At 42.6% G+C, this 72,089-nt stretch overlaps 1 protein-coding gene across 10 annotated transcripts; it reads right to left on the bottom strand.

The window, feature by feature from the left end:
• Window positions 1-5,376: 5,376 nt before the first annotated feature.
• LOC148017109 (uncharacterized) lies at window positions 5,377-57,087 on the bottom strand. 10 transcript variants are annotated; one of them, XM_087663088.1, is made up of 10 exons: window positions 56,975-57,087; window positions 56,771-56,879; window positions 55,280-55,630; window positions 38,679-38,833; window positions 28,798-28,915; window positions 22,846-23,027; window positions 22,197-22,326; window positions 7,173-7,674; window positions 6,726-7,024; window positions 5,377-6,634 (listed from the first exon to the last, which is right to left on the bottom strand). In XM_087663088.1, the coding sequence occupies exons 1-10, from the start codon at window positions 56,987-56,989 to the stop codon at window positions 5,655-5,657; spliced, it is 2,841 nt and encodes a 946-aa protein (XP_087519214.1). In that variant the 5' UTR covers window positions 56,990-57,087; the 3' UTR covers window positions 5,377-5,654. The 10 variants fall into 10 exon arrangements, with proteins under 10 accessions (XP_087519214.1, XP_087519215.1, XP_087519222.1 ...); XM_087663089.1 differs by having other exon boundaries at window positions 5,381-6,634; window positions 28,840-28,915; XM_087663096.1 differs by lacking the exons at window positions 55,280-55,630; window positions 56,771-56,879; window positions 56,975-57,087 and adding exons at window positions 39,317-39,381; window positions 39,572-46,757 and having other exon boundaries at window positions 5,381-6,634; window positions 38,679-39,236.
• Window positions 57,088-72,089: the final 15,002 nt, after the last annotated feature.

The following is a 72,089-nucleotide window of genomic DNA, read 5'->3' on the forward strand; positions in this document are numbered from 1 at the left end:
CACTCAAATTTAACTCTTCCATTCGTCTATTCTCAGTTGATTGTTATTGCTTCTGCCAACAAAATGAGCAAAGATTCACCCTCATGCTGATTTAACGGTGTCAGGTTCCACACATGGAAAACTAGGATCAAACTGATCTTGATGAAGAAAGGCTTGTGGTCAATCACAAGTGGTCAAGAGAAGAAACCAAGGGAAGCTGCACTCTCAATCATATGGGATAAAAATGATGATAAGGCTCAATCTATTATCAAGCTTGAACTTGATGACAGCTACATTCATCATGTTGATTATTGTGAAACCTCTCAAGCAGTATGGGATTGATTAGAAACCGTGTTTGGAGCTCACTCAAAATCCTCCAAATATGGCTTACTAATTGAATTTTTTAGGCTTGACATGAAAAGTAGTACCTCACTTGCATTTCATTTGAATTATATGGAAAGCTTGTTGACACAACTTGCAGGAATCAACTTGAAGCTGGATGAAGACATTTGCATTGGAGTACTTCTTAAAAGTCTTCCACCTAAGTATGATAATGTGTCTACCACATTAATCAACATGCCAAAGCCAAAGCTTGTGGATATCAAAGCTTCTCTCCTTGAAGAGGAAAAGAAGGTCAAGAGTAAAGGAGAAACAAGTACCCCAAGAGGAGACCAACAACTCCTCTATGTGAAGAACAAAGGGAAGAAGAGCATAGTTTGTGATTTTCATGAGAAAATTAGGCATATTGAGAAGTTTTGTCATGCTAGGAAAAGATCTCAAAGAGCATATCTTGCAATAGTCAAAGAAGGTGAAGACAACAATGGAGAAGAAGAAGAAGACACCCAAGAACAAAAGGATAGGACTCGCCACCAGTCCCTCCTTTGTAGCTCATTTTTTGTAGACTTTTTAAGGTTTTAAATGTGTACTTGCCAAATGTTCTGACCATAAGCTCTTATACTCCTCACGTAACCTTTACACACTATAGCCTCTACACACTTAATGAGACCTTGTGACAGCCTCTAGCTTTATATGGTTGTTTCTTTCCATGTCTACACTTAGCAAGGTTCTACTCATGACAGCCTTTGTATACTCAATGTCTTTATTGGTTGTGATTGAGGAGGGGTGTTGAGAAATCTGCAATCGCACCTAGTATAACCTCTTTGTAATGAACAGCAAGGCAAAAGATCGCATTGCAAACAAAGCCTTGGACTAGGTCATGTATGCACGCTTTATTAAAACCACAGTTGGTGAATACCATGGTCCTTTTCCACCTTTTTCCACCTACCATAAGCCTATAAAAAGCACTCATCCCTACACTCATTTGATCTATCATTCTCATTCAGTTGTACTTGCATTATGCTTGGATAATATCAATTGTTCTTCTTCGTCATTACTTATGCCTCATTATGATTGGATATTTGCTCATCAATGATCCACCTTAGCATGCATCCTCAATATTTTAACAAATGAGACAGTCGTAGCCTTGGGGACAAAATGCCCTTGTAGCGCTAATAGATTTCATGGATGATGGGGGTACTTCAAGCATTGGCATATAAGATGAAATGAAGGTAATATCCACCTCAAGATTAAGCTTCTTTGTTATGTACATGAGAATCGTCACTTGGAATGTCAGTGGTGTTTGCTCTCATTGTAAACAACGTGATATGTAGTGTGTTTTGCATGAAAGTGCATTGGATGTGTTGTGTGTGGTGGAGCACAAGATTCATAAAGAAGCAAGAAAGATTGTTCATCGCCATGGGTATAAATTATTTTATGCTAGGGACACTATGATGTCACATTCTCGTGTCCTCATGATTGTTCATGAAATACTTTAACCTATTTTAGCTACGAATGATGTGCAAGCTTGCTTGCTGGTGATTGGGATTATGCTTTGACAATGAGCTTTTATGGCTAGTTGGAGTCTATGCTCTCCTAAGGACCCCTTGTATCATCGAGCCTTATGGAAATGGCTTCAAGCTAGTCTTTCTCTTTGTAAGCCAGGTTTCTAATGGGTGATTTTAACGTGTGTGAGAGCACATTGCAATCCACTTCTCCCCAATCTATATGGATGCTCCAAAATCCCTTGATTGGAATGATTTTGTGTTAGAGATCCTTAAACTAGGTCTCTTGTCCTAGCTATGTCCATCAGATTTTGGATATATCTTCATTGCAACATAATGAGACATGGAGTCATGTAGAGCAGATTTATATCGTGCGTGATGATGCTTTTTTGCTAGAGATTTTGAACATTACTATTTTGCAACATTTTGTTTTAAGGATCATTTTCCTCTATAGTTTGAGATGCTCAAACAATCCATTCATACCTTTGTGTCATTCTTAAATAAACTCCATTTGTGCTTTGATTCCTCCTTTTTGTGTCAAGATGTTTTCAATGGCTACATGCTATAACTACTTGTGCAATTTTTTATGGACTTCCCCTCTATGGGATTGGCACTATTTGATAGGGTAATTACAAATGTGCAAAAGGTTAACAGACAATATGGAATTCGTCATGCCTCTCTTTGCAAACGATGACTACATGCTACTAAAAATATGTTGCCTTTGGTTCGTTCCCTATTTACTTGAGTTTCCAATTCAGTATTTTTTCAGCTGCACTTTTATTAATAAGGTAAGCTTAAGGTACTTACAAATGGTTTATATAAGATAACTCCTACCAATCACATTAAGTTTACAATGGGCTACATGCATCTTTTGCTCAAGAAAATATGGAACAATTGCAAGATGTCAATGATCACGTAATTACAAATCTTGAATTTATTATGCACATGTGCATATAATATTTTATGGATCTTGATTCACAATAACACTTTCTGATCAAATTGTTCAAGCGCACTCAATTTTTTTTGTGGGTCTCTCCTAACATTTATGCACATTTAGTTTTTAATGAGTTGATTAGAGATCAAGTCTCTCCTAACATTCATGATGCATTGGAGTGTGAAATTCATGAGGAGGTTAGAGATGTCCTACTATGTCTACCCAAGAACAAAAGTACAAGATGGAATGGACTCACAAATAAATTCTTTGAGACTTATGCCCCTCATTTGGCAAAACTATTGACAATCATATGCCAGCAAGTTTGGGCCACTCAAGTTATGGCTACATCCTAGAAGGAAGGCATTATTAAGTTGATTCCTAATGCCCCTTCACTGCCGATGTGCAAACCTTGGAAAGCAATCTCACTGATGGGCACCACATATAAGCTTGTTTCCAAGGTTTTCACTAGTTACCTTCATAAGCATCTTCCTGATATTATACATCCTCATCAATATGGTTTTATTAAGGGCAAGAATACTTTGTGTAATGTTCTAAAGGTTTAGATGGTATTGATTATGCACAACATTCTCACCAAGAGGTTGTACTTATATAGCAAAATTGGATAAGGCTTTTGATTACTTGAAATGGTCGTTATTGGTAGAGCTCATGCAAACTAAGGGTTTTGGGCATCACATGTCCCATTTGATCTACACTATTAGCATTGATGCTTCTTCTCGAGTTATGCTAAACGATAATCTCTCTTACACATTTGGCCAAACAAGGTTGTCCTCTTAGTCCCCTTTCTTCCCTTGACTATCCATCCAAATTTCACGACGCTATCACATCTAGTAAACATTGGACACTTGGTTGGTTCGTCTCTTCTATCACATCACCACTTTGTTGGGCAAGCATTGGCTAATAATACTTTTACGATGTTGAAAGAGCTTATAGGGATAACGTTCATAAGGCATTTGACATTTAGAACCTATTTGGTTATGCCTCTAGACTGCATATTAACACATCTAAGTCCTCCCTCATCACTTGCACTAAATCTTATTTGCACGCCTTGGGGTGGCAAGAAAAAGTAATTCAAAAAGGGCATATTACTAGATATCCGGGTTTCCCTTTGGGTGTGGATGTGGCACCAAAGCATTTACAGTGGTGGATCTTAAATAAGCTAAATACCAAGTTTCTCTATTGCAAAGCTTAGACATGGCCCTTCCATGTGCATCTCAAAGTGGCACAAGCAATTATGCTTCCTATGTTTACTTCTTACCTCTTTTGCCTTGGTCCAAGAGTAATTTGCAAGAAATTACACAAATTCATTTTATGCTTTGGAAAAAAGACTCCATCCAAGATGGTATTATCTGGATCTATTGGGGTCATGTTTAGACTTTGTACACCAAAAGTCATGGGAGGTGCTGTTGATGTGGATGTGGAGACTCATATGTTTGCCCTATGCTCATCATTGTTTCAAGCCCTGTGTGCTAGCTATCACCCTTGGGTTTTGATTGCTCATTTTTCTTGAAGACCAAGGTCTATCTACAAAGACACTAAAATTCATGCCTCTAGGTGGTACATAACACTTATGAGTTAGTTTCTTTTCCACACTCATTTCTATTGACCACACTTGGTCTATTCTTGGAGGGTTGAGCTTTGAAAGGGGGTTTTGGCATCTACATCAAGCTCAGTTGCAAGCCAATTCTGTCCAAGATGAGCTGTTGGTTGTGTCTAGGCTCCTCTACTGGAAAGAAAAACTGGATGATTGTCCTAGATTTAATCAGATGGCTCATTTCGGATTGGTCACTATTGTTGATGCCATGCTTCCTTCGCGATGTGTTCTCATGTCCTTCTGCACTGTTTGCCAACTTTTTTGAATCCTCCATGACTATTGTGGCCTGTGGAATATGCTTGCTTTGCATTTGCAAGATCGACAACCTTTTCCTAACCATGCTATTGATCATCCCTAGCAGGATTGGTGCCTTGCAAGCCAATTGCATCTGAAGAGAGCTTTTATAAACCAGATTTATCATTTACATATTTAGAATTGTAATTGGCTACCAAACAAAGCTAATTGAGTATGGGGCATCTACAAATTTCCATCTTGTTGAAAATGAGCTATAATGGAAGGTTGGATTAATCAATTTCCATTCAAATGCAAGGCTTTTCTTTCGAGAACACTGATTGGTAGCCTACCCCTCACTTTAGCCCTTTCTAGACGTCATATTTCTAATTGCACTTGCTTTTTTGCACTACCAATGTGGAGACTTCTAGGCACAAATTTATTTAATGTCCATTGGCCAGGAAGATCTAGTCTCGTATTTGGCAGAAAGGAGTGGGATCTTCTCTTGATCCCTCAATTGGGTTTTTGGCAAAGCTAAGTTTTCCACTCCGGCACAACCTCACATGAAGATTATGTTTCACTTCCTAAGTTTCTAGGGATCTTGGCATAACTGTGTGACACTTGTTCTTGTTCATCATGCAAGCATTCTCCCCCGGAAGGATTTAGTTCCTTGGCATACAGCAGTTTCCTCAACAGTTCTGCCCTCTTCTCAGTTCTCTATGACATTTGTACTCTTCTATCATAATTAATATAATTACTCTTCATGCGCGCGCACACATACTTCAAGACTTTTGTCAAGTGTAAGGCAAGCAGTTCTCATTTTATCCCCTTAGCATGATGCTTCTTTTTTTTGTAATGCGTTGTCATATGATTAAAGGTACCACACAACACCCAATACAGTTAGGCTATAGCCTTGAGCTGTCCCTAGGGCTTGAACTCAAGATCTCATCAAACTCACACAGCCATTTTTACCAGTCGGCCTACATGCCACTGGTGATCTTTCAAAACATGGTGCTCTTGATATTTGTGATGGCCAATATGTCATGATTTTATCCCCTTAGCATGATGCTCTTGATATTTGTGTTGGCCAATATGTCATGACTGGGAACTTTAGAACATAGCGTCTGTTGCTTGGATGTGGGCATGGACTCAACCTTATACGGTAGAAGGGTCCATACAGTTCTCCATCCAGGAGTACATCAAAAGGTCTTGAAGCATCTTGTGCCTCTACCATTAACCAATTGGCTCTGTATGCACTAACCCACTTGGTAATATCATCAATCACCTTCACTCTCTTCAATGTTCCTTCTGATTCCATGAAGCAAATGTCCAGGAAATGGCTGCAAGGATCACAATTCAGTCTCATCTCACAAGGCTTTGGGACACTTATAGCTTGTATTGCCACAAATGAGCAAGATATCCTTTTTTCTTCTCCTTCTTTTCCCGCCCAATCAATTGGGCGGAAAATTGCATCTGCACGCAGTGCATAGCTTGTCGCAAATGATTCTAATGAATCTTCATCAAGAGCATCCAGTGGCCTCCTTGGTACAAATTGCTGATGAGAAATTTTCCTTTCATCAATGCTGGATACAGATGCAGCAGGAAGCCCCATTTCTGCTCTTATAACAAAGGGTATGGTACAGTGGTAATTTTGTATGCCATTGTTGTACCATCCTTCACAATTGTATATACTAAGCTTCAAAAGACAACTACCCTCAAGAAGGTAGTTTTCAACCTGTCTAGTAAAAAGCCAACTAAGGGTTGCACTGCACTTGTAGTTATCCCCTGACAATGCACCATCAGACCGGCTCTCTTCTTTATCATCATTCCTTGTGAAAGCTGGCATCAGTTCACTATCTTTGGATTGGCCCATGTGAGGAACTGCAGGAAGTTGATCCACAAGTGGTCTATAAATAGTGGCATCATACCATAGGTCTCTTTGAGCTATATATGTAGCAAGAGTGTTGTTCTGTCCCAATGGAAGCAGATAAAACAGCATGTCTATAGAATGAGACGATCCTGATGTTGTGATGCCACCTGCAAGGTGTCCCCTTCATAGTCAACAAGCAAGTCTTTATATTCCAGGTAACGTATATACAACAAATGCACCCTTAAGCAGCGATACCACCTGCAAGATGCCCTGAGTATGTCAGGCCTACATATCCAGCAAGTATATAATGCAGAGTACCATCTCCTCCTGCAATCATCATCCTGATTATTTCCTTCATTACTCCTGATGATTCCTGTGCTTTACCCCCCTTGTCTACAGGGCTGTTTGCTATAACATCCATTAGTAGCTCCTCTGCCCCAGTACGAGAATAGCGAGCCAGCATTGGGCCTGGCTGAGAATGAACTTCGATCACTTTTGTTGAAACTGGCCTCCATTTGGGCTCTCCTGATTTGATTATGAACTGAAATGGTTGGATCCTTCATGTCATTTTTCATAAAACAATGTTGTCTGTTAGAATTATCTAAGCATTTGGATTCATAGACACATGAAACTTTGCCAAGTTACTGTGTACAAGACAGTACACTTCTGTTAGTGACATATAAAGCAACTTAAAATAGCAGACACCTGCTTGCAGAAATCCTTGCAGTCGAAACCTCTCTCTTGGGCACCACATCATGAACATGCCCTAGATTCTTTGCTTGCTTAAGGTCATGCCATACCTTCATAATTCCTTTTCTTCGTATCTCAACAGCATCCATCACTTGCTTTACCTGACTTGCGTCCTCCATCACGTCTAGTAGAGAATCATATAGAATAGAAACAATGTGATTTGGCAGCTGAAAAAGCCAGGCTTCTGTCACCGATTGAATTTCCTGCTGGATACTTCTTTCTCCTGCTGTTTCCAGCATTGCAATGCATAGTAGTAGTTTTGTGGTTGTGATCTTTTCCAAGTCTTGCAAACAAGCACTGCCACACTGTAGTAGTGATTGAAATGGGCCACCATTATGGCAGGTAATATTTACCACAATATGTATTGTGCCTCGGTATGTGGAAGCTCTTCTGCTCTTCATTCTTCTATGGGAAAATCGAGTATCACTTAGTGCAAACCTGCGCCGTAGAGCATAACCTAGAGTTTTGAAAATCAGATCTAATCATATACACACTAGAAATCTGCCAAATATACCAACAGCATGATGATACATAATGGTGATTGCATTAAATTGTCTAGTCTTCTTGAGTGCAGTTTCAAAGTTTAAAAGTTCTTTCTCAAGTCCTAAATCAGTTCTTTTCTTGCAACTTGTTGAGAATAGCAAATGATGCTTAAACATGAATGCCTGTAGAGGCTGGATGTATGCCCTAGGAAGAGATGTCTAAAATCCCATAAGCATAGAGAGGAAAAGTGGTACTACCCAAAAAGCTATAAAGACATGTACTTGACACTCATTTCAAAAAAAAAAAAAAAGGTACCATCATTTTGAGACACTCAAGATTGTGTTTATGAGTCCAACCTAATCTATCTTGGAACCTAATTCACTTGAGTTACAATCTCTTCTCTTTATCATGTATCGTGTGTTTGATTTGTGTCCACCATAGCTCATCTAGTTCTAGGTCCACGATTCTCAACATAACTACTGTTATCTAATAAACCATGCTTGTACATGCCAATATTGTAACATTAACATGAAGATTGCAACAAACCTAGAGTCTTCTACCTATCATGCTTGGATATCTAAGAAGTCTCTCTTCACAATGTCATCACTTATTTGCATTTGAAGTGGATGCCCTTTCTCAATGTCTAGCATATGGAGGCTAATGACATTCTTCAAGCACTTTTTACCAAAGAAGATTGAGACAAAGACAACTTTTGCTAGTAGGTAACCATATAGTGCGAATAAGAACATCCCTGCTATAATGCACCCAAAGTACTGCAAAATTAGCATCTTTCGCACAAGTATTTGTCATGTCTTTGAAATCTTCCAGGATAAGAAATTAACATGGTTGAGATTCCAGGCATTTAGAATCAACTACATTATTCTTTCAAAACGTATACATGAATTTTCCATCCAGTCTGTTTTTCCGATGTCCATGGCTTTTGAGTTTTGAGGTATTTCAAGCTTTGATAACTAGTTGTACCAAGAAAATCAAGGCAATGTTTCCACATCTCCAAAATATCAATGACAGCAAGAAGCTTCTATTGGTCGATGTCTAACCTTTCCTCCACATCTTTATAATGAAAGCAGCAACAATATACACTTCTCTTGACTGAGCACTACAGTATGCAATAACCGCAAGCATCTACATCTACCAAACATATTTTACAACTCTGAAAGAATATCAACCCCAAATAAAGCATATGGTCAACCTATATAATAGGATTCACTCCCTTTCTTGTGTAGATCCCAAACAGAAGATAATGTTGCTCAAAAATGGTAGGTCAGCACCACTTCGCACTCTTAATGAGAGTGACAATGCAGATACATAGAAAGAAAGAGGTGAGGCAATAATTAGCTCATGCAAATTAACTGCAGTAGGTTGCAAGCAAAGGATATGAGCATGCATAGAAAAGAAGCAAGCACACTTATCCAGTCTCCCCAAGTAAGATTGAGAGCTTAGTGCTCTCATACCAGTGTTAAGATTGTGTAGGCTGAGGGATGTTTTGGGTTTCTGGTTGTTGTTTCGTTACGGGTCTGGGGGGGTGGTTTGTTCACATCCAATGGATGGTGAAGTGAGTGATGCACAGTGGCGATGCAATGTCTGGTGATGAAAATGTCAGGTAGAGAGCAAAACGTGAGCAAGCGTAGCGAGTGAGAGTCAGAGATAGAGATGCACAATGTTCTTGGGTACAACTTGTTATGTGTACCTCTTTAGGTTTTAGATAGATATATATGAAAGTACAAATGTGCTAAGGGTGTGTTCACACCCGTGCACATATAAAAGGCACAATGGCCCTTTATTCCCAACAACCTCCCACCTAAAGGCAATGTGCCTTAAGAGGAGAAAAGAATCAGCTAAGTCTAGGTATATACAAAACTGAAATACATATATACACCTATCCAACTCCCATCATCTGTCGGCAATGAGTAAACCGCTCTGTTGGAAGACCCTTCATGAGAAGATCTATAGGATTATCATCTGTATGCACTTTGACAAGCTCAATGCTCTTGCTATCAAGTACATCTCTAATGAAGTGATACTTCACTTGTATGTGCTTCGTCTCTACATGAAAGACTGGATTCCATGCTAGCATGATAGCACTCTGACTATCACAATGGAGAGCAAGTAACTCTGTAATGCCAAGCTCTCCCACCAGATGTGAAAGCCATAAAGCCTCCTTGTATGCCTCAATGGCAGCCACATACTCTGCCTCTGTGGTAGACAATGCAACACACTTTTGTAGCCTAAAGATCTAAGAGACTGCTCCTCCTGTGAATGTAAACACATACCCAGAAGTGGACTTTCTGCAGTCCGCATGACCAGCATAGTCTGCATCCGTAAAGCCAACAACAGATTCCTTCTGCTTTCCAAAGCAGATGCACAAATCCTTTGTGCTTTAGAGGTATCTCATAATATCTTTCAGTGCTTCCCAATGCTTTTTACCAAGGTTTGCCATATATCTGCTAACCACTCCCACTGTAAAGGCAATGTCAAGACATGTAGCAACCATAGCATACATCAAACTACCAACAGCTGAAGCATATGGTATCTTTGGCCATATCCAGCCTTCTCATCATCAGATGTAGGGCTGTCCTTTGCACTGAGTTTCACATATGGAGCCAATGGAACCCCAATTGTTTCCCCCCTCCATATTGAAACACTGCAAAACCTTGGAGATATACTCCTGTTGAGATAGATAGAGTAATCCTTTTGATCTATCTCTGAGTATTCGCATGCCAAGAATGTGATTTACATCACAAAGATCCTTCATGTCAAAGCTGCCATGAAGACTTTGCTTCAGTGAGTCCAAGGCATGAATATCCCTGCCAGCAATCAGCATGTCATCAACATACAGAACCAAGATAATCAGGTTGCCATCTGCTGCCTTCTTGGTGTACAAGTAGTGATCCACTTGACTTATAAAAACCTTGAGATTGCATAAATGTATCAAACTTATGATACCATTCTCTTGGTGCTTGTTTCAGCCCATACAAACTCCTTTTGAGTTTACATACCATCTTTTTTTTCCCTTTTGCCACAAGCCCTTCAGGTTGTTGCATATGTATGTCTTCATGCAAATCACCATGTAAGAATGCAGTCTTTACATCCATCTGTATGAGCTTCATATCTTCAGCTCCAACCAAGCCCAAAATGGTTCTCAATGTAGTCATCTTGACTACAGGAGAGAAGATCTCATCAAAGTCAACTCCATGTTCCTACTTGTAGCCCCTCATAACCAATCTTACTTTGTACTTTGGCAAGGAACCAGAAGCGACCTTCATCTTGTAAACTCATTTGCATGAAAGGGTCATCTGCCCTTTAGGCAACTACACCAAGTCCCAAGGGTCATTTTTCTCAAGAGAGTCCATCTCTGACAACACGGCTTTATACCATTTTTTGCTGTCCTGTCTGTCCATTGCTTCCTTAAAGCAAGACGGTTCACCACAGTCTATCAACATGACATAATCAATCACATTGTTTGCACCAGGAATGAATCTATCAGGTTGTCTAGTGGCCCTAGACGATCTCCTAACCCAATGGTCATTGTTTGCTGGTTGTTGAGCCTGCAAATTTCCATGTTCAACTTGTTGTCCTGGAATTTCAGCCTGCAAATCAGCATTAACAGCTTGTTGTCCTGCCTGTTCTTGCACATCCAATGGCTCATCATTATGGGCAATGGCTGGCTGATCATTTCCAGTATTATTTTCTACATTTGCAAGTTCATTTACAGCAGGTATTTGTTGCTATACATTGGGCATATTTTGCTGTCCAAAAGGTATTTCTTCCCGGAATACAACCCTACGGACCTCCTCAGTCTTTCCAGGCTGTTTATGCATGCGATATTCCCGAAAGATAACATCATTGCTACATACTATTTTCCTTTTCTTGGGATCCCATAATCTATACCCCGTTTTACCCTCGTCACCATATCCTAGGAAAATGCATTTGCAGGACTTTGGCTCAAGTTTGCTGCGTTTTTCTTTACGAATGTACACAAAAACCTCGCAACCAAACACTTTCAGGTGAGTATATGAAGGTGGCTTGCCCGACCACGCTTCCTGAGGGATCCCCCCTTCCCCCCCCAAAAGACCTGTTCGGTGACCAATTAATCAATTGAACAGCTGTCATAACAGCCTCTGTCCAAAAGCCATGGAGTAATGCAGCATGAGACAGCATCGTACACACCTTATCTTTTATGGTCTGATTCATACGCTCTGCAACTCCATTTTGGGGTGGATTATGAGAGGCAATGAGCTCCCTCTTTATCCCTTTGCTGTCACAAAATACCTAAAAGGCCTTGGACACATATTCCCCACCATTGTCAAAGCGAAGACACTTAAGTGTCTTATCAATCTGATTTTCAACCAATGCTAAGAATTTTTTAAACTTTTCAAGCACTTCGTCCTTACTACAAATAGGGCAAACCCATACCTTCCATATAGCATCATCAACAAAGGTGATAAAGTATTTCTTTTCCCCTAAAGATAACCCTGGCATTTGACATACATCGGAATGTACTAACTCTAGATGAGAAGATTTCAGCAAAAGAGACTTCTTATGAGACGTCTGTGCATGTTTACCATAAACACAATGATCACAATGCTCAAAATTAGCATAACGAAGACAAGGCAAGTAACCCACACGAGAAAGCACTTTCATTCTAGTTGCGTAGTCGCATCTCTCGATTTTGGTCGAGGGGGTGAGACTAGCATACTTATGCTGGAGAGATCCTCGATCTCGTCCTCTAAGATGGGCTCAGTATCTTTCAAGTGTTCTTGGGCCTCCTTTACCCACTCCTTTACCTTCTCGATGGCCTCTAGTTGGTGCTTCGGGTTAGGGTACTCCCCAACCTTAGCACTTCCCTTTTCAGCTGTCTTTGGGACTGATGTCTCTACCTCAGTGTCAATGACTTTCTTCCCAGCAGGTAGCGTTGTGGCACTCTCAGTTTTGAGCGTGACTTTAGGTTCAGATCTCTTCTTCCTTCGCCTATGGCTCTTCTTTCCTATCGAGACTGCGTCAAGATTGCTAGGACATGGTAGTGATATACCGGCCTGCTTCGTTTGTGCACGGGTCATGACATGCAATGGGATAGGTGTAGCCTTTCCATCGTGATTCTTGACACCAAACAGCCCCAATGGGATGGATGGCATGTTAGCCAAACTCAAGGATGGTTTTCGCTTTGGACAGTCAACGAAGAGATGAGTGATCCCGCACTCAGGGCACCTTAGGTTAGCCTTGTCTCTATTTTGTTGCTCCCTTTCAGGACAGCGTGATGAGGCATATCCTGGGTGACCGCAAGTCCAACACATGATTGGTTCTTGGGTCTGCCCTCCTAGGCCTCTACTTCGTCCCCTAGCTAACACCATCACCGATATTGGTCGATAGTCCATAAGGACTGCGTTGCCCTCATCATCATGTGAGACGTAAGGGTATATATAAGTCTCTTCCTCAGTTGGCTCTTCCACGTAGTGGATTGGAGCGTCGCTCGGTGGATGGGTCACATAAGGACCAGGTGGTCTAGGTATTCTAGGAGGATTTATGTCCATTCTAGAAACAGTCGACTTAACTTCGTTTGGCGCGGAAATGGCCAATGGGGCTCCCCTTATGAAGAATTTTTGCGGCCTATTCGTTAGATAAGATTGACCGTATGGTTGTGAGTACGGAAGTCTTCTAGGAAATCTACAATGTGCAACGTCATCGTGACCAAACCTACCGCAATTAGTGCAAGGTCGTGACCTAGGGTCTTGACACTCAGCTGGTAAGTGGTTTCTGCCACAGTACACGCATTGAACGTGTGGGCGCGTTGGTCATCTCAGCATCTCCTACATCTTGGCTATTTCCATTTTTATGTCAGTCAATTCCTGGTTGGTGTCCGTGGCATTTCCCTTATCTTGGATACTTGTGCCTAATCGCTCGCTGGATGTTGAAGCTCTCTCCGAACTTCTAGAGTTAGTCTCTTCTTGGTTTGAGTTCCTGGAGCTCCTCTCCTTCAGCTCGTCATCTACTCGAATGGCTTCTTCAAACACCCTAGCTAGCGAGTCTCGCTACAAGCTCGAGTTGCCTGCCAAGGCTTTATAAAGCTCCTCATTTCGTATTCCACTGATGAATACCATCGACACTGCTCTTTCGGTTGGTCGTTCGCCCATCGAGATTCTCTTGAAGAGACTCCCCGCGTGGGTCACATAGTCACGGATGTCCTCTTTTTCTTTCTGCTTAACATTCATAAGTCATATTAGCAAGTTATCAGAGTATCCGAGCTTGGAAAATCTCTTAATGAAGAGGTTTTTGAGGCCATTGAAGTTTGCTCACTCTGCAGCATCTAAACTCATGTACCAAGTCCGACCCTTGTTGCCTAAGTAAAGTTCGAATGCTTGAGAGTGTTGAGTCAAGTCAGTGAAACCGTTGGTCTCGCAGACCTGCTCAAACTTCTCTATGAAGCTGTATGGATCGTCGTGGGGCTGGTACTTATCGAGCTGCTTAGCGACAATTGGTATCTTAGGTTGGCTCTTGGATCCTTGGTTTACCCCTAACCCTGCTAGTAGTGACGCTGCTAACATTGCAACGCTCTGCTCTGCTGCTGTGTTGTCTATCAATCGCTTCATGAGAAGCTCACTCAGCGTCAAGTCTCCTTCTAGTGCTCTCTCATGGTCAGTCCGATTCCTGCCTGCTAGGTTCAGCACTCGTTGTATCTCTCACATCTCTGCATTTTGCCTCAGGCTCCTAGTCTGTTGGTCTCGGTTGTATTCCACTATGCCTTGCAGTGCTTTGTAGGCTAGCTTCCTTTCCTCCTCCAAGTCAGCTATGATGGCTTCTGCCGTTCTACCATGATGCTCATACCGAGCGTGAGAATCATACTTATTCACCAACTGCTAGATCACTTCTAAGGAAACTCCTAAGTCGAGTTCCTTGTTCTGCATACGGTCTGAGCTCTCTTCTGACATGGTCGCGTTCTCGTACTCCACCAAGCTGTCGATAAGGTTAAGCAGGTCGAATAGATCCATGTCTCTGTTGCTGTTCGCTTAGTCCTTCGCTGGGCTTCAATTGCCCGTCTATATCTTGGGATCTTTTCCTATTGGTGGGTTCCTTCAAGTTCTTTTATCTGAGTGAGTTCCTTAGTTATTGCATACAATCCTCAAATTACCTCCACTCAGCGTGTGTGCGTGTGTATGTTCTTTTCCGTACACTTGTGCTCAATCAAGCTTTCGGCTGTTCTTGGATGTACTTCAAGTGCTGAAAATCAAGATGAGTGCGAAGAACAAGTGTCTAAGCGGCTTACGTACTCTAGTTTCGTTTTAGGCCTGATAGGCTTATTCGATCAATTTCTGGCCGTCTTGATAGGTTGTAGGATTCCTTACTGCGTCGTCTTACTCATTTTAGGTTCATTTCGAGGTCTATGACTCCACTGGCTGCCATTAAGGCGCTGACTCTCTCAACAACCTACTCAAGCTGCTAAGCGGCTGCAAGAATTGAGTTCTAGGCGTCGGGATGGCTCACAAAGATTTGCACAGTTGAGATCTAGCTGGGTCTGGTGCAATTTTCCAAAAAATTTGCAAAAATCTGACTCGGCCCAACTCATCCGAATTGCAGGGCCCGAGTGGTAGACTCGGACGGGCCGAGGGGGGCCGAGGGCTGAATGGGGCCAAGGGCCGGCCGAGGGCCAAATGGGAACAGTAGCCGAATTTGCGGCTTGGACGGCCAAATGGATGTGGCCAAGGGTTGAATCCCAACAAGGCCAAATGGTATGTTCGGACAAGCTGAGGTGCGAGGGCCGAGGGCCAAGTTTAAAGGTGTTGGCCGAGTTGTCCGTTCGAACGGGCTGAATTGGCCAAATGCAAGAGGGCCGAGGGCCGATTCTGGAACTCGGCCCAGAACCAAGCCACTCAGATGGGCCGAGTTACATGCGACGACGGCAACGTCGAGGATGATTTTGTTAAATCTAGCGATCCAAGCAATCACAAGGCACATAAACTTCTAGATCACAACAAGGATATAGGAGGAAGGGTTTGATATACCTGACGCGTGCGAAGAACTCCCCGATGGCAAGATCGAATCGAATCACCAACGGAAGCTCTCTCTCTCTCTCTCTCTCTCTCTCTCTCTCTCTCTCTCTCTCTCTCTCTCTCTCTATGCTTGGGTAAAAAATGAGCTCTTCTATGGTCTCCTAGCACTTAAACCCCTTCCCAGGCAAGGTCTTGCTATCCCCAATCACTCACTTGCCGACATTAATCATTTCAAACACTCTTTTTTTCCCGTTTACCACGATTTGTACCCTGTTTTGCCCTGTTTTACAACAGTAAACCCTACGCTTTTCGAATCTGATTTCTTAATCCTATCCTATGCTAAATGCAACAAGAATTGAAAGAAAATAACTGAAATGATTTCCCCTTCTTTTTCAATCATCAAACAACCAAAATAACCAAAATACTTACTTGTATCGAAGATTAAAAAACCCAAACTTTCTACCTATCTCAAGCTCCATTTCAGGGATGAATCCCTTACTTCGATGCTCGATATGAGGTGCGCAAGTACTCAAGCTTAAATTCGTTAGTCCCGGAACAGAACCAAAATGTAGAGGGAGCTCACGCTCAACTGCCAAGACCCAGGGACCGCTTATTGTTTCAAGCGTTTCAAGCGAGCTCTAATGGTTATTTCTCACCTAGCCGACGTGCCTTCAAACCTATGAGTGTAGTGAGCTTACCTCAATGTCAAAATGAGCTACCTCCTCCCTCGCACACACCGGTAGCTCCACGATCCTAGATGCTAGCTCAAGCATCATCAAGACTCCTCCATTGAGCTCCATCCACCATAGCCGTGCGCACGAGAAAAGAGAAGAGAAGAGAAGAGGAGACGGTGAAAAGCTTCACCCTCTTAATCCCTCACTCCCACGCACTCACTCCTTCACACTCTCACACTCTCTCTCTCAAGAACACACACACAAGCAAGGTGAAAAGGAGAAGAGAAGAAGAGAGGACTCTTGTTAGCCACACCAAAGAATGAGCTTCCATTCACTTTTTAAACTTTATATACAAAACCCTAAAATCCCATGGGCACCCATCTCTTTTTACATGACCGGCCGTTGTGGCAAAGTCATTTTTCCCATTTCTCTTTTATTGCCTCATTCCTTAAGCCTACATCCACCTATTCTTTTACAAATGGCACAAGAGGGATCCTGGCGCTCTTTTACAAGAGTTTTTAGAGTTTTTTGAGATGCTTTCCATTCAAAATTGTGCTTTTTGCCTTAGCTTAGCTTTAGGGGCCGCCTTTGTGCCTTTGCTCTTTTTCTGTCATTTTCTCGCTCTTTGCTTCATATTTCCGCCATCTCGAATTGAGGTTAACAGTCCTAATGGCCGTGCCTAAGTTTGAAGAACCCCTTAAATATAGTGAATAAAAGCATATGTGATCCGACATGAGAGGCAACATGCAGTGCGCTTAAATGGAGGTTGAAAGGATGTGGCACCGGAAGAAGAGGATGGGATGGGAGGAAGATTAAGTAAATTTGTGATAGATATAGATATGAAAAATAATGTGGGTTCTTTTAGTTCATTAAATGCATTAAATTGAAATAATGATGATGAAGATGCACCTACTTCATTTTGACCTTTGAAAATAAATTTATTTGAAGAAAAAAAAAAGAAAGGAGTGCTCATAGTTTCTTAAATCAACTAGTTACCTAGTCTTGAGTTTATAAAGAAATATCTATATTCCTCATTTCTCATAAAACAAAAATTATTTTTCATACATCCTTCATCATGAAAATCATCCATAACAATAGGAGAAGGGAAATCATCATTAATAGAACCTGAAATGGTAGACATGCATGACACCAGAGAGAATAAGTATAAAGGCAATGGAATGTACTCTATGTCAGTTTCCACTTACAGTAATGAGCTAGAGAGTGTGTCGTACTCTGAACGGATCCCAAATTGCAGCAAGGCAGTCTTCGAATGTTGACAAATGCAGCCAAGGAAGACTGGATCTAATGCAAGAGGCAGTGCAAGAGAGAGAAAGACTAAAAACGTAGGTGAGGAGAGAGAAAACAACAAACGCAGGTGAGGAGAGAGAAAACAACAAACGCAAGCTGCAGGAGAGAGAGAGACTAAAAACGCAGGAAAAGCCGGGAGCAGTAGTCAACATGCTGAAATCAGCTCCGAATAGGTTGTGGTAGACTAGAAACAGGTGCAAGACTATTGTAGACAACAATGGCCAACTTGGAACGCGATGTCCTCTACGTCCGGGGTGCGGGCAGTAAGCTAAAATACCTAAAACCTACAAAAACGAGATTAAGTTTGAAGGGAGGGAAGCATACCTACTTATAGAAAGTTTGGGCCCTCCCAAGTGGGTTTGTGCTTATGGGATACAAACACTCTCTAGGAATGCATTTCTTTTGAAATAAACAAGGTTTCTTCCTTAATAAAGCATGTTTTGGGGCTGTTTGAGTGAAGCTAATGCATTTTTAGCTCAATAAATAACTCTCGTTAGTTGGTGGAAGGTTGGTTAGGTCAACCCTTGACCTAAACATTTGCCGGTTTTTTCCATGCAAGGAAGAGAAGGAGGAGCTGCTGAAGTTTGAGCAGCTGCCTGCCAGTTCTACCTTGCCTGCGTGCTGCCCTCCAGCTGCACTGCCACCACCTACACCAGTCCGCTGCCTTCAGCACCTCTCAATGCTCTATTCACCAGCAGCACGCCTATTCTACCTCTCATCCACCAATCCATGCCCGCTACCCAGGCCACCTCCTGCATAGCATTGCCCACTACCCACACCAGCGCCACCTCTGCCTCTGCCCCTTACACCTGTGCCGCCTACGCTGCTGCCCACCAACGCTGCCCTGTCCACCACCTCCTCTACGAACTGCCTTGCACATTGCGTACAGCGCTGTCGCCCCCAAGCACCTCCACCAACATTGACACCTATCTATGCCACCTTTTCTCCACCCTGCAACTCCTGTCCGCAGTGTGCCACCAGCCCTGCAACCGACTCAGCAACAACCCGCAAACTGTGTGTGCACATCCTGAGGCACCCGACATTCGGGGCTTTTGCCAAATTTGCAATCTTATGCACAAATCTACATTGAAAACATAAATATTGCACGATTTCTAAGAGATTTGTACAAGAAATTTGCGGCTTTTCAGTCTTTTGGCTCCAGCACACATCACAATGTGCACTACAGCTGCTGATTACTATCGAGACGAGTCCCAAGGCAACATTTCTACAGAATTTCAGACTGTAAGGTATAAATTTCTTTAATTTCTTAAAAATTTTGGGAAGAAATTTGGGGCTTTTTCCCAGCACACATTCCAAGACAAGAAACAGGGGTTACAGCAGCATTATCTTTCTGCATATCTCAGATTTGACAGTGAATTTTGGGGATTTTCAATTAAAATTGGGAAGTTTCAGCATTAATTGCTGTAAATTGTCTTCTTGCGCACGCATGTTGAGGCGAGTGCAATACAGCATTGTATTGCTGTAAATTGCAGGCTGACTGCCGATTTGTGCAATTTTGAGCACATTTTTCAAGAATTGTGACAGTTTGACAATTTGATACTTGTATTGCAATCCTGTGTAGGGATTTTTGGTACTGAAAAGAGTACATTTTATACTTCAGTATGAAGTATTTGACTGCTGATTTTTGTGTATCACAAGCAACATGGCATGTTAGGGGCATAATGACCAAAGCAACATCCTTGGTGTCCTCACTCAGGAGGACAAGCTAGATGGAACCAACTATTCTCTATGGAGTTTTATGGTGTGTAATCTTCTTGTGGCGAAGGATTTATGGGACTATGTCACTGGTGATCTACGGCAACCAGGAGGTCTTGCACCTCAAACACCTTAGTGTAATGCTAGAGGACAAGGGACTGGTGTTGTTGCTATTACATCCCCTCCTCCTCCTACAGAGGATTAGGAGAGGTGGGACTTGAAGGATACACATGCCTTATCTTTGATTGCCTTATCAATAAAAAGAGCTATTATTCTACATTTTTAGTCTTGTAAGACCTCAAAAGCAGCATAGGATGTGCTAGAGCATATGTTTGCCGCACGTAATGAAGAGAAGATATCTTATCTGCACAAAGAGCTAACTAATGCAAATATGGATAAGGATAACATTATGATTGATCACCTCACACACATACAGGATTTGCTCGAACAATTGATAAATGTTGATGAGATCATTCAGAATGCAAAAATTGTGAATATTACATTGAACTCACTTCATGAGTCGTATCTTGGATTTGATACCTCATTGATGTTGTCTTTGAGGGAGGGTAGGTGGGTCCAAGACACATAAAAGTCCAAGAAAAAGGGAAAATGTCATTATTGCAAAAAGCCCAGTCTTATATTGATGAATGTAGAAAGAAATTGGCCAAAGAAAATAAGAATACTCCAATTCAGCTGTCCAAGAACATCAATCAGCAAATCTTCTGATGGTGATGCTACAGCCAACCTTGTGGAGGAAGATTATACATTTTTAACATGCAGTTTTAATTCTTCGATGGTGAATACAGCATTTAATAATGCTGAAACACAACATACATGGTATTTTGACAGTGGGGTATCCAAGCATATCACTTGCAAGAACTGTCTCTTTACATCTTTCATCCACAATGCAGAATGCAAAAGCTTTGGCATGCCCACTATGGACATATGAGTTCTGGCAGAGGCTCAATGTACCTATCATTTGGGTCATCATTATCTGTCTTTAGAAACTCTTATTTGTGATATGTTGTAGCCTTATTTATCGATGCCTCCTTATGAATCTTGAAGATGGGCTGACTGATTGGAGCATCTCAAATAATGGTAAAGATAACCTTATTCATGAAATAATGCCCGATGCATGTAGTTGTTGCTACAACCTCCACCTTGGGTATCAAAACATGCAAATGCATTTTGAAATCATACAAACTATTTTATGCAATGGCACTCTGATTTGTCAAAAATCTAGAACCCCAAATTTCCTCTTAAAGAGTGCCTTTTTTCTAGAGATGTGTGCTTGGATTTATTCCTTTAGGCTCCTTGCTTGTGGCTCATAAGATTGCTCTGGCTACCTATCACAAACATGAAGCCTCACAAGTCACCTTCCCATATTTTATGGTCCCATCCTTGCTCTCAAGAAGTTATTCAGAGAGTGTTTGGTTCTTTCAATCTTTGCTTCCCTCATTTTAGAATTGGCAGGTTTTTCTAGCTTTTTGGTGCCTTCCAATCCAGCTTCCATTCCAATGCTATCTTTTTCTTTTGGGTTTGCTTTTGGGCTTTATGACTACTTGGAAACTCTGCAACTTGGTGATATTGGATCATATCATTGTGGATGGCTACTTAAATTTAAGAAGATCTTTGCATCAATCTCTCCCTAACAATCTAGCTATAAAGGATTAGATTTATCTCAATACATCTTTTGTATGAGTGTTTCTTATCGTTGTTGCTACACTTTCTAGAATGTTGGCCACTTAATTGGTGTTTTTCCCCCAAAACTGTGTCCCAAAAGAGCATGCACTTAGTCTATGTAAAGCATGACAAGAAAATAAGGACACAAAGTAATGTTGCTATGAATATTACAATAGAAGAGTCAAACAAAGTAAGTCACCAAGTAGTCCTGAGAAAACTGGAAGGCACTAAGCCGAGAACCTACTTACAATTGAGCACCAAAAGATGTGTAATTACTAGTGGCTACAAAATGACAGGTGACAGTGTGAGGTTCAAGAGTCTCAAGAAGTGTTTAGTTATAGGTAATGTGGAGAGACAGAGTCTGGGAAAGTATATTGGATTCCCATTTTCATAGTATAGGTCGACCATATGCTTGTTAGTGGAGAGAGAGTCTAGGGAACTAGACTACAGCTTATTTTAACAATATAAGTCGGCCATATGCATATTAATTCAGCTAATATTGTAAATCTTGTCTACTAGGCATTTTTGGGGCTCTCTAGAGGCTAAATTACAAGAGCCTTCAAGCACAATTTTTGAGCAACATAGATGATTTTTCCGAGGATAATCAAGGCTTGCAGCAAAGAATATGTTATTCAAATAAACATTAATATGATTATATGAGATGGAGAATTTGAGCAAAGCAAAAGAGAGGTCCTTTGGGTGGCTTGGGCCTTGGTGCATGGGCTCAAGTGGCCACCTATCCACCAAATATCTCATCTTCCAAAATAAGATCTCCGACTTTCACAAAATAGGTCAGCTAATGCATATTAATTAGTATGTCATGCCATGGTGATACGATCTAGAGTGCATGTCCTTCACTACTTGAACCTCATCCAACTCGGTACCAAACATGAGCCTAAAAAACAAGCCTTGACATACCAACCTCTCCATTTGCCTACCTATATATGCCTATGCATGTATCAACTGCTCTTGTCGTGGTGGTTCATTTTGCTACCACATTATGCAGCGTATTTGTCTTGAATTTCATATAGAGCATAATTCTCACTACTTAACGTATTTGTCTTTGATTTAAAAATCATATTCTTAACATGGAAAAATATAGTAAAAGTTACCTGGAGATTTTTGTTCAAGCATAATAGAATTAAAAGTGTCAATGGCATGATGACCAACTGGATTGGACCAACACATCAGCCCTCTCACAGGACCCTCCAATTTGAAGAGGATCCTCTCATCTGGCACAGCCTAGAATATTCAGGCCAGACAGTATGTCAGGTAGAAACTTAGCCAGTTTTTAGGTCAACATGTGTATGCATCAATTCATAAGCATGTGTAAGATACATTATCAAGAATGCAAATATTTCTTCACTGTGCTGTTAACCCCCTTATTTTTGGGTAAATCATGCCCACACACTTTCAAACTCCATGAAAGAATGACATGATCAGTTGCTCGACATACTTTTTGATCGCCATTATTTTACTGTTTTGAAGAATTTCCTATTGCTCAAATATCCTTCCTTAGCTAGTTTGGTATGTGGTTTCATGAAATACTTGTAAGGGAGCCATTCTAAGAAGCATTGTCGCAAAGAATTGCACCTTAAATTGGCTTAGACATGAGATGATAATCAGTTCATTTGATGGTCATTGCATCCCCAATCAGTGCTAATAACTGTTCAAGCTGTATACTGCTACAACAAGAAAGAGCATTTTCACTAGCAAGGAAATACATGTACACTGGACACATTGTTTGCAGTGAGTGCCTACCAAGGAAAGGAATGAGCGCATCATATAGAGATGACACATTATTTGGAGTTCATGAGATGGAGTAATGAGTGTGGAAGGATCTTTCTCAATAAGTTCTAGACATTTGAGTAGTCCTCTGTTCACCACTACAAACTGTCCGTCCAATGCACGATCTTGAAGCCATAAGTATATCCAGCCTGAGCCTGCATACGAGGTCAGCCACTTCTTAAGTTTGAGAGCACAGCAAAAGCCCTGATTGCAAAAGTCAAATTTCCCTATCTGTCTGATTTATGACAATTCTTAGTCACCTTTCTAATATGGCTTTTGGAATCTTCAGATCTCATTACAAAGGCACACACATGAATGGTTCAAAAAAGTTCAACTTTGATAATGTTTTTATCAGATCACATTAGAGCTTGTAATCTTGTGATACTCTATGGCTGGATCCAGATTATTATTAATACTCATTAGGCCTAATAACTATTTAGATGTCTCACTATCGAAGTTGTAGATGTGGATTCTGTTAGATCTTCTAAAGTGAAACTGAGCTGCCCCTCTTTCCCCGCCCCCCCCCCAAAAAGAGTCATTGGCACCTTCTCAGCACTGCCTAAGATCCACCTCTTCTGTCTCCCCCACTCCCCCAACCATCTCCTCCATCCCACCCTGTGCGTGGCCACTTTTACCTCCACTAGTGCACTTTCACTATCGACATGCCCCTAATCTCCTCCCCTACAAGTGATGCCCACCCAACTGCTCCTGCACCAGCCACCCCTGCCTTCATCCCTTGCACCTAGCTGCACCCTCCAACTGTTGAACTAAAAATGCATTAGTTTGACTTAAACAGCCCCAAAACATGCCTAATTAATGAAGCAAACCTTTTATTTTAAAAAGAAACGCGATCTTAGAGAGTTATTGTGTCCCACATGCAAAACCCTGATTTGGGTGCCCCAAACTTTCTATGAATAGGCATGCAGCCCACCACTCTCCCTAATCTCGTTTTTGCAGATTTCAAGTCTTTCAGCTTGTTCCCAACACCCCGAACGCGGAGGACATCGCGGTCCAAGCTAGCCATTGCTGTCTACAATAGTTTGGCGCCTGTTTCCAACCTAACACACACTTTCGGAGCTAATTTCAGCCTACTAATGCTGCTGTTAGTTTTCCCTGCTGTCGCCAGCCTGCCATGTCATCAATCAGCCTGTGTTTGCTGTCTGGAGCTGCCACCTACACAGTTTTCTCTCCCCTAAGCTGTCACCTTCTCCTGCAGGCTATCACCCAGCCTTTACTGGCTGCATTTGACAGTTTTCTCTCCCTGCAGCTGTCGCCCAGTCTAAACAAGCTGTGTTTTGCTGTTTTCTCTCTCCTCACCTACGTTTTAGTCTTTATCTCTCCTCACCCACGTTTTTAGTCTCTCTCTCTCCTACACTGCCGTCTGCATCAGATCCAGCCTTCCTTGGCTGTGTTTGCTGGTGTTCAACATCCGGAGGCTGCCTTGCTGCGTTTCGAGATCCATTCGGAGTAAGACACACTCTCTAGCTCATTATCCCTGCCCTAATCCTCAAGATATAGGAGTTTGTGGTACAGTATTCACTCTCTACATAGTGTATTTGCTACATGAGCATTGTAGATTCAACAGTCATTTATATCATTATTATTTGTATTCATTGTCTCTGAGTTACCTTCACCCTAACTGTGTTCTGTGTTATCAATTTGTGCTTTGTCATACGATTGGTATTGTGTTTTTGTGTTTAGAGCATCTCATCACACCAACTACTGCCATCCCCTCCCTACTCTACCTGCCCTACACCCATTGTCTCTCCCTACTCCACCTTGCCACCTCTCCCCTCTCTGCCTACTACTTGGACTCTACCCTTAAACCAACCTCCCCACCCCCCCACCCCCTTCCTCAATGGCTATAGCCCCTACACTCCAACCCTAGCCTCCTCTTCCCGATGGCCCTCAAATGAACACACTCAATGGAAACCTCTAGTCTCACACCAAAGCACTCTACAAGTGTCCCTCGGGCCTCCGTCACACGCCTTGTGTGTTGTCCTTACCCAGGAACAACTCCAAACAATTCACACCATTGAGAAGGAACTAGAGGAGAACGTGATCTTCATAGAGGTCATGGGTCACTCCCCCTCCAAAGTATAGCTTCAAGTTTGGCTTCTTTCGGCCTCAATCATCGGCACCTCACAGATAGGAGAGGCAACGCTCATGGGTCAAGGCATTTTTATGGTTTGACTCACCTTAGTGGATGCAATGCAAGATCAATAGCTCTCCAATCTTATCTGCTAAGGGAGTCAGTTATATGGTTCAATGGCACAATGACTTCACAGTCTTGGACTTCAGGCTTATTTATCGTTTCTCCAAACATTCCGTCACCCTCCTCTTTCCTAGTCTTGCAGTTGAGTACCACCAACTGCTAGAGGACTTTGGTGACTATTTGACACAATGCTTCTCACCTCATTCGCTGGTGTAGTTGGCGAGTGCAAGTTTGCCAAAGGTGCAAGTGGTAGTGGAAAATATAAAGAAAATCCCTAAATTCCTAAAAATAGAGGCAAGAAGGCATCAATTCAGGTAGCAAATCATAGTCACAAGAGGACAGCCTAGTAAATGCATTAGAGACCATGCTTTCGAGCACCAAGCCTCTAAGATCATACTCTTTGGGGCCAAGGCCACACAACAAGGGACTGCACAAACAAACAATGACCGCTTCATTAGAGCGCAATGACATCGGGGTAAGGAGCCAGCCAAAACATCCCCAACAACCCCAAGTGAGAGCAGGTGACCCTGCTAGCACCCCCAATCAATGGGGCCCTTCGCAGCAGCCTCACCCACCAGATGAGCATCATCACTCCCTTTTCACCACCAAATATTGCTCCCCCTTAACCTCTAGTACCCTCCCACCCTCAATCCCCCACTCATGACAAGTGGGAAGCCTCATACACCCATCAGCAACAAGCAACCCTTCCCACTCTAGACCTAACATTGCTAGCCTAGTAGCAGTCCATCTATTTCTTGAACACACCCAGCTCTTACCACAAGAGTTCTATTGATGTGGGCTATGGTCATATATGAGAGTTGCAAGTTATGGAGAGTTCCCACCTCCATTTCAGGTGGGGATCTTCATAATAGGCAAGTCTCGAAGTGGTAGGAAACTTGCGTGGTAGGACACACCTATTGGCCCCATCAAATGGGCCAAATTACTCCTTCCTCCAAACGTCCCACTCTAGCAGGTGGTCAAAGGCTCAAGTAGAGAAGGTCATATGAGACTAGATGTATGAGCATGCTTTATAGTGGCTAAGAGAGCCATGGCTAGAGTTACTCTCAGAGTAGTGGCCTAGATGCAAGATGGACATTAACTAGCGGATTAGTGCAGAGTTTGCATACCTTAGCATCCTCCTCCACAGCACACACCATAGTGGCACTTACCTGCGGATGTGATTGAGCAGCCACAAGTTCAGACCACCCAATATTACCATGCTTTAGAGGCTCATCTGAAAAAATAGCTCTTGGAGGCACTCTTAATGGCTTAGGGAGCGAAAATCAGCCCCTTCTATGCCCACAAACCATCATGGGGGAGTGGAGCTCACCCCCTAAGCCAGCTACCAAGTGTCATTGCACATCACCCAAGTCTCCATCCTCTTTGTCTTTAAAGTTTAAACATGCCAACAAGAGCTTATTAGCCAAACCCTAGAGTGTCCCCATGAGCATACACTTCACATCCCAAAACATGAACAAACTCTACTTTCGTGGGGCATGAGGTTCCAAGAAGTTGATTGCTTGGTAGGAGCTACATCCATCCCTTATAGGATGCATTGACAACATTCTTCTTCAAAAGCATAAGATTTCCCATCCAGAAAAGTTGGGAAGTGCTTCTAGGAGGTTCTCACACCTATTGAGAGTATTCTATTGGCACCCATGGCAAGATGGAGAAGTATGCACCTCAATTGACCCAAGCTTACTATCCTATGTGCAAGATCATGGATGATTGTTGCTGGCAGAGCTTTGTGGGTGTGGCTAGATAGTGCTGGTTCGTGCACTTGGATCATCAACATCTAAGCACTTACAAAGGTTTGAGCACATATTGACTTCTAGATGGAGATCGTGGCTGGATTACCTCAAGTGAACTCCTAGATTGTTGGAGGTAACTTCGACAACTTGAAGACCTTAGAGGATCAATGGGTTAGAGGCATGCACTTCCAAGGCATAGTAGATGAGAAGCAAAAGGCATGAGAGGTCTTCATTTTCGCGAAAAGAGCCCATGATGTCCGGGGGGATTTGGCCTTCCACAAGCATCATGGCTCACTAGATTTCTCTCTGGGATATAGGTGGCTATGTGGCATCCTCCTAGAGCAACTGGATAGGTTCTCTGTGGGGGATTGGGGCTGCGCACAGGGAGGGCAGGTGGGACAGCTGGCGAGGACTACCTTATCAAATCATGCTCCAGCTCTCCTCTCCCTAGATCCTCCCGCTTACAAACAAATGGTAACCCTCCCAAAAAAATGGACATGGGGAGAAATGTGTGACACATACCCTCTCTAGTTTGACCAGTACATTCAGACCATCCTCAATCTGAATGTACTGGCTGGAGATGCTCTGATGTGATGATAGAGATAAGTAGGTCTCCAACATAGCAACATGGAATAGGGAACCGGCAACAGAAATGTGATAGGAACAGGGATGCCCCATTCTGGGAATGGGGAGGGAACTGAACATTCTAAAATAGGTAAATTTAGGATTTTTCAAAATTCTAAAATAAACAACTTCACACATATTCCAGACACTCTAAAAGCACATCCTATACATCATATTGCTATTAAAAACACTGTCAAAACAATGCTCAAAGATGGCAAGCTAAAGCCACAAGCTGCATCTATAACCAATCCCCAAGTGTCTTGCCTAAATTGGCCTGTGAGAGAGAGAGAGAGAGAGAGAGAGAGAGAGAGAGAGATGGTGGCAAGGCTACCGAATAGGTTTGCAAGAAGACTAATAGATGATGCATGAACAGTAGATGGAGAAAACAGCACCAAATGGGTCGCAAGTGGGGGCAATCAAATGGAAGGTGGCATTCCCAACAACATTCCTCCAAGTTGAAAAGTTCCTTGTAGGGAAAGATGTTAGGAACATGATAGGGAATGTTCCTGGCAATTGGAATGTGTTCCCCATTCCTATCCGTTCGGGGAACAGGTTCCCCCATTACAAACTTCGTTCCCTCCCTTCCATGTTGCTATGGTCTCCAATCTACGAAAGACCATTTGACAAAATTGGCTATTGAACTTAGGTCATGGTCACAATCCATCTTATTGGAAAATCCATACAACTGGTATTAATGTTCCATAAAGAGACCAGCCAATTCGTGTTTTTTCACTCTCATCATGGTCAACATAAATTGAGGCATCTTTGTAATTGGTCTACTAACTGGGCAAAAGTAAATCATCCTACAGCTGGTACTTTCACCATGGTAAATGAGGGAGATTGTGCATACTCTCACAGGGCTTTGGGTGGTTTGGAAGGTGCCTACAGCATGTCGAGGAGAAGACCCTTCAATGTGAACATTAGATTAACAATACATACCACCAAGGCAGTTGTTCTTAAAGACACTGTACTAATAGTTTGTTTAAGGTATCTGTTCTACCCCCTTGTCTAGCCTGCTATATTTATTGTGTTTCTTCAAAGTAAAAGCAGCTATGTTAGCTTGACAATACATACCACCAAGGCAGTTTTTCTTAAAAGACACTGTAGTAATAGTTTGTTTAAGGTATCTGTTCTACCCCCTTGTCTAGCCTGCTATATTCATTGTGTTTCTTCAAAATAAAAGCAGATAGCATGGATGATTTAGCAAAACTTCAATTTACAATTTCTTAAGAGAGTAAAATATAAACCCCCTTACAGACTTGAACTACTAAGTCTAGATATATCCACCCTAGCTAAATCAAAAGAAAAATTAAAAGAAAGCTCACAATTAGATACCAATAATAATGTTGTTTAGAGCTGAGATCTTGCTTGACATACAGGCTGCACAGTGACCAACCATAACTGGTAGAGACTTTCGTTGTCCATTTTGATCGAGACTTAGAATGTACAACACCTAATGGAAAAGATGATCAGGTACTGCTAGTAGTTATGACATGCAAAATATAACAACTAAAGTGCACCAATTTAGAGCTGTGTACTAAACTATGAACGTCAAAGTCCCAGCCACGTTACTTCAGGTTGTGCACAAAAAGTTAGACTCAGTCTGTTATGATCCTAATGAAGCTGCAAAGACTGAGGGCAAGTCTACTCGTGAAGAAAACACTCAAAACATTTGATATTTTCATCTGGATCTGACAGGTGTCTTGCAAGTAACATGCCTTTTAGCACACAGAAAAGTATTCAATTGCATACAAGCCTTATATTGTTTTCCCTTCTATGTCTTAGTATCTGTTCTTTTGGATCTAGCTGGAATGACAGACTCTAGCTATGTTTCTATGTCTACATGTTGTACACATGTCACATAGTCACATGAAACTCCATTCCATAGCTGAAGCAACTTGGGAATACATTTCATAGGCACCACCATTTCATTCCCATTCTGATTCCACAAGCATGGATAGTGTGAAATCCTACTAAAATTACTGCTTAATCATATAAGCATGTTGTGCAATGCTACATTGAAATAGTTACACATTTTGGGCCTCGTATCTTCTTATGCTGCAAAGCTTGTCAATATAGCAATGTGACATGCGTGCCCTTGTTCCCATTCCAAAAGGAGTCTCGTTCCATCTATATGTTCATGTTCCATATAGCTATGGTTATACATCCTCAAGATTCATAATAGGGGGACCAAACACATGAGACCCTACACTAGCACCACCAAGAAAAAAAAAAGAGAAGATGGCTGAAATAGTAACCTTGATTAATTTGCAGCCATGATTGAGCTTAAAAGATATTATTGCACATGTCAAGTTCTACAGATCATCATCCACCTATGCCACACCTTAATTGACCTACAGCTGCCACACATTAAACCTTTGTTCTCAAGCCTTCATGAGTTTTCAATTTTTAAGATGCAAAGACAAGCCACCATTAATTACTCTTTACAATGCATTTTTCTTTAAGGACCTTGGTTGCCCCCAAGAAGAGATGGACAAAAAAGAGTTTTTTGTGGCAAAATGAGTTTGTCCACTTCATCTGAACATGCACCTACAAACCTAGAGCAGCCCTCAGTTGGAAACTTGGTGGTTCATAGTTTAATGTCACAATAGGTTAGAATCTGGTGTTTCATAACTGTATGCATCGTAAGGATTCATGGTCTTTTAAGATGGTCTCAAAGGGCATTGCTGTATAGAGTCTTGCAATTGTTGACCAAAGCAACATGACAGAAGTGGTAACTCAAAGAGATCCTATGCCTGAATATGTGTGATTACCATGCTAGATTTGTTGGACATGATCTCAGCTTTTATAGTTTCAACGTTGGCAGTAATTGAGAATGAAATTTGTGGACCTTCAATGGACCACTTAAGCCAACCAATAGTTCACTCTTTGATATCAAGATTTGACACTATTCTAAGCACTAGCCAGACTTGATTGACAAGTTTTGTCTAAGCTGTTCTCTCAAGACTGGCTTCTACAAAAGAATCAATCTTAATTCCTAGCTACAATAAGAGTGACCGGTGCCTGTCATGCAACTTGCTTGCCTTATTTGGCATGCACCAGCCTAGCTACTCCATTGAAAAGTGCACACCATTATTCCTACCACACACTTGGCCCTCTAAGTTGTCTATACCAAGCATGTAGAACACTAGCCTAACCATTTGCCCAACCTCAAAACATTCCCCAGTATGGAATCTCAAGCTGTCATCATCCTCTTTATCGATTATGTTCTAAATAATGCAACCCCCTTGTGATCATAATTTTCCTTTAACCAGGTTGCTTGCTCTATCTTTCTTCTATTCAATCTGTCTAGCTCTCATTCACTATAGAAACACCTACTTATGGCTCTTGTCTATGTAATTTGTGAGACTCATCCTAGTTGTAACCCATATAAAGGCAACCCTATTTAGCACCCCACGCGTTGTGTGCTGCATCCATTGTTCACTTGCTCTTGGTTGGTGCTTCACTCTTGGCTCCATCTTGTTGTGAGTGTTCTTGGTGGTTCAATTTTAGTAAGTCTTTTTGTTTTTTTTTTGCAAGTAAAATGTGGCTGATTATAATACTCAAAAAAACTGATTACAACGGAGTGCTCATGCTCAACAGACTAGCTAGAGCTGATGAAAGTCACAAATACATCATGTATACAAGCCGCTCAAGGCGGTTTGGGGGGGGCAAGAAGCCATGGAGCCCCGTATATCGCCATCGGAGGCTGCCTGTGTGCATCACGAAAAACAGGTCCTCGCCGTCCCAAGTGTGCATGAAGCGACCTCGAAGCTCCTGACGAGCCCTGGATTCACCTTGCACCTGATCCCATCAGCCGCAGAGGGAGTGGATGATGAAGGTCCAAAGCTCTGCTAAGGTTGCCTATACTGAAAGTCTCTCTCCGCTGAAAGCCTCCTAACACCACACTTTCCAGATATGCCACCTAGTAAGACTCCCTATGATCTCCCATACCTCAAAGCGGTCTGCTGTGGGCTCCAGTACCTAGCGGATGGATAGAGCCTCCAAACCAACCACTGCGCACAACCCTGCCTCGATAATGAATATCGTGTCCTGCATCCCGGCCTCGTACAGAAGGCGACGGCCTTGGCCGACTACCTGCCAACAGAAAGCTCTCCATGAGATATATTCAAGGCTAGGTGCTATATGGCGAAGGATGTGGGATGCTCCTCTCCACACAAGCTACGCCACCTCACACGACCAAAGGTAGTGCTTTGGGGTTTCCAGAGGCTGCTGTGTGCAGCGCTTACAACCTCCCTCCTTCTGCATCTGGGCAAGTCAACTTTCCACCGCCAAAACTCCATGTGCCATCAGCCCCATAAGAAATACGATACCCTCCTCAGCCTCCAACTATCCCATAGGCGGCGCCAAAAGGTCTGTCGGAAAGGCTCCGTGATGCTGTGGTCCGCCTAGTGCCTGCTACGTAACAGCGCCCAATCCATATCCTCTTGTATCAGTACGTGTTTGTCAATCCTGGCAATGTACCCCAAGAACCTTGGTGGCTTCTTGGCGACCACAGTGGCCGGCCATAGCCACTCTCCCGGATCCCACTCCAGCTCATCAAGTGACCTGCTCTCCCAGATCTAGAGGCGCTACTTCCTAAGCTCTATCCAGAAGACAAAAGGGTCAAGCCGCCATGTCTTCCCCTATAGGCCAATCACCCGGATCCTCCTCTATGAAAGGGCAGCTATCCCCTCATCCTGCTGCCCTCTGTCAAGAGCCAGATGCCCCCCAACCTGTACGGTGAAGAAAGTCCCATGTGAAGCGCCACCCACTCTACCTACCACCTATAGGGGGATGCATGCTGTTGAAAACCTAGCGGCCCATACCTCCCCGCAATCTATCGGCTCTCGTATCGGGGGAGCAAGACACTCCTGAGGTATTGCTACGTCTATCTCCCTTCTCCTCAACTCCGCTCCTCTCTAGAAGCCTAATACTCGCTACAGCATCTCCTCGTCCACCATCCTCTACACCTCCCACCATGTCCTGATGATATGAGTCGGGCCGGCCTCCCAACTAGCCCACTGGATGTGAGTGCGCTCGCCAATCTGTGCCCCTTTCTGATCTCTAACATGGGGGTTCTAGATCACCGGCTGACGGTCTATCTCCTCCTGACAGCCTTGGGGGCTCTGGATTAGGGCCTTACAGAGGCCCTACCACACGCGGAGCAAGCTGCATAGGAAAGGTGATCTTGGGGGGGGGGGGGGGGCGGGGGGTGATCTGGATTGACGTAAAGATCCATCTCAGGAACGGCCTCCACTCACCACCAAGCCTCGATCTACAATCCTGAAGACCCTCCTACAATAGGACCTTCCAAGTCTATCCTCCTGGTGTGAGGCCGCGGACAACTAGCTTACCCAAGAGGGCCATACTCTGATACTCTAGGTCTATGATCCCAAGCCCTCCCTCTGACCAATGCTGTAAGATGATCGCCCATGCCACCTAGCCCTAGAATCCCTGGAACCGTCTGACCCAAACCAAAGGAAATTCTGCACTAGGCGGCCAAGCTGCACTACACAGGATGAGGAGAAGCACCAACACGAGGCAATGTACCAGGCCGTTGCTAGGAGGACTTGGTTAACCATCAAGGCCCACCGGCCTGCTAGTGAGAGGCGAGCCGTGCTCCAGTAGATTAGCTTCCTTCGAATAGAATCGAGGACTCGAAGAAACTGTTGGGTGGGAGTGATGTCAAGTCCCACCTGGAACCCTAGGTAACGGGCGGTCTGCCTTTGCTCACCCATCTAAATCCCAGGTGGACGCCCCACTCTGTGCTAGAGTCTGGGTCTGTGAGGAAACCAACCGACTTTTGCCAATTGATTTTCGCTCCCGCTGCAAACAGAACACCTCAAGAGCCAACCTCACTCTCTCCAGCATCAACTCATCGTCCTCTATGTAGAGTGTTGTATCATCTGCATACTCTAGCAACTCAATCTCCTCTCTCACTGGAAGTTTGAGGCCGCGTAATCTGCTCACACATGACTTGAGGAAGTGAGACATCACCTTTGCAAGGAGTAGGAATAGGTACGGGACCAAGGGGCAGCCCTGTCGGGACCGATCTCTCCAGCCGAAACTCCTCCCCTCGCCTACTGTCTATGAGAACCCGATTGGTGGCCAATTTGTAAAGTGCGAAGACCCCACGGATCCAAGCTTGGGGAAAACCCAACCTCACCATGGTGCCCTCTAGGAAATCCCAATCCACCCTATCATAAGCTTTCTCGAAGTCCAAGAGTAGTATGGCCAGTCTCTACCCGCTATGCTGAGCCCACTCTGTCACCTCAAAGAAGGCGAGTACATTGTCTAGGATGCTCCTATCCAGGACAAAGCCTGTCTGTGTGTCATGAATGATGTCTAGAAGCACGGGGCGTAGTCACCTACCAATCATCTTTGCCAATGCCTTATAGGCCACTGACAATAAGGTGATCAGTCTCCACTAGGAAAGCTCCAACCGGCCTCCCCCTTTGGGAAGAAGACTGATAAGGCCTGCCGAAAGACTCCCTAGCATCTGTCTTGAGGTGAAAATCTCCTGGAAGGCCATCAGTAAGGGGTCCTTCACCACCTCCCAGTACGTGGTGAAGAAGGCCTTAGAGAGGCCTCTCGGGCATTTCTGCTTGTCCTATGTGTGGAAAGTCTCCTCTAGCTCCTTCTCTGTGAAGGGGGCTAGGAGGGAGCGTCCCATCTCCTCTGTGATGAGGAACCGGATGTGATCCCAGACCTGCTGTCTCCAATGCTGTCCTCTGGCTGAGACTATCTCTTGCTGGAAGAGGCGCCTGTAATAGTCAATGGCAATCTCCATCACCTCGTTTGGGCTAGAGTGAATCCTCCCATACTGATCCCGAAGGCTGCGTATCTGCTCTCCTGAGGTGCGGGGCTGGTGTGCCTGAAAGAACTCCCTGCGCATCGTGTCCCCCTTCCGCGCCAAGAAGTCTGTTGAGGTGCGGAATAAAAACTCCGAGCACCTATCCTCTAGGCCGGCGATGGCTGCTCGTGCGCGCACCTCCTGTGCATGGAGGATGGGATCCCCTGGTGTCTCCTGTAGTAATCTCTGTGTAGCTGCTAGGTCCCGCCGGGGTGCTCTCTCCTCCTCCCAGCACTGTTGCCTGGCCAGTAGGGCTATCTCTTGGCAGATACTGCTTGACGCGGCTAGGACCTCTACAACCTCCTCTAAGATCTGGTCCCTCTTACTCCACTCCCTCGTCCAAATCTGCTCAATCTACCTCTTCACCTCCTCTCTCCTGTAGATCGAGTCAAGGATCCGACAAGATCATGTATCTAGGGAAGATGCTGGGGGATCAAGTGTCAGGAGGACCGGGCAGTGATCGGACAAAGTGGTGCTAGTCAACTGCCCTATTTGACCTCTACAAGAGCATCCCCACTCTCCCACATAGAACCTATCCAACCGCTCTAGCAAGGCTCCGCCTAGCCGCCTGTATCCCCACGAGAAGTCCAACGACCTTTCCCTCTTGTGGAACGTTGGGTCTCTCCAAGCATCGTGAGCTCCTACTGCCAGTAGGAAGACCTCCTATGCCTCCTGCTCCTCCTCAGCTATGCCCTAGTAGTTTTTGCCTCTATCATGTTGGTCCTCTAAGGCCTCCAATTTGTTGATGTCTCCTCCAACAATCTAGGAGTCCACCTCTGGGAGTCCTACTACAATCTCTACCCAGAACCTACTGCGTGTTCTGACCTCAGTGGGAGCATAGATATTGAGGACTCCAATGCACAAGTCCCCAATATCCAACCTGTCCCATAGAACCCTCCTTGCCACAATTGCCCCATGATCACGTACGTCAGCTGTAAGACTCGTGCCAATAGAGGTGCATACGCCTCCACTCCTGTCGTGGGCACCAATGGCGTATTCCCAGTAGGTGTATGACCTGCCTGGGAGAACCTTCCCTACCTGATGAGCCTGGGTGGGGATGAGCTTGTGCTCCTACAAAAGCAGGATGTCTATCCGTCCCACAAGGGCTGGCTGCAACTCCTGCTGAACAATCAACTTCTTGGAACCACATGCTCCACTATAGTGGAGACTATTCACATTCCAGGATGCCAGGTGCAGCCTCATGGAGAAACATATGACTAACTGGACAGGCATCTATTTGGTGTGGAAGCTATTGATGAGGAAGAAGAACTATGGGGCATACAAGTACACTTTGCCATAGGCCTAGACGGCAAACTCCAATCCCCCAGTGATAGATGCTCCAGGTGGTACTACCAATGCATCTATCAGCCAAGCTGAGTCATGACTCTGTACACTGGTAGAAACGGGCCGCCTGTGCCAGGGGCCACTCAATCACGTCTATCGGAGCTCTCCATTGTGGCACGAAAGATAATGCTCAAGTATGGGACCTTGGTCCTAGTCCACCAGTTAATGTCCATCATGCAACCTGGCCACTATTCTGCAAAACAAAGCTAGTCCTTCTTCTCCCATCCACTAGGAGATGTGGTCCGCCACCTGACTCTTCACCTCCGCTATCCGTGTCATCATCCAATCCCCTGAGTGAGAGGACTAAAGGAAAAAGGAGTAGTTTGGTCCATTCGGTTGGTGCTAGTAGATGGACCTTGCCCCTCCTTGACTTATGCACCATGAAGATCTCCACCTCTAGGGGTAGTGGAAACTCTCCGCACTCCGCAACTCTCAGGTAAGACCATGGTAACAGCTACGCCTATCTCGAGGTGTGACGAGCGGTAGGGGCAGATGGGTTGGTGGCTGTGTGGGAGAGGCAGGACTGCTGGTGCGAGAAGGATGTGGGCGTGTGTGGCTCATCACCTCCTATGGAAAGGGATAGGGAGGGGTGGTGGATTTGGGAAGGATCGCCTATACCAGGTACGGATCAAGGGGGTGCTCGGCAAGGGAGGTGGGGCGGGCGGGGGGGAAGAGAACCGAGGGATGGTGGAGTGGTCAGAGGCGCGTGGCGAGTGTGGGGAAGGGCTAGTGGCCCTGGAAGGGGGGAGCTGTGGGCCAGGGTCAGTGGGGGATCCATGGGAGGTGAGGGGGGTGGGTGTGAGAGCTGTGGGATCTCAGGTGAGATAGTCTGTGGCATGGGTGGTGGATGTGGGGGACTGCGGTCCTGCCGGGTGGGGCGAGCACGGGGGAGCTACGGAGTGTTCTGCCGGGGGGGGGGAGGGGGGTACTACTCGCCCTCCTGATCCTTACTAACAAGGCTTGTGTCTGAGGAGCTAGTCGTGGCCCCCCTTGCCGTCTCCCTCTCTGTCATCTCTGGATCCGTGTGAAGCCATCAGCGTCCACCTATGGGTCTATCGGTGGAGTCGCCTTGGCTCCGAAACGCGTGCAAACTACTGCCTGATGCCCAAAGTCATGGCAGCGAAGACACTGCCCTAGTTGCCCAGTCATAATGACCAATTGCCTAAAGGAGTAACCTCCTGCCTCAATCTCTAGGAACTCAGGTATACTCTTTTTGTCTTTCACTTCCACTCATACCTTTGGGACTCCTACAGCTGTCACTACATCCATGAAAGAGGCAGGAAGAACTGTGCCGAAGAGCCTTCCAAAGTCCTCCACTAAGGACTGGCAATACTCTACTGCCAGTCCGGGGAAAAGTAAGGTGACTGGATGTCTGAGAAATCTGTTGTGGAGCGCAAACAAATGTCTCCACTGTGAAACTGCTATACTAGGAAACCATGTGAATGACCCCCTTCGTGGAGGCATAGGGCGAGCTCTCCACTAACTCACAAGCTGTATCCGCAGAGGTGAGTCGAACCATGAAGATCCCTTGGCCCATGAGGACTGCCTCCACGATCTACGTTGTACCAATGCATAGCGTGGAATGGAGTTAGTCCCGCAACTGGGCCCTCGATGGGAAGTGTCCAACGACTTGATCAAAGATCAATGTTTCTTTCAACTCCAGCTCTGTGGCACGAACAACTAAAAGCTGTTCCTCAGAGAGGATGATGCACAAGGTGTTTGACTGAGGGCACTCGCAGAATGCGCTGGTATCTGATCAGGGGTTTCCATTCCACGTCCCTGCTAGGAACCTACCTATCACGATGCTGTGCTACTTGGATTTGGGGGGGGGGGGGGGGGGGGGGGGGGGGAAGGCCCAAGGGGTTTGCTTGCAAGGGGAGGGGAGCATGTGACCACCTGGTTGGGCCTCAAGGCGAAAGAGGCGGGGGAGCACGCGGGGGAGGGGACTGTCGAGCGGGAGGGGGGAAGACTAACGAGAGGGCGTAGAGGGGGACTGGCGCAGGCGGCAGTTCAGTCGGAGACCAGGGGGCAGGGATGCGACGCAATGGCGGGGAGCTACTACTTCTGATTTGAGTAAGTCTTGTGTGACCATCATCATTATTGAGTTGCTTTTCATTTTCTCCTCTTTGCTCTTGTTTAAACGTTAAATTGTCATGTTACTAAGTACATGATCTTATGATGTTATAAATACAGAGTCCCTCCCTTTCTCTCCCAATCTCTTTTGAGCCCACCACATTCCCAATACACCAAGCTCTCAATTCCTAACTTGGGAGGGATTAAAGTGAAGAGGTATTGCATTTTGCTTTGTCATCGTTTGTTGTGTTCATTGGCTTCATTTTCAATTTACGTTTTCTCCAAGTGCATAAGCTATTGCTCGCCCAAATTCATGTTGTGATCTTGAAACTATTTGCATTTTGGCTTAAAGCTCAGTTTGTAGTCATCCTGGACTCACCCCAAAGTCTAGGACCTACTAGCACAATAGACCATGTTTTCAGCACAAGAGTTGCAGCCCACCACACCAACCCACAGTATCCCAATTGATGGATAAGATGGTCAATCAGCCTAAAGTCCAAGTGTGGCATGATGTGCCAAACATATTTTTGAATCAGAAGATGGCTGTTTAGGCTGTCTTCAGAGAATAGATTTAGCATGAACTTTGTGATTAACCGCTTGCCAACCAACAAAAGCAAGAACTTTCATACCATTTTGGTGTACGATGTAGTGAAGGTCTATTCAGAGAGCCCAATCTCAAATCTTGTGGACTGAATCCTTGGGCACATACATTGAAGTAATGGCAGTTTCGCTACAGTTTGAAAATATTCTTTCAAAGGCTAAAACAAATTTCTTTAGGATGGGTCCGTCCAAAAGGACATCAAGAAAGGCATCAAAAATCATCCGAATTTATTGGTTCTTTACAAAGAGAAAGCTTCTCACAAATGCCTCTTTTTTCTCCAGTAACTTTTTGTAAAATTCAAATGTTGCTGAAAGAACCCAAGAATGTCTATAAGAAACCTACTGTTTGGTGCCATGTTTGGCTAAGCCTGTCTTTTGCATTTGTTTCCATATTCTGGAGTACACGCACTATGCTTTCCTTTGAACGATCTAGATCATGGTAAAGAGCTAGAAGTAATATTGTATTCAATATGGTGTTCTTCATAGTTGTCTTGATGTCTGTCAGGTGTTTGTAAGGATGACTCTAAAGGTTGTTATAACTAACAAATTCACGACACAAACAAGCATACGAAGTTGGTTAATTATGTCAGACAATGAGACAGTCCTCACATTTTCAAAATGAATAATAGGATATAAATTTAACATCACCAACATTGTGGTTGACAAGGCACAAGTCTCTCTACTATTGTCCCTTCCCTACACATGTATGATGTACTCCCCTACTAGTTATTGTTGCCCTCTTTGTCCGTTCATTCCAATCCCCAATCCCATTCATCCTACACCTCATCCATATTCCTTGCCAGCTATTAGCATGCCATTGCTTCCTGCTCCTTGCTTGCAGCATGCATTTGGTCTCTGCTTGAAACCGGCCTTCAGTGGATCCAAAAGGGCAAATAGATACCTAAATTTGTAAACAAAATTCAGTTAACTCTTAACTCGGCAAAGGAAATACTCACAAACATGAAGCTAGAGTGCTCTCACATTATTGGCACAACTACCATGAACAGCCATCACAGAAAGCTCCATAACAGTTCAGCCTGCAAAGCCTTGAAACACAGCAATAAAACAACCTCTACTTCAACCCCAAATCCGTAGAGCAATCATTGCATAACTCTTCCAACTTTTTCCCCTTAGCTTTGTCGTTTGGTCCTCTCACAATTTTGGACTTTTCATGAGAAAAAATTGTCCAAGAAACTTTCAAAAGAGGAGGATGTTAGGCATCATGAAGAAACTCACGCTTTTTATAATTAATCATCAACAGCATCAGAAGAGGAAGCAGACAGCCAGATGCTGAAATCAACAGCAATCCAACGCTGTTTCTAGTGCTTCATTGCTGTCCAATTGATCCCATGAGCTTTTGATGTAGAGAACACTCTTGTTCCAGCATTTCATGATGCTGCCCTTCCATTGCTGAAGTTGTTTCTCAGTTCTGCTTGCCCAAAACCTGCAATTTAGAAATATAACAGCCACAAGCTGCTCCAAAAAGGACCCTTTTGGTCCAAACTTATATCTTACTACACTCCAAACTTTTAATTTAATCAAAGTCTCACATTAGAACCTAGGAAATTAAACGTTCCAATGTCTAGGCACCTACACCCCTAATGCAATAGCCATCATGTCCATCACGCTTGGGAGTATCATTTAAGATTTAAGTAGAAAAACTGGAATTGGCCTTCAAAAACAATCTAAAGGGCAATGAAAATAAACTAACTTGCGCCCATGAAATAAACCAACAAATAAACAAAATACCCATTGAAAAAGAGTGTTATTTTGCTTCTAATATAACCATAATGGGGATACTTGCATAGTAGATAACACACAATAGGCCCCAAAGCTTGACACCCCTTACAGTATCTCTTCATCATTACCCAAAGTTTGCACAAATCACAATTGACCTACTCTCACAAACCAGCACTCTCAATGCTAGTGATTCCCATGTGCCTTACTCTTGAATCAGCTAAAACTTGTCTCTTATGTAGCGTCCTCACTTGCTCTCATCAGCCTTGACTAAATCCATGACAAATATGTCCTTTTACACTCTAAGAAGTGCAATGAATATGATCACATGTTCTTCTCAATCCAATTGACTTGCACTAGTGACATTGGAAATGCAAACCTAGTCCACATTATTGCGCACCGCAAAGAATGTGTAATACATGCAAATCTCATTAGATCTAATCTACTATACAAAGCCTCAACCTTGTTTATGCATCAATCTCACTGCTTTGCCCTAATCTTTCATATGCAACTCACTTCAAACTGAGTGAATTCAAACCTGCACATCATACCTGCATTGCTACCATATCAAACCTACATTATTTCATGCTCATAAACAAAGGATAATTGCTCTGATCCTTGCTATATGTATTCAATTAGGTCCTTCATTGCATTTCCCTAATTTTCCCGTGCATTTTCTGCAGTAAAAGAGCTGCAATATTTACTTTTGTATGCTCCAAATTTGTACAAATGGCTGAATTTCCAGCAATTTCTCATAGCACAACTGATCCATAGGTGCTCAATGACCTTGTCGCCTTCCATGCAAATCTCCAACCAACTTTAAAGTGTTCAAAAATGCAAATAAACACTTCAACCTATCAAATCCTAAAATGATAGCCAACATTTGAACCCAATTTCATAGAGCATTTGCATTGACAATTGTCCTACATAGTTTCCATACAATCCCACATTGTTCCTCTCACAGCAAGGGGATTTCTCAAGATGAGACTGTAAAAATATCATCTTCTTTGCAACAAAGTTGTCCAAAAAGTGCACAATGAATTTTGGAGGAGACGAGAGGATCTCAACTCGCCATTTTGCTACATTAAGTTCTTTTGATAAAATTTAGATAAAAAACAACAATCTTCCTATAAATGGAGTTACAAAGCTACCCATGAATTCCCCCATGCTAAGAGGAGAAGATTGGTTATTGTCTTGACTCATCACCCAACACTTGTTGTTAGCTCATATTCAATGGCTGAAACTTGTAGCTTTTAAAGCAAAGAAGAGAAGAATGGTTGTCTCGAAACTTGGGCTGTCCAACTGAGAGAAAAAGTGACCTCAAATAACCAAATCAAGTTTCCAAATGAGTCACCAAGTACTCATTAATCAAAATTTGAATTTCATTAAGGGCTAATTAGTCAATGGATGATCAATCATAAGTGAGTTGATCACTAGACGAAACTTAAGCATCAAGACTCCTTTATAACTAAAGTGAGACACTTACTAGGTGAAGCTTTTAAATGACCATTAAACCCTAGAAAACTTTTCATTTTCTAGGTTCCTCTTTTCATTGTACGTTTTCCAAGTACTGCATCCAAATACACCATCTGAGAATGGTGTGGTAGAGCAGGCGAATCAGACCACGTTTGAGATGACCCATGGAGCATAGGGGCCTCCCATATTCCCTTGGGATAAGACTATGGCTACAGCGGTTCATATCCGCAACCGCTCTCCGACTTCTGCTTTGGCGGACATGACCCCCTACGAGGCTTTCTTTGGGAAGAAGTCTTCTGTGTCTCATTTTCGTGTCTTCGGGTACGAGGCATATGTCCATGTGGACAAGAAGAAGAGGCAGACAAAGCTTGACTTAAAGTCATGGAAGCTTCTCTTCAAGGGATACAGTACAACTACGAAGGGCTATTGGCTCTACGACCCATCCACGCAGAAGATTAAGGTGAGTCAGGATGTGATCTTCAATGAAGTTGTGGTCTCTGACGATCCAATTGATGGTTCTTGTACAAGTGATTTCTCGTCCTCACCTTTGACCCTCCCTCAACCTGAATCCAAGCTTGTGGCAGTAGGAGATCCCCTTTCCGATGCTACCCATTATAGGTGCCTTGTTGGCTCCTTGATCTAGTTTGTTCATGCTCAGCCGGGCGGACATCTCTTTTGTGGTGGCGTTGCTGTCTTCTTTTATGAAGACTTCTACCCATGATCACTAGAGAGCAACTTTGTGCATTTTTCGGTGTTTACAAGGGACTCGGTCCTACAGGATCATGTTTGGAGAGAGGGTTACTCTTTCTGGATGGAATGACACTGATTGGGCAAGTGATGTGGATTTGCGACGGTCCACTGCAAGTTATGATTTCTCCCTTGGAGCGGGAGCTATCTCTTGGAGCAGTAAGAAGCAGACTATTATGGCTCTTTCTTCTATGGAGGTTGAGTATCATGTAGTGTTGTCCCATCCGCAGAAAATAAAATAAAAGAAAAAGAGAACCAAATCTGATAGAACCATGTACAAAAATATGGTGGAGACTGTAGGCTATAGCTAATCTCAAGATCTGCACATGATCTCAGCTATGATGTGGTCCCTAGCTGCTTTACTGAGATGCCCGGTGGTGAGTCTTCGTTGTCTTGTTATAATGGCTCTGATCCGACTGGTGTGGCCCCCTCGGACATGGTTCTAGCAGATGGGATCGTAGTGCTCAATGAAGAGAAATGGCTCTATCCAATGTGACTCCAAGGCTAGCATGTAAGGTGTCTAGCAGGATGGCTTTGTCTCTACTAGGCTAGTAGTGTTAGTAGGCTCGCGTCTATGGAAAAAGTCTATCACTGCTCTCTATGTGGGTCCCTCTAGATGAGCTGGCCTCTTGTCTCACAATAGTGCTATGTGGTGCCTCTCGAGCTCCAAGAGGAAAAGACCTAGGCACCTTTGGTCCTCCTACTCCATGATGCAACGAAGGGGTCCAAAACCATCACAAAAGAGGCAATGATCCCATCCTCATATGTCATAGCATACTATACATCTACATACGTAGTGCTCCTCCATCTCCTCAAGCTCTCAACCACAAAGCTGGCAAGTCCTATCCTCTACTAGGGTATCTGTCCATTTACTTGTCTCCATCTAAAGCCTATGTGAGAAGGTGTGAATCTATCTGATAGCAGTCCATATGCTATGGGAGAGATGGATTTCCATATGTGTTGGTCGAATAGTGAAACCATCATCAGAGAGACAAGAAATGACTCGTGTAGAACTCCATCCTCGATCCTAGAGAGAGTGGTGGGTGGATCCATGTCCTTGCTATCTCAATCCTCAAGATATCAGCTTTGATCACTTGGTTCAGCTCTAATTGACTGAGAGAAAGTGTAGGGCAGTCAAGGCTATAATCAAAAGGTGGAAGGCCGTTAATATCCAAACCATGTAGCCTCATCCAAATAGCCATTTGTGAAAACCAACAGTTCTCACCTCCTGCTGCTAGTTTTCTAGATGAAGTTAGTGCCAATTTGGAGTATCTATGACGTGGAAGCTCCCATAATCTATGCCAAAATATCAGTCCTGAAGAGTGCCTTTGTAACTATAGGTGTTGCCCCTAGCTTCGCTATGACAATGGGATGAGGGGTGGAGGGTTACTCTTAATCATGCGTCCTATTATCATGACCAATGGCCTTTCCATACTATCCCGGCCATCATAATAATCTCTCTGCTCCAATCTGATCGATGAGTGGACTAAGATGCCTGTGGTACAAGCTACAACCCCATATCTCCCCTCTATATAGTGGTGTAGATGTGACTAGGGTGTCAAACAACCATAGTTTGGTGTGGGGCTCCTAGAACTATATGTCAGCACCTTGACTCTCGAGTGCCCCTAGTGCTACATATCCTCACGCCATACGTGCCTCTATTGCCCCTCTCAATGAAAAATATGGGCAAGAGAAGGTGACTCCCAAGTAGACATATTCCCTCACATTCTCCACTATGTCTCTCCCACATGCTCCACTATGGCCAGATAAGGAAAAAAGAATGCTCTATCTCGAGAGAAAGGATATTATCTTCGTCTCCATACTAAAGAAGGCAATACTTATCAAGACAAGAACTAAAAAACAAACCTTCAACCCACGTAGGACAAGAAATATACCTATAATATTAGTCCTAACCGAAAAACAAAACCTAGCATGAAAACATCAAGAAAAAAAATCTATATACCAAATGTTTTATAATGAGATGCTTTGAATGTTGTGAGAGAGAGATGCAACGAAAGTGAATAAAATAAGTATCCAACAAAAGACTTTTAAAAGTATGGCTAATCCTAAAGGAAACTAGCCTAAGGTTCTTAAGGATAACCTAGGATTCCTAAGAGACTAGCCTAGGGAAAGATAATGAATAAACTAGTCAGAGATGCTATGAGACACTGACTAGGAGGGAGATCCAAGATCCACCACACCGGTAGCCAACCACTGATTAACACGGATACCAAGCGATGGAAAAACTACACTAGCTCCTTGGGGAAGACCCCCCTCTCAACCTCCTTGGAGTGACTAAGGTTGATTTAGGAATGGGGATTGAATTCAGTTTTGGTATGGGTAAAAGACCCTTAGCTAGGAATGAGGTGATTTTGGGTGTGTAAAGACATGCTAGGAATTGCACAAAGAAAACAGAAAATGTATGAACACGACTGAACACAATAACTCAGACAATAACACAATAATGCAAATGCAAAACGTTGTAACTAACCTTTTATATATCAATTGTTACCAAGACATATCGGCTCAATGATTCAAATTAATCTGATACTCATATACTAAAAAGGCGATTCGTATCATTAAGTGTTCCAAAATATCATTAATGCTCATCATTCTAAAGAGTGGCCAATGGCGAGAATGCCCTATAATTATACTTGGGTCGTCATTAGCGAGATACCAAAGAGAAATCAAAAGTTTAATCAGACAGTCAAATTGACCAGAGAGCTCAAAAAACTAAGACTTTTACACCTAGATATCACATTGACTAGAGGGCTATATAATGAGTGGTTTTAGAAAGTGAAATCAGATGCTCGTGATCAAAGAAACAAACCATGAACCGGTGAACCTATATAATGAAGCTCTCAAAAATCTAAATTTGGTAACTCCTAATTTGAAGAGGTTACTATTTTTTAAAGTTGCTCAAATTGAAATTCTATTCATCCCAAAGGCTCCAAAATTTTGCAAGGAACAATTTTATCTTCCGCAATTATCTCAAAATCTTAACCATTTGAGAGATTTTTAGAGTAGAAGGTTTAGAAACTTCTTTCTCTAAAAAAGTGATGTATGGCATCTAGAATAGATGTTGAAATTCCAGTCACATACTTTATACTCTCCTATCTATCTTCCATCCAAGAAACACTTTCTACTTATCTTAATCTAATCCAAGCACTAAAGAAGAAAATCAGCTTGCTGCCTGGAATTTATAGAAATTAGAGTTTCAAAACCCTAATTTTCAAAATTGTAGCAAATCAACCCTTTTGTATATGGTTCATGCACTCAATGCCCATGGTTTGTTTCAATAAATTCTTATAAAGGGGGAGGGGTTGGTTCCCTTCTCAACGTGGTGTCAACTCCACACACACACACACACACACACTCTCTCTCTCTCTCTCTCTCTCTCTCTCTCTCTCTCTCTCATGGTGATAATTAATCAAGTTGATTAAGCTCAAGGTATTACCATTCTCGCGTTCTTCCCCACACTTACATTGGTATCAGAGCAAGAACTTTTCTCGGTGACGAGATCTTTGGGCTCAACTTTCTCACTATGTCAAGAGGTGAAGAGGTGAATTGGTGAGACTTCTGATGGATCATGGATTACCACAATCCATCGTGGGTGATTGAGATCCATGAACCACTAGTCTCTTTTAGCAAGCTCTTTTTGAAAATTTGGTTACAAAGCTCACTTTTTCTTCTTCTTATCATCCTCAAATAGATTATCAAAGTCAGATAGTTAATCTTGCAATATTGGATATGCTGAAGTGCTATTGCCATGAAAGCATTCAACAATGAGAAAAGTATTTACTGTTGGTAAAATATGCCTATAACAACACATTTCATACTTCTACAAGCAAAGTATCATTTGAAATCATATATGAAAACGACTCTTACTACCTATTCTCAAAACAAAGAAAAAAATATTTCATACCAATGAGTTCATGTGTAATATGAATACAGCTTTTGTCCCACTTAGATAAGCTATCCAAAATCCTCAAGAAAAACTAAAAAAAACAGCAAATAATCATCGAAGGCACTTGATTTTACAAGGAGAAGATTGGGTACAGCTGAAATTTGATACAGCTCATCTAAGAAGCTCTAACAAGCCTTCATCCCAATTCACTAAGGTCACAACAAGAAATTATAGGTCATTTTAAGTCACTGGAAAGATTAATTATGTTTATTACAAATTACAACTTCGAGAACATTAGAGAATTCGCAATGCTTTTCATGTCTATCTTTAGAAGCCTTATGAAAGGTCTCCACCATTGGAACCTGTAATAGAGGATGCACATAAAGTAGATGAATAGAAGGAGATACTTTAACTAGAGCAAATAGTCTTTCATATGATTAGAAAATGAGGAAGAAACATTTTTAGAAAATTCCTTTTAAAATTTTAAATTACTCTCATTTAGATTCTAAATGGATGCTAGAATAGTATTTTAAAGACTATCCAAAAATACTTACAACTCATAAAGAAGATGTAGCATAAGAAATACTTCAAGCAACGCCTTGAGGATAAGACGAATTTCAAGAGGAAGAGATGTAACCAACCTTGTGTATATCAATTGTTACCAAGACATATTTGCTCAATTATTTAAATTAATTTGATGCTCATGTACGTTGAAATGTCATTTGTATTATTTGAGTGTTATTAAAATATAATTAATGCTCATCTTTTTAGAGGGTGATCAAATGCCCTATAATTATACTTGGATTGTCATCGATGAGATGCCCAAGTGAAATTACAAAGTTTAGTCGAGCGGTTAAATTGACCAAAAAGCTCAGATAATTAAGACTTTTACACTCAAATAGTTACATTGACTAAAAGCTTATATTATTTAAATTAATTTGATGCTCATGTACTTTGAAATGCCATTTGTATTTGTTATTAAAATATAATTAATGCTCGTCTTTCTAGAGAGCGGTCAAAACGCCCTATAATTATACTTGGATTGTCATTGATGAGATGTCCAAGTGAAATTAAAAAGTTTAGTGGAGCAGTCAAATTGACCAAAAAGCTCAGATAATAAAAACTTTTACACTCAAATAGTTACATTGACTAAAAGCTCATATAATGAGTGGCTTTAGAAAGTGAAACTGAATGCTCGTGATCAAAGAAACAAACCATGAACTAGTAAACCTATATAATGAAACTCTCCAAAATCTAAATTTAACAACTCCTAAAATTTAGGAGGTTACTATCTTTGGAAGCTACTCAAATGAAAATTATGTTCACATCAAACACTCTAGAATTTCGCAAGTAACAATTTTGTCTTCAATAGCTATCTCAAATTCTTAACTATTTAAGCAATTTTTAGAGTAGAAGGTTTAGAAGCTTTTTTCTCTAGAAATGTGACATGTGATATCTAAAATAGAATATATATCATTTTGAAAAGAAGTGTTCCTATACTTGTAATTTTCAACAAAATGTTGTCATTTGTAGCCACTACTTTCCACTTTTAAGCATCTAAAGCACGCACCTATATATTGAAGGTTTCTCTCTCCATTTAGAATAAGCTCTCATACTGAAATTTAAACCACATGTTTTGTACCTTCCTATCCATCTCTCATCGAAGAAGCACTTCCTACTTAGCTAATCCAAGCACTAAAAAAGAAAATCAGCTTGCTGCCTAGAGTTTGTAGAAATTAGGATTTCAAAACCCTATTTTCAAAATTACAGCAAATCGGCCCTTCTATATATGGTTCAAGCACTTAGTGTCCGTAGTTTGTTTCAACAATTTCTATAAAGGATGAGGAGCTAGTTTCTCTCTCAACATACTCTCTTTTTTTTTTCGTAAACTCAACATTCTCTCTCTCTCTCTCTCTCTCTCTCTCTCTCTCTCTCTCTCACATTTTCGTGATAATAATTGATCGAGTTGGTTAAGTTGAAAGTAGTATCATTCTCATATTCTTCCCCGCATTTATAAACATAAAGCATAAAACTGCAAACATAAATAAAGAAGAAAGAGAACTTTGAAGGGAATGAATTAATGTTATAAATGAATGAATGAATGTACAAAATGCTCAAGGGTAGAGCTGTTCAATAACCAGTGACTCCTATGAGGATAGTATCAATATGCATCGTCCACAACCGGTGACTCCCATGAGGGAGGTATCAATATGCATCAACCACTGAACAGTGATTCCAATGCAGTAACCACAAGTTGGAGCAGAGGCTAATGAAGAAACGACCTACTGTAGATACAAACGCAAATCAAGCTAATGCAGAAAATGGAAGGACGGCATGTCGAAAACCAGAATGCAACAATCTCTGGGGTTAAAACTAGTAAATGCAACAATGTAACTGCCTGAAGATGATGGCAGCTGATCACTAGCAGCAATGGGAGGCTGGCGACAATTGTAGACCACATAGCAGCAGTCCCTAGGAGCTGGACAACTAGTGAAAGAAGGGCGACGGCCGAAATATACAAAACGAGGATTAAGCCTGTCTATTTATAGATATAGAAGGATCCTCCCAAATTAGAATTTTGCATGTGAGATACAGAAACTCTCTAGAATTACTTTCCATTTAATGACACTTTTAGTGATTTGCATGTTTTGGGCTCAGTGTAGAATGTATTTTTAGCTCAACAGAGTATGGGTCTAAGACCCTATGAGAGTGCCTAACGAAAAAAAATGAACACAGAGAGAAAAATGAGACAAAATGAGAACGCAAGCGAGAGAAGAAACAATGTGACTACGATGGGTGAAGGATACAAAGCTGCAACAGTCAGCCCCAACATGCAACTCTACATGTCGATGTGGGCGCCAGAGAGTAGCAAGGTGATGGGAGAATGAGCACGGCTGGCTAATCACAAAGAATCAACGATAGATAATAAGAGTGGAAGGACATGTCATCTATGTGTAGGCAAACTGGGGCCACAACTAGTAATAGAGTGGTTAGGCCCAAAATGTGGATGCCAAAGACAACTTAAAGTACCAAAAATACATGAATATACCCTCCAGCTAAAGTGCCTAAAGTACATAAAAAATCACAAACAAAGACAATGTCAGAGCTCCTAATGTTATCATCTGACTCATACTAAGACTCCTACGAAGCGAGATGACTACACAAGACACATGACTGCTAACAGATCCTACTCCTTTGAGTGACAATTGTCATCTACATGGCCTAGTTTCTGGCAAAATGTACTAAATCTTTTTTTTTTAGGCAAGAAGTTCCAAGAGGGTCTTTGTGAGGGTATGAGAGTACTGCTCTCTTTTTCCAAGAGGATCTTTGTGAGGATATAAGTGTACTGCTCTCTTTTTCCTTCAAATAAGGAGACTAACCATCGATATCGAAATGTGGTCCATATTCAAGGTTAATCCGGAAAGGTGGAATTAGGTCTAAATGCGGAGGTGATTCCTTTCTACTCCTTGTTTCCTTCAAAGAAGGCAACAAGACCAAAGGACAGAAAGTAATGCACTTTCGGGTGTTTATAAATCATAGGGTTAAAGGATAGTATTTCCCCTAACAATATACCAAGATGCAAAGTGGTATATGTTTGTCTAGTGACAATCTAAAACCTTGATGTGCATCAAAGACAATGTGTACTAAGCTTGGATAACCTATTATAGATATAAAGATAAAGGGTCTAGATTGAAGTAAGAGAAATCTAGATGTGAAGTGAATGTGGGAGGAAAGAGTGAAAAATGTGAATGTGAATGGAAACCACTAAGCTCATACTCAAATGAAACAAGGAATAAAGGATTACCTTGTGAAACATCTCTAAATATAGTGTTCTTCAAAACCATACTGGTACCAATCTAGGTCTCCGTGGTAGCTTACAATGGATTCTTGCATAACAAAAGCAGCAGTATGGTTATGCACAACATCAGACGAGAAAGAACCAATTATACCTTCTTCGATTAGCTTTTGTTGAAAGGCTATTCTGCGAAGCTCTTCACTATTCTTGGCTCTATGAGCCATAATTAGCAGGTCCTCATTTGTGATAGAATAATGACGTGTGTCTCCAACGTAGTCAGAAGAATCTCTAGCCATGCCAAAACCTTGTGGAATCAACAATGGATACTACTTTTGCTCAATTCTTGGCATAGGCTCCTTTGGGAACTAAGTACGTGTGGAAGTGTTTGATGTCATCTTCCCTCTATAGTTCATATTTCCAAAGGCGAAGCTTTCCAATCAAGGGTCTAGGTTTCTTCAATGAGAACTTGGCTCTGATACAATGTTAAGAAATGCTCATCTACGGAATACAAACATAATCATACGACAAATACACAGACTGATAAAGAAACATAATTAGGGTAGAGTTAACAAGAAACAATGAACACAAAAGATAATGAAACTAAATAATGAATAAATAGATGCAATGCTCAATGTAGCAAACACACTATGCAAGGTGAAAACTGACCCCTGAAATCCCTGTCTTGAGGTCCAAGACAAAGAGTATAAGAAAAAGAGTGTGTTGTACTCTGATGGATCCCGAAACACAGAAGGCAACCTCCCAAGGTGTCTAACAACAATAAACGCAGCCTATGAAAGTTGGACCAGTAACAAACGAGCAGCAAAGTATGCAGAATCTGCAAATGCAGATCAGGCTAATGACATGGCAGCTGTATGGAAGGGCTGAACAGCAAAATGCAGGCCAGCAGATCTCAATAGGAGGCTAGGTGGCAGCAAGGAGAGCAAAACACAAAATTTTTGCTGATGTCAACACAAGGAGGCAGCTGAGAAGACTGTAAGGCAGCTCCAGATGATCAACAAACAGCAACTACAGGTTGTGACAGTCTCTGGCAGCAATCATCTAGCTGGCCAACAATCTAGAAGGCTAGTAAACAGTCCTGAACAGCAGCAAAAGGCTGGACAGCAGGCGCCAAATGGTAGATAGCAATGGTGGGGACAGCTCCGGTTGAGATATCCTCCTCATATGGGGTGTGGACAGCAGTGAGAAGGCACCTGCAAGCTGCAAAAATGAGATTGAGGCTGGATGGTTTTATAGAAAGTTTGGGTCCTCCCAAATAGGGTTTGTGCCTATGGGACAAAGACACTCTCTAGAAACACATTTCATTTAAATAAAGAGGTTTGATTCATTGATTATGCATGTTTTCAGGCTGTTTTAAAGAAGCTAATGAATTTTTAGCTAAAGGCTTCCATGTTGGCCTATTTTTCTCCCATTCTAGGTTGTTCGGGACGAATGTACGGGTACAGAACTTAATTGTGAATAGTGAGACAGCTCGTGAAGCTTCTAGACAACAAGGCAACCTGATTTAGAGCAAATTCTAGGGCTTTAAATAGCAAGAAACCTTAAAAAGGACGTTATCGAAAGTAGTTGATGCAGACATTAGGGTTTTAAACAGCAGCAAAACCCTAAAAACTACTAGGTGACCCAATTTTCTCTCTCTAAAACAAAAGAGGACTGTTGTTACAACACTTTCTTGGGATTAGATTGAACGTTTCTCTCTCCTCTGCTATCCTTCTTCCTCATCTCAACAAATATGAAGGTAATCAGCACCTTTGCTGAATTCAAACCTAATTTCTGTTGTAATGAATGTTTATCAGCTGTCTAGAGAAGTGCACCATTGAATCTCAGTCATTCTCAGGCATTCTCAGTTTTGCTTAACTATTTGAAGGTGGACATTAGAACTTATACTGTCAAAAACCTAATTTACAACAAAAATTAGGGTTTCTTAGCCACCACAAAGTGTGCACCCATTAAGCAAAAGCCCAAAGATCAAAGCAATTGTTGGAATTGAAGCAATTACAACAAATCTAATAGAGATTGTATATTCACATTGTTGGCCCGCATACAAGTGTTCTTGATTCAATTTGTACCTGAATTGTATTAGAATCAAGAGGCAAATTGGACCCTGATGCTACTAATCATTGGTGATAGCCCAAAGCATTGGAATTTGTAGAGAGATTAGTCTACATCTTAGTGTAAAATTTCATAACAATACAAGTTAAAGAAATACTGCAAGGAGCACTAGCTTTGGGCCCAATCTTATGTTGGCTATCCAAGATTTTTGTGGTAAATTTTTATTTCGGATTTGTGAATTCATTCACTTGCTGTAATTAGTATCATATCAGGTCATCTACCACCCTATCCGAGAAAGAAGGCTGGTTTCAGTTCCTCATGGGAAAATTATTCGCATGCCCAAGCACCCTTTCACAAAGATGATAATGATCATGCAATTCAAAAGGGATGTACAACAAGGAAGGGTTGCAGATGTTGAAGACAACAAGACAATACCAAAACCCGAAGTGACCATGCCCAAGGCTAAGGGTACCAGAATTAGAGTTTGTTTTGATGAAATCAATCAGTTCGTTTCTCATTCTGGTGAGAAAAACCTAGAGTAAACTCACATGGCAACGATGATGTATCCCCCTTCTCCAAAAATGGAAGGCGATCCTGATTGCATTCTGCATATGTTGAAGACAACAAGACAATACGAAAACCCAAAGTGACCATGCCCAAGGCTAAGGGTACCAGAATTAGAGTTTGTTTTGATGAAATCATTCAGTTCATTTCTCATTCTGGTGAGAAAAACCTAGAGTAAACTCACATGGCAACGATGATGTATCCCCCTTCTCCAAAAATGGAAGGCGATCCTGATTGCATTCAAATAGGATCAAAAAGGCACACACAAAACCAAATACATGTGACTATATGACCCTAGCAATATTTCCACTTGATGCTTCCGTAAACATGTCTTGTAGACTATAGTTATATGTACTGCTTAATGTTGAGACCTTACTATAAAAACTCATGTGACTAGCATATTGATCATAAAAGTCCCAAAGAACATAAATTGCCATCAAACAGTACTATGAGTGAGACATAAAGTGTTTCTAAACAACCTCTAGATATGCAAGCCTATATGTATTGAGGAAGTGGAGGTGCTAAACCCCAACTTGAGAATTGAGCAATTCTCCAAACTTATGCTCTGTCGATTATGACTAAGCCACAACCAAGGTCACTTCTAGTTTCAAAGCCTCGAAGTAAAGCTCCAACAGTTGAGGTGAATTTGCCAAGTCACCCTCCATCCACTTCACATCCTTCAATGAATTCTAAAATTTAGAATCAAGATCGCATCAAGTTCCTCAAGTTCTGATTGTACGTCATTAGTGTCCTCTACCACATCTCATGAAAAGGTCTAAGAACACTTGCATGCAGGGTGCTAACTTGATATGACAGCCTCGCTTGTAACTGCTCAAACCAAGTATCTATGATAGCATTGCGAGTAGAGTAGTCATGGCCTTTAAGCTTATCATCAGTAGAGGAACACAAAGGTGCCATGATGTGAATGAAATTAGGAGTAGAGAGAGATATCTCAAGCATTTGTAGTCAAAATACACCAATCAAGAAATTCAACAGTTCCCACATAGAAGCAGTCAAGAGAAGGCAAAGAGCTGAGCAATAGTGAAGTGAATGTGATGAAGAATCACAACCAACGACACACAAAACCCTCTTTGAAGCTGAAAATGCAAAAAGTGCAAATGTAGCAATCATATCAGCAAAGTGCACAGTCTACCACAGTATGGAACAGTCATCCAGCAAATGCAAGGTGTTTGAGAAGTAAAATGGCATGGTGGCACATAGGGCAGCCTTTGCAACAGCAGATCCAGCCTCCATGGCCATGTAGCAGCCCAAAACGCAAGGTTCACAGCTTCGTATGCAGGGAAAACCAATCGGCCAGCACACAAAGTTGCACAGCTGTAGGACAATTTTCCAGGTGGAAAGGAAGGGGTAGAAAGCAGAAATTCGAGGGTAGAAGGCTCCAGCAGCAGAAAATGCAGGATTTTCAGATCTGAACTATCAGTAATAGCACATGAGACCACTGACCATGTGATATCATGTGAGAATGTGCAGATGATAGAAAGCGAGAAAGAGAAAGCATGTCACATGAACATTTACAAAACAAATGAACACAAGAATACAAAAACTTACAATGAATGGGAAATAGAATCTGCACAATGAAACATGAGATGTACGGTACATACCACCAGGGTACCAGCAGCAGTGCCTCCAGTCATCCTCTCTCCAAGGGTGCAATATGATGTGATAGAAGAACAAGAGTGGAATGGAGCATCTATAGCCTTAGGATGAGAGCAGAGAGCCCTAGGACGAGACCCTAGACAACTGAGGAAACCCTTAATGAGCCACCAAGCTGCCTCTAAAGGGCGCCCAACTAGAGGCTAAACACAATACCTAAACCCCATGAACCTGCCAAACTAACAGCACAGGCTTACAAAAGGATTTGGACCACTATCTCATGGGCTATCCAAACAAGCAGTCCCATTGATGAAAACTAGGTTTTCATTACCATGCATGCATCTTAGAGAGAAGAGCTCCATTTATCATTCCAAACTTCTCTATAGCAAAAGCAACTTACAATCCTATAAGGCTTTTTCCAGCATTATTCCAATCCAAGGCCAATACACAAGTCCATTTGATTTGCACAAATAACCCATCATTTCCTAATTTGAATGTCAGCACACTAGGCAATTGAAGCGTTGTTTGGGCAAAAGCTCACCTCCAGTCATTGAATGTGAGATAGAAAAACCAGCTTGAGAAAAATACTCCAACATTACAACTTGTTGCTGGAAAAGAAGCATCCTGGATAGCTCGGTTGAGAATAGCTACTGTAACACTAAATCTTGCCAAGTTGAGGTTATACAGTAGATGCCAGGTACAGTCTCCTGCACTTGTGCCACCAATCACTTCTGTCCTGGCTGGTCTCAAACATCTGAATGTGCATGCATAAAATTTACCCCTTTCCCATGTTCTTAAACTTTTACAATCCAAACCGTGTCATACAACTAAGCACCTTCCAGTTTGAGCTTCAGTTGACAAATGACAAGGAGTGTAAATTTGAGATAGCTTGCATCACTATAGCTACTAGTCTCTGATTAACAAACAGTTACAAACATCAGAAACAGACCGCCGAGCTGATGAGTTTAAACTTTTATTGGCTGTGAGAACCTCAGCAAAATCTGCCAAGCACTCTTCACTGTAAAAAGGATACTGAAAGCTGGTCCTGTGGGAGAAGGGAGGCGGAATGCCCGCTGTAGCGCAGGTGATCCAGGCAGATACTCAGCATTCCTGTCAGTTGAATGGTAAACAAGGCCAAAGGCCCATGATCTTCGAGAAAATTTCCTTCTTGTATGTTCTTCTCCTTCTGCTGCCTCTCTGTCAAGCTCATTGAGCCTCTTGAGCAATGCCTCCAAAAACCGAGTGGCAGAGTCCGGATGATTCATTTCATTCCAAAACCTGAAAAACTTTGCCTCTGCAAGCAATGGAGGAGGGTACTGGAACTTGGCAACAGCTTTTTGCGTCATTACAAATCCAAGAGCTTTAGTAGACCTTGTTGGAATTTCTGGGAGGACAAAGAGGTAAAAACAAGAGTCAAGATTTGTATAATGTCTTAATGAACAGCAACACTTTCTGTTACAAGAAAATTAGCCCTCTTCACCCATATGGATACCCGCCCCCAATGGAAGATGATTAACGAGTAAATGAAAGAAAATCTGCTTGATGAAATCTGTCACCACAAACTCTTTTCCCTGTGATTGATGACCAAATCTTAAATTGACCCTCTTCACTCCATCTGGATTTAATTTGCCAGAGTAGGTTGCAAAACAAGCCAGATTCCCCCCATCTGGATTTAATTTGACAGTGGAGGTTGCAAAACAAACCAGATCCCCTCCCCAACCCCCCACCCCCCAAAAAAAAACATCAAAAAAACTGCAGATGATTGAGAAGTGAATGAAAGAAAATCTGCTTGATCAAATCTGTCACCGTAAACTCTTTTCCCTACAATTGATGATCAAAGATTATTAAGTCAATGAGCAAAGGAGGTTTGCTGCTTTTCACCACAGGATTGTTGTAATTGATGGCCAAGGTTTATCGAGTGAATGAACAAGGAAGTTTTCAGCTTTCAGTTCGATGAATCTTATCAGCAGAAACAGTTTTTGCCTCTTTTTTCTTTGCCGTAGTCTTTTCCATACATTTCCATACGGCAAACACATATGGGCATGGAAGTATGATTCGTGACCCTAATTGTATAAATACAATAAACAAGACGCTATACATTGTTCAGAGAGTTCCGAAGCATTAGACTTCAATTTCAACTTTAAAGCTTCATTGGCCTTGTATGAGAAATGCTTTTGCAAAGGCAGTATATCTTAGTGTCTGGCACCCCATTTTTTAATATCATAATCACCGAGTATGTTTGATCAATTCCATACAGGTATGCAATCATTCATTTCCCACATCCGGTTCAATCAACCATACGAGTAATGATCCCGACGATGTCTATCTCATAATGGTGGAGTACGTTTGCCCAATTCCATACAGGTATGCAACCATTCATTTCCCACAGCCGATTGAATCAACCATACGAGTAATGATCCCAACTATGTTCCTTATTATGAGCTTACTGGAATGAGCGAGGGCAGATGGGATAGCCCAGATTTCAATTATGAGTACTTCTTAGACGATTCCAATTTGTGCTTACTTCTAGGCCCAACCAGCTCATCGTTGTAGGTGCCCTTGATCACGTTACTGATGTCGCTCTGGAGCTCCTTATCCGGCTGCCCGTTCTTGCCCCAGAAGAAAGCAAATGCCTGCAGAAAAGCGGAAAAGAAGACTACTTCTGTTAGGGTTTATCGTTGATTTTCAGGCACAAGACTGACTCATTCGTTTGCAGCTGAGCGAGCACCTTGCCAGCAGCCATCCCTCCTTCGCACAAAGATGAAAGAGATGAGAAAGTCCGTTTGTCGTTAACACTGTCAATCGTGGGGTGTGGTGGGCGGGATTCTTCATTGTCTTGGCGGCCGCCCGAGCTCCCATCGGGTGGGTTCACACGCGCCCCCGGGGTCCCCCGGAAAACCGGGGTTATGCAGGCGGTTTTGCAAACACATCAAAAGAAGAAAGATCTTGGAAAAAGTGGGCAAACACCAAGCTTATTTGCCACTCCCACTCTAGAGAGTGGGTGGACACACACACACCAAGCTTATTCACCACTCCCATACTAGACAATGAGTGGACAAACTTACAACTACGACCTTGCTAGCCGCCATTCCTCTTTTGCACAATGATAAAGGAGAAGAATATGTTTGTCAATTTGTACAATGGTAAGAGTTATGTGGGCGTCTTTCTCATCTGTATCCCCGCTGCTTCACACTCCCTTAGGGCGAGTTCAAACACATCCAGACACCCACTTATGCAAGATGTGTTTGACAAACATGTCAAAGAAAGAATGGTCTTGGAAAAAGTGGACAAACATCAAGCTTATCTGCCACTTTCAAACCACATAGTGGGTGAACAAACTCACAGTTATGAATGTGAGCTATGTGCTCACCCCACATATGAGGAAGGGATGCCTTTCCAACTGGCCTATGACAATTAGTTGAAACTTTAACGCATAAGAACAAGATAAACCATTTGTCCACTTGTTTGTAAATCATGAACAAACATGGATTTTCCATGGTCAATCCATCCATCCTATTGTGCACCCACCCTTATGTGCTCCTTACTGAGGTGAAGTCATTAGGGGTAAGTGTGTGCATCCCCAATCGATTAGTGGTTCAATTCCTCTCAGCTAAGTGGCTCTAAGATATTAAGGGATGGAACGACCCGCTCACTCACTTGCTTAAGGACGACCCCCTCATCCTTTTTTCTTTTTTAACTCTAAACATCAATGCATTTGACAATATCTACAAGTTTACCTTGCAATTTTGGTTAGATTAGAAGAGAATACTAAGATCTTTTAAAGTTATCTTGCATCTCCTTATAAGCTCATTTGGAGAGAGATTTTTATTTTTGGCTTGCTAATTATTTAACAAGGATGGTTGCAATCATTATTCTTATGTGGAACTTAACCATTCAATAAGATGCTTGTAATCATTGCCCTTATGTACTGTTAATCATTTAATGCTTTTTACATATAGAGCTATTTATATTTTTGTTCAGCTCATTTTCTTCAATGGTATTTAATTAATTTTTAGGTTTTTACTTCAACTTAAACGTTACTTCTTGTTCCACATTTTAATAGCGCTTGTTCATGTGGCATTCTCAACTCTAGGGCCATAGGTATCATTTCATTCATAGGCACTTCATGCCCCTGATTCAACCAAGCTTGTGAGACTTAATAGACATTAACATCTTAATGCTTATGATAAAAATATTTAGTTGGTTGTGAGATGAATGTTAACATAGTTTGAAGCTATTGAACCCTCTACTTCAAGTCTCACACATCTATTCGCCAATGTGTAGTTAGTTAGCACACACAATTGCTTCCAACTAGAAATTATGATGCAAATTGTATGATTTCACGATGCATCATATCATCTCCATGAGAGTTAATGTTTTGCCATACAGGTCATGTTTTCTTATTCGAATTTTCCATGGATTTTTATGCATAGCACATTGACTTGATGTCCTCTTCAGTCATCAATGCATGAAACTATTTGAACATATCATCCCCCCATGGTTTGTGCATAACATCTCAAGAGCACAACCATTTTCTTCTAAGCCAAGGTAAAAAATATGTAAGCCATATAAATGCACCTAAGTTCACCTTTAGAGGGTAAGCTCATATAAATTTGTTATATTCATCAATGGAAGCCAAAAATACAAATACTACCAATCAAAGGTGAGGACTAGAAACATCATTATGTACTTTTCTAGTTAACCTAACTAAACCATTCTTAAGGAATATAGCATGTTAAATTTTTAGATGATTACAACACTCACATTTGACCGAGTGGTAGGCTCTCTCCTTTTGTTGGGTGCACATAACCACTCACACATGAGTCGAAACCCATTTGTAGTGAATGCACCAAGCATACCCTCGATCCCATGAAGGATGCTTAGCACACTCCATGATCCATGACGCACTCCTTCATTCCACTACCCTCTACACCCTTCTTTACGCAAGAGAGAAGCATGGTAAGGCATGATAGAGTACTTGGTGGAGAGAAGGGGCTTCATATTCCTCGTCCCTCACCTCACCTCTCACTTCCTTTGCTTCACTCTCACACTCTCACTCACTCACTCTCTCACAAAGACAAAAGTAGGAGAGCATGTACTAGAAGTTTTCACACCCATGAATAACTTGTTCCATTCAAATTCAACCTTTTTATACATGATTTTTAGGGTTAGGGTTTCCCCATCCCTCATGGGCATCATGCCCACCTTTTGGGCCTTTAGACCGGTCATCTCTTATTGCATGGTTTTCCTAAGGTGAGAGTGAACTAGAGCCTTTATGGTTTCACTACGGGGGCATATTCTATCTTTACAAATTGCATGGGGTTCATGCCCAGCGGCTTGCGGGTTTACACGATAAATCATTACAAGTGGCATAACCACTTAGGGTTTTAATGTTACAACTACTTCATGTACATGAAGATATGGATAATTGATCCCAAAAAATGTACTTCTTTTCCATGCTTGCTTGCCATCACATCTTGTAGTTAACACCTTTGCCACTAGAGTCCTACTAGAGTAAATCTATGGAAATACTAAAGCAAAGCTAGTGAGTAGTGGTGTGTCATGAGAGTGCCTGAAGAAAGGTAGATTGTGCTATTGCCCAATGTTGAGAAAAAGGTAGAGACTATGAGATTATGAGTAAATACATAATGTGGGCTAGAGAGTGAGAGTGAGAGTGCTAGTTGCGCATCGAGAGAGAGAGAGAGAGAGAGAGAGAGAGAGAGAGAGAGAGAGAGAGAGAGAGAGAGAGAGAGAGAGGGGCCGATATGCACACACACACACAAAATAAGGCCCAAGCCTAAACCAAAATTCATGTTACTTAGAAGAGGAAATTAACAAACTATTACTAGGGAATATACTTAGCTAAAGTTTTACAATGTTGCTCAACTCTTGTACTCACTTCACATACTACATGCACTACAATTGATGCTAAGGAAATCATATGTATACTAAGAGTGACTTATCAAATGGGGGCCACTACTCTAGGATAGCCACCTCATAGTAACCACTTTTCTAGTGCATCATGACTCTATATGGTAGGCACCAGAGTAACAACAACAACAACAACCATTGCTAGAATGGCCACCCTAACAAAGCTACTAGAGTAACCACTATGGCTAAAAAGAATAGCTAGCTTCAAAAGGTATCTTTGTGAATGAAGCTCAAGTCCCCAAAAGAATAAAGGTAAAATCCCTCCAAATGAAAGAAAATGGCTTTGTTTCCATGTTTTCTACTATGGCTTTTGTAGCAACACCTACATCTATGCTTTGATAGGTCATCCACCACTAGAGCTAATTCACATTGCCATTAGAGCTATGCCCTAATAGGCTATAGTTCCCCTCTCACTAAATGGCTTGCTATCCTCGTGAGCATTACCTAAAATTAGCACCAAGCCATGCTCTTGCTAAATTGATGCTATAGGAAAGTTGTGGTCTTACTACATCAATACTCCACCTATGTCTAAGGTGTATATGACATATTGAAGCTAGCTTGTAGTATTAAGTCAATTATCCCAAAGGAGATTTCCAACATGTTAATGGAGATGTGACATGTAAGTCACAACCATAGTGAGGACTAGAAGGTGAACTTGTGGATGAGGGTAGGGGGTGGGTAGGGCAAGGGCCTAGGGCCTAGGGGAGGGTGAGACGGGGTACTTGGAGGGCATAGTCAACAAAGGAGGGCAAGCCATGGGGTGGGGGTGGAGAGGGCAAGTATAGGTATAGGGAGAGGGGAGAGTGAAGGGCTAGGGGGAGGGGGGGATGTGAGGTGTGGGGTTTGCAAGTGAAGGAGGGTAAGGAGACTTGTTTTTTTCCTTTTTTTTGTTTCTTTTCTTTATTTTTTTATAAATTTGTCTTAGAGTGGTATGCACTCAATGGAAAATGGAGTAATGCCTAATACTTAAAGAAATTCTATGGGAAAGCTATAGCAACACAAAGTGCACTTGTAACCCAAGGTTTGGAGATTTTCTCTATAAGGGTTGTAACAATATGGAATCCTAGGTGAGCTATGTTGAGATGGCAAGCTTAACATGTGCGGATATTGATGATGGATTGCCTAGTTAGATGGGTCCGTATGTCTACACTTAGCACCTCGATGGTCATTATGATCCTCACATGGCCAACTAACTTATCACTTATTATATTTAGTTTGTTGCTCGTTTGTTACTCCTACCTATAGTTGGTATAGTTATAGCATCAGCTGATTAGTATAGTCAGTTATGCATTGTTTGACTTAGTAAGCCACTTTCATTTATGTTGTATCTTATCTATACTTTGTGTACATTATATTGTGTTGGAAAGAGAAAGAAAAAACCAACAAGAAAACATTTTTTGGCATTCATCTCTCTGATTCTATTCTTGAGTGAGATTCCTCTTGTGTATGGTATGTGTTTGGTGCAGCAACTCAAGCAAGTCCCCCCACCATGCTATTCTTGACATGGCATCAGAGTGGTGCCACTAAGAAAGGCCAAAGTGAAGGAGAAGAAGCAAGGATTCGAGCAACCAAGCAACAGGTAAGAAGCTCTCCCATTCTTCCACTCTTTCTTTTGGATAGTGCATGTGGAGGCACTGGAAGCATGACAAAGCAAAAATCTCAAATTGCTGTAAAATTTGGTATAGGTGCAAACCAAAGAATATTCTATAAATAAGCCCTTTAAGGCTTACCTACTACTTTTCTGGTAATCTGATGTCATTTTGAGCTCCATTTTAGACATGCAATATTCTGGACAGTAGGTTTAAGGCATACTACAATTTTGATTATATTGATTGAAAGTGGATGTGCAAGTTATAAATTTCAAATTTGTAAGTTCTAAGGTGTTTGCCAAGAAGCACATAAGTTTTATTTACAAACAAGGTGCAAATTACATATACTATTGAACAGTCAGTGAAAAATGTTACTTGGTCTATTAATGTGCACTTGTTATGAAAGGTTGCAAAAGACTTGCTTAGTGTTTCATATCATTTTGGTGATAATGGCAGAGAATAGTGGAAACCCCATCATTGAGAAGCTAGATAAGAACAAATACCCATCATGGAAATTTCATGTCATGAAATTCCTTATTGAAAAAGACATTTACAACTTTATTTGATGTGAAGAAAAGAAGCCAGAGTTGAATAACCACGTGACTGCATATAAAGTAAAGGCATGGAAAGAATGGAATGCAAAGGACAAAAATGTGATGTATTAGCTATTTGCAGTCATTGATAAGAGTATGCTTGGGTATATCAGAAACATCAAAACTTCACGTACAACTAGACAATTTTTGAGAATATGTTTTCAGTAAATACAAAGGCATGAAAGATTCAAGTCAAGCAACACTTTGAAGAAAGGGAAAATGTTTGACAATGAGTTTGTTTTGAAGGTGAGAAGCATTGCAGATGCTTTGGCAATGATGGATACAATCCCTGATAATGATGATTTGGTTTCATCTACTTTAAGTAACCTTAATAGTGAAAAGACTTGGAAATCATTTATCACATTTGTATATGGACGAAAGCAATTTCTAGATTTTCATGAGTTGGTTTTTCTCATGATCACCAAAGAGATCAATATGCAAGGTAAATCATCTAAAAGAATTGGTGAACATGTCCAAGCATTTTAGTCAAGTAGAGGAAGGGGACGTGGCAAATCCTCTTTGAGAGGACATGGTATGGGATATATTGGTGATAACCAACAAAATAGGTTAAATCAACAATTCAATGAAATGCACATTTCAAGAGGCCATGGAAACTTTAGAGGCAAGGGGAGCTCTAGAGGAAGATGTGGATGGCAAAACAAAGGTTCTAACCATTCTAGTATTATTTATAATAATTGTGACAAAGTGAGCATCTGTTTGTTATGCAACATATGATGAATGTTGTTACAGGAAAGGGGATACATGATTATGTATAGTATATTGATTCAACTGCATCTACCAATCATGTTGAATGGTTTGGAGAGATGTAAGATTTACAAAATCCAAGTTATGTGCAAACAAGTGATGATTCATGCATGTCAATTTCACACATTGAAAAGATTCCCTTATCCTTGCATGATGGCCAAACAAAGAGTCTCTTAGATATACTACATGTGCCATCAATCACAAAGAATTGTGTTTGTTAGCCAAATGGTAGAGTAAGGATCGTGGGTTTGATTTAATGCAAAAGGTTGTTTTGTAGAAGATTTTAATCATAAGTGTAGGTTGCTCGCAAAAGAGGAAGTAGATTTGGCCACGTTCACTTTAGATGTTGGAATTCTTGCTATGAATGCTAAAGGAAAAGAAGTGGTTGCAAATGTTGAAATATGGCATAAACATATTGGATAATATGCAAAGGCTGAAATTAATGCAATTTAAAGCATTGGTTACAAGGTTATCTATTTTTAGAGTTGCAAAATTTCATAACATGTGTGAAGCATATCAACTTGGTAAGCATGCAAGACAATCTTTTTCTCATGATAGAGATGTGAGCAGAATTATAGTTGATATTGTGCATACATATGTCTTGGGGTCTACATAGAACATGTCTCTTAGTGGCAACAAATAATTTGTTACATTTTGATGATTGTTCAAGAAAGCTATGGGTATCTTTCATGAAAGAAAAGTTGATATATTTGAGCACTTCAAAACTTTCAAGACTACTGTTGAAATAGAAATAAGCTTAAAAGTTAAGTGCTTGAGATCAGATGGAGGGGAAGAGTACCTCTCTAATGAGTTTAATGACTTTTTGAGGTCTCGTGGGATAAAGGGATAATTTAGTTACACGTATACTCCTCAACAAAATGGGGTTGCAAAAAGAAAAAATAGACATATTGCAAAAGTTGCACCAGCATTGGTGGCTGAAAAGAATATGCCAAAATACTTTTGGTCTAAAGTTGTTCATACTACTTCTATATTATGACCATAGTTGTAGTTCATGGGATGACCCCCGAAGAATACTTTACAGGCAAGAAGCCTAATGTTGGCCCAGGCCTTTGGGGCTTGTAGTATGATGTTATTAGTCATCTAATGAATGCGTGCTCTTTTGAGATTTCACCATTAGCGATCAACTCCTTTGAGACTTTGGGGGATGTTGCGGTCATAAACTCTAATTCTTCCTAAGTGCAAGACAAGGAGCAAACCTTGGCAGCAAGGGGTTCGTCAAGCAAGCCGAGGTCAAGTCTTTTGTAACTCCTAGCAAATGTGGTAAAGGTGTTATCCAAGAGCTTGATGCAAGTTACCAAGTCATCTCCCGTATTCTCAGCAAGGTCCTTGGCGCGACTGATAGAAATGAATGTCACTCATAGGAAGGCATAAGACCTACTAGTGATTGGGGTGGAATTAACCTAGACAGTAATGGTTCGAGGGGCGACAGACATAATAGTGGTGTGTCTAAGGGTAGCTCTGTAGTCTGATCAGTGTGTCCAGTGCTGCTTTGGGGTACTAAGGGTGGCTCCAGCGGCACAGATGGTGTGTTGCCCTCTTCATGTGTAGCCACTGGGGTGCCAAGCTCTCCGGACTTAGATGATTTCCCGGTATCATGCAGTTGTTTGGGTTGATAGATTGATTGGGGTTTTTTTACCACAACTGTCATGTGTTTTGTAGTCTTGGCCTCTCGGGTTTCCTGGGTGCTCATTGCCTTAGCCCAAGTATGGCTTCCTGGGGATGGAGTGGCAAGTGATGGTCATGGTTGGACTATGCTTCTAGGGTATTTCTTCTTGGGCACCCATATCCAGGTGTTGCCTTCATAGTATCCTTGAGCTCGCAACAGATCTTTGGGGATCCATTGCAGCATGATTGTGCGCCTATGTCAATAGCGTCGATTCAGGTTTTTAGGTTTTAAATGACAGTTGTTAGCCTTGTGGGGTGGTATTTGCTGGCTACAAGTAGGTCATTTTTGGGGCTTTGGCACCCATTTAAGCATGGGCTCTATGGCTTTGGAAATGGCCTTAGTTGGCGGTGGTTTTGTAGTCTGGGTGGGTTGTGATGACTCACAATCCCCCTCCCTAGGCTTGGTCCTAGGGAGCTCTATCGGTGGCATGGCAAGCTTGGGTGGAGCCTTGCTCCCCTTACTAAAAGATATCACAATTCGAACGTTGCCAATGGCAAGGTGAATGCGTTGTAGATCATAATCTACTTTGCACTGTGCTTGCTTCTTAAAAGTGTGTCCCAATAACGATTCTTGACCTGCATCCTTTGTATTTGGCAATACATAGAAGACGATTGATAGGCTCTCAAACTCGATAGAGACTGCAATCTTGCACTTCCCTAGGAGTGCATATTACCTGCCCTCGAATGGGCTAAGTTTAGCATTGGTAGGCTGTAGCTATGGCTAACCAATGAGGGTCCAATGAGCATGAGTCAAGACATTGCAGTCAGCTCCCTCGTCAATCAAGACATCAAGAGCATGTGTGCGCCGAGTGATGGTCGTGATGTGTAGGTATGCTGGTGCTACTACCTCTTCATCCTCGTCCTCTAATTCGGTGATGGTGGCTACGCATACATTGACGGGGGCTTCCAGCATAGGGAGCTCATGCAGTGGGTGTGTAGGAGGGTAGTATTTCTTTATGAGACTGCCATTAAAGAAGCCTATGCCCTCACCTTCAAGGGTTTCAAGTTCTATGTTTCCCGTCCTACTAATGGTGCACACTCGAAAAGGTCCCAACCCTCGGAATTTCATTTTCTGCTTGTGGCCCTTTACCGAGTAGAGCAAAACAAGGTCTCCCTGCTCAAAGTCACGTTGTTTGACATGCTTGTCGAACCACATCTTGCGTCATGCTTTCTCACAAATTAGGGCGTGAGTGGCTAGGAGGATGAGTCTCGTTGAGTCATTCTAATTCCACGAGGCGGTTGGTCCAAGCTTGTCTCCCTTCCCATCTCTCCTGCACTACTATCCTCAGGCTAGGGACAAAGAATTCTAATGGCAAAATTGCCTCAGTCCTGTAGGTCATCCTAAAGGGTGTCTGTCCCACAACCATTTTATAGGCCGTCTGGTAAGCCCATAATGCTACCATAAGTTTGTTGTCCCATTCACTCCGTGAGGGAGAAACTACCTTCGTAAGGACATTGACTAAACTCTTGTTCGTGGATTCTTCTTGGTCATTAGCTTGAGGGTAGTAGGGTGAGGATTTCCTTTGGATGACTAAGAAGGTTGAGAGCAGGTGGGCAATCACCTCGTTGATGAAGTGTGTGCCTTGGTCACTTACTAGTTCAATAGGGTAATCAAATCGTGAAATAACTTGCTCTCGGAAGAACTTCGTTGTAGTCCTAGCGTCGTTCTTCCTAGTGGCTTGTGCCTTGGCCCATTTCGTAAGATAGTTAGTTGCTACAATGATGTATCTAGCTTGTGAGTATTGTGCTGCGGGACTAACGGGTCCAATGAAGTCAACTCCCCATTTCTCAAAGGGTTGTTGTGCAATGATAGGGGTTAACTCGATCTTATCCTTTCGGGTAGGAAATTTAGTCCTTTGGCACTTGTCGCAATGTCTTATGAACTTAATGGCATTAGAGAATAGGATAGGCCACCATAACTAAGATTGCAGCACCTTGCGAGCTGTCATATCCTTGCTGAAGTGCCCTCTAGCAATCCCTCCATGCGCTTCACTCAACACGTCCTGCATTTCATACTCGCACACACATCACCATAGCAACCCTTATAGAGTTGTATGGCCATCAACTGGTAAGGTTGGATTCTCAGAATAAGTCGCCTAAGCTTGGCCTTCTTGATAGGTCTATCAAGCAGACCATGCTCTAGCACCTGGACTATATCATCCACCCGGTATGGCATTAGATTGAATCTTTCTCACTAGACAAACTGAAAAGGTGAGTGTCCGGCAAATCGTCAGCTATGCCCTGCCCAACAACTTCTCCTGTCGGGACATGTGATCAGCCATGTCACATCAACCCAAAGGGCATCACAATGTAAGCTAAAACACCCCTACTCAATAGCAAATGCAGTCTTGTGCCTATCATCGGGATGTACTTGTACCTAGCTGTATCTTGAGAAGCCGTCCAAAAAGCTGTAGGCCTCTTTGCCTGCTACCCTTTCGAGCATGTGCTCTATGTATGGTAATGGATAATTATCCCTTTTTGTCACAATGTTAACCTTCTTATAATTCACGCACACTCATATCTTCTTTATGGCTATCACAATCGGTGACACCCAATCCATGTACTCTATTTCGTAGATGAATCCTACCCTCATTAGCTTATCGATTTCCCCCCTCATGGCTTGGGCATGTTTTGGATTCATAGGGTACGGTCGTTGTTTTGTCGGCACCGCATCAAGGGGCCCATTAGTATGTTATGCATCACCACTCTAGGATCCACGCCTTTGAGCTCATCTAAGGACCAAGCAAGCACATCCACGTACTCTTACAAGAGCGCCATGAGACTAGCCTCTTCCTCCTCGGTCAGGGTGTCAACTATAAACACTGGTTTAGGCTTCTCGTCTTCCCCTACCAAGTTGACTTCCTTGACATTGGTGGGTCCATCGATTGGATCACTTGTATGTCCTTGTCTTTTTTCTCCCAATAGGACCATGTTAACCCTAAAACAACAAGGTGAAAAAGCTGGAAAATCTAAAGCAGAAGACAAGGCCAAGGAAAATTGGAAACAGAAGAGGAAGGCCCGCCAAGAAGAATCTGGAAACACAAGAAGTGCAGATAAGTCCTAAATCAAGGAAAAAGGCGCACGAGAAAAAGTGCGAGTCTATACTTTTGTAAAAAAGCGCAAGGCGCAGCATGATTTATTTTAAGAGTCCCGAGCTCTCACCCGTGCAATTTGTAAAGGTGGTTGGGTAGTAGGAAGGAAGCTAGGAAGATAGAAGAACAATGGGACAAAAAGCCTAGGCAATGACCAACCATGTAAAAAGGGGGATAAGGGGATGACAGCCCAAAATGGATTTAGGGTTTTGTATATAAAGTTGAAAAGTGAATGAGAAGCTCATTCTTGTGTGTGGCAAAAAGCTTCTTCTTCTTCTTCTCTTCTTATTGCCTTCTTACTTGTGCTTGAGAGAGGGAGTGAGGGAGTGAGGGAGTGAGTGTGTGAGAGTTGAGGGATCGAGGAGAAGAAGCTCCCCATCTCCTCTCTTCATCTTCTTCTCTTCTCTACTCTTCTCTTGTCTCGCGTGGCTATGGAGGATGGAGCTAGTTGGAGAGGGATTGATACTCAAGGATCTCGCATAGTTCTAGCCTATTGCTAGGAACATGGGAAGAGATAGGTCTAGGTCAGTTGCTTGAGCTCCTGGCCATCATACAGAGTGGTATTGTGGACTCCCTCTTTGACACACTCGCAGTTTTTGCAGCTTGCTTGTATGTCTCCTCCTCATCTGAGAATGGGAGATCGATGGTTGCTAGGACATGCATCCAATCTCATTCATCCTCAGGACAAGGGATGTATTTGGTTAAAGGTATGTGAGACTTCCTTATTGGTGCATCACCCTTGAGCATGGTAGAGATGGCATCCAAGTCGACACGGGTCGTCTTCCAAGTGTCCATCTTGACCTTTACCGCTTCCGTTCGGTTCCCTACAAACATTAGACCATTGCCCCAGTCTTCAATGACTTGAGCGTTTCTCATCCAGGGTCATCCTAACAAAATGTCGTAGTCCACTCCCTTCATGACAATGAAGTTTACAGAGAATTGGAAATATGCGATCTTTACTGGACAATTCTTTAAGACTCCAAATGGCCTTACTTTCATTCCGTTAGCTAGAGTGACGTTGAACCTAGTGGTTTTGACAGGTGGGTTTCCCCAAGCCTGGAGCACTATATGGCTCAACATACTCACTCCCACTCTAGTGTCTATGATTCCCTTCCGCGTTACGTCTCCAAGAGCTAGGATAGGCAAGACTGCGTGCATCTCGGTGCCTTTCCAAAGGCATTGACATGTAATGACTTTGGCACGTAGTGCAGCATCAAGCTGGGTATTTGCATGATTGCATCATGATCTTGCAAGTCAATGGCAACATGCTCCATCAGTTCTTCCATCCAGTGTTTCAACTCCTGCGATAGTGTGGGGTGCTACCTGAGAAGGTCTCCCAAACTCAGAGTTAGTGGGGTGGTCACTAACGTTGCAAGGAGTTTACTGGTTGCTTGCCTTTCTCCTAGGTTTGTGCTTCTTGGCCATTGGTCTTGACTGATTGGCTAGCTCATGGCATCTAGACTTGGCCTAGGTGGCCCCACCTGTGGCATGGGTATGTCTCTCGACCTTGGTCGTGCACGTGAGATTGGCATGCTCATACTAGAGAGATCCTCGTCCTCTAATATAGGCTCAGCGTCCTTGAGGTGCTCATGGGCTTCCTTTACCCACTCCTTGACTTTGGCTATTGCCTCAAGTTGGTGCCTAGAGTGGGGATACTCCCCTACCTTTGCACTCCCTTTCTTTGTTGTCCTTCGAGCGGTGGTCTCTACCTCTACATCCGTGACCTTCTTGCTAGTCACGAGCATTGTCGCATCCTCAGTCTTAAGCATGACCTTTGCGTTTAGTTTTTTTCTTCCTTTTCCTTTGGCTCTTCTTTCCTACTAAGGTTGCATCTAAATTGCTGGGTCCTAGCAATGATATGCCTGCCTACTTCATCTATGCTCTGGTCATGACATGCAGCGGGATGGATGTGTCCTCGTTGTTGAATGTCTCGACTCCAAACAACCCCAAGGGCACTGAGGGCACGATTTTTGGGCTAGGGGATGGATTCTGTCTAGGGAAATCAGCAAAGAGGTGAGTGATGCCACACTCGACACATCTAAGGTTGATTTTTTCCTTATTCGCTTGTTCTCTCTTTGGACAGCATGATGAGATGTGGCCCGGGTGACCGCAAGTCCAACATGAGATTGGATCTTGGGTTAGCCCTACTAACTCTCTTCCCCTACCTCTACCTAACGCCATCACCGGTACTGGTCGATAGTCCATCAAGACTGGATTTCCCTCTTTGTCATACGAGACATAAGGATTTACGTAGGCTTCGTCTTTGTTAGGCTCCTCCACGTAATGGACTGGAGCATCACTCAATGGATGGGTCACAAAGGGTCCTAGTGGCCTATCGGGTTGATCTCCATCCTAGGGATGACGAGCTTTACATCATTTGGTGCTGGAAGTGCCAGCTAGGCTCATCTTCCAAGGAAATTTGGCGGCCTGCTCCCCAAGTACGGTGGGTTGTATTGCTAGGCATAGGGGAATCTCCTAGGCAACCTACAGTTCATGGCATCGTGGCCAAATCTAGCATAGTTCGTGCAAGGCCTAGATCTAGGATCTTGGCACTCAGCTAGGAGGTGGTTGCCACCACAATGCATGCATTGGACGTGCGGTTGTGTTGGTTTCCTCACCAATTCCTACAGTCATGCTAATTCCATTCTCACCTCCGCTAGCTCATGGCCTTGATCTACACTCTTCCCCATGTCATGTGTACTAGGGGTTGATCCCTCACTGGAGGTTGCGGTCCTTTCTGAGGTCCTCTGACTGGAGTTGTTGCGGTTCGAACTTCGAGAGCTTCTCTCTCTCAACTAGTCATCCACCCTAATTGCTTCGTGAAAGACCCTAGCCAACACATCTTGCTGCAAGCTAGAGTTACTTGCCAAAGCTTTGTACAAGTCCTCGCTACGAATTCCGTTCATGAACACAGTGAAAACCGCTCTTTCATTTGGTTGCTCGTTCATGGGGATTCTCTTGAAGAGGCTACGCACATGAGTGACGTAGTCTCTTTTGTCCTCCTTGTCCATTTGCCTAACGTTCATCAGTGAGACTATGAGGTTATCAGAGTATCCCGCTTTCGAGGATGTCTTAATGAAGAGATCTTTTAGTCGGGCAAAGTTTTCCCTCTCTGCCATGTCTAAGGTGGTGTATCATGGCCTACCCTTATCGCCTAAGCAGAGTCCAAAAGCTTGGGTGCATTATACAAGGTCCATGAGACCGTTGGCCTTGCAAACTTGCTCAAGCTGCTCTACAAAATTGTAGAGTCGCTACTAGGTTGGCACTTGCCCAACTGCTTAGCTACCACAGGGTTTTTTGCTTGGCTCTTCGCTCCCTGAGTAATTCCCAGGTCTGAGAGTAGCGAGGTCACTAGTGCTGCCACACTGTATTTAGCAGCTGTGTTGTCGATGAGATGCTTGGTCACTAGCTCGCTCAGCCTGAGGTCTGCCTCTAGCGCTTTCTCTCTCTCCGCGGTTGGTCGTGCCTTGCTTTTGTCGGCTAAGGCTAGCACGTGTCGAGTCTCGTGCACATCTATGTCTTGTTGCAGCTTCATAGTTCTTTGCTCACGGTTGTCGGCTAAGGCTCAAGCCTCGTGCACATCTATGTCTTGTTGCAGCTTCCTAGTTCTCTGCTCGCAGTTGTAGGCAACCATGCGCTGCAATGCTCTCCTCGCCGCTTTCCTCTCTTCCTCCAAGCTTGCCACTACCTCCTCTACTGCCCTACCGTGGACCACCGTCCTGGTTAGCATGTCGTGTTAGTTAACCATGTCTTGGACCGCAATTGGGAATTCACCTAAGTCTAGTTGGTCCTCTCCCTGGTCTGCATTTACTCTTGACATTATTCCTACTTCCCACTCCATGAGGTTATCGATTAGTCCTCAATCTTGTAGCACTTGTAGCACTTTGCCCTCAATCTTGCTATCCTTTCAGCCCCACCACTGTCTCCAAAGGTTATTTCAATTGGGCTCCAAGGTATCCAACTATGTTATGGAGTCTCCTCCTATTGGTGGGCTCATTTGGGTTATTAAGTTTGATTGTATCCCTTGTTGTCGAAGACAATCCTCAACTTATGTGAGCTCAATGTTGGGTGCTCTATTGTGCATGTGCAAAAGCAAGCTTTCTATCCTTTTCCAATTCACTTATGTGGAAGAAATCACTGTGTGGGGTGCACCTGCAAAATGATTATGCAATTCTAGCTATCCCCCC

Source organism: Lygodium microphyllum, chromosome 22 (genome assembly GCF_053477565.2).
Source record: "Lygodium microphyllum isolate KBCC chromosome 22, Lygodium_microphyllum_v1.1.10, whole genome shotgun sequence".
Lineage (NCBI taxonomy): Eukaryota > Viridiplantae > Streptophyta > Polypodiopsida > Schizaeales > Lygodiaceae > Lygodium > Lygodium microphyllum.

Excerpts from the sequence above, each read along its gene's own strand:
- LOC148017109 (XM_087663088.1), bottom strand. Across the intron at positions 7,675-22,196 it reads GCTTGAACAAAAATCTCCAG|GTTATGCTCTACGGCGCAGG; the intron begins GTAACTTTTACT and ends TCAAAACTCTAG. Across the intron at positions 7,025-7,172 it reads GCAAGGATTTCTGCAAGCAG|GATCCAACCATTTCAGTTCA; the intron begins GTGTCTGCTATT and ends AATGACATGAAG.